Source organism: Athene noctua, chromosome 6 (genome assembly GCF_965140245.1).
Source record: "Athene noctua chromosome 6, bAthNoc1.hap1.1, whole genome shotgun sequence".
NCBI lineage: Eukaryota > Metazoa > Chordata > Aves > Strigiformes > Strigidae > Athene > Athene noctua.
This window is the reverse complement of record NC_134042.1, coordinates 32,932,855-32,993,802: the sequence shown is the minus strand read 5'-3', so window position 1 is coordinate 32,993,802 and position 60,948 is coordinate 32,932,855. Positions and strand designations below refer to the sequence as shown.

General features: G+C 37.9%; 2 protein-coding genes across 5 annotated transcripts; one reads left to right on the top strand and one right to left on the bottom strand.

Moving 5' to 3' along the window:
* Nucleotides 1–4,350: 4,350 nt before the first annotated feature.
* Nucleotides 4,351–5,496, bottom strand: GPR65 (G protein-coupled receptor 65). The gene has a single exon (XM_074909172.1). It carries the CDS (start codon nucleotides 5,419–5,421, stop codon nucleotides 4,351–4,353), a length of 1,071 nt encoding a protein of 356 aa, XP_074765273.1. The 5' UTR covers nucleotides 5,422–5,496.
* Nucleotides 5,497–13,954: 8,458 nt separating this feature from the next.
* GALC (galactosylceramidase) lies at nucleotides 13,955–54,978 on the top strand. 4 transcript variants are annotated; one of them, XM_074910069.1, is made up of 17 exons: nucleotides 13,955–13,978; nucleotides 15,278–15,346; nucleotides 17,264–17,327; nucleotides 19,205–19,318; nucleotides 20,705–20,844; nucleotides 22,989–23,027; nucleotides 32,850–32,980; nucleotides 38,336–38,491; nucleotides 40,560–40,684; nucleotides 41,905–42,032; nucleotides 42,490–42,579; nucleotides 43,848–43,937; nucleotides 44,272–44,416; nucleotides 44,932–45,112; nucleotides 48,835–48,998; nucleotides 50,735–50,811; nucleotides 52,341–54,978. In XM_074910069.1, the coding sequence occupies exons 4-17, from the start codon at nucleotides 19,225–19,227 to the stop codon at nucleotides 52,482–52,484; spliced, it is 1,704 nt and encodes a 567-aa protein (XP_074766170.1). In that variant the 5' UTR covers nucleotides 13,955–13,978; nucleotides 15,278–15,346; nucleotides 17,264–17,327; nucleotides 19,205–19,224; the 3' UTR covers nucleotides 52,485–54,978. The 4 variants fall into 4 exon arrangements, with proteins under 4 accessions (XP_074766170.1, XP_074766169.1, XP_074766166.1 ...); XM_074910068.1 differs by lacking the exon at nucleotides 13,955–13,978 and adding an exon at nucleotides 14,034–14,269 and having other exon boundaries at nucleotides 43,848–43,931; XM_074910065.1 differs by lacking the exon at nucleotides 13,955–13,978 and adding an exon at nucleotides 14,034–14,269.
* Nucleotides 54,979–60,948: the final 5,970 nt, after the last annotated feature.

The following is a 60,948-nucleotide window of genomic DNA, read 5'->3' as shown; positions in this document are numbered from 1 at the left end:
AGGCACCCTAATACTCCCACCCATGTTCTCTCTGTACGCTGTGTGGAGGCGGGGAGCAAATGATCAGTTTGCTCCTTTACCACCTTAGAAAATAAAGAACTAGACCAATGAAACTTATAAGTAATATGGAAAGTGGCACATGGCTAAACTATGTCCCAATGCTCTCTTCTTTACTGGCAGTAAATTAAGAGTGATGTCGCTGAAGATTGTCACTAGACTAATCAGAATTATTTCAGTAGTGTAATTCTCTGTGAATGGAAACAGGAAGTGGAATATATTAATCTTATAACTCAAATTCACACTTCCTTTAATCTTTCTCAGTGGCTCTGAAGTTAAATGTCTTAGAGACTCAAAAAAAAAAAAAAAAAAAGGCTAGGCAAGAGTTTCTGTCAGCCTACAACCACATGAGTCAGGACTGACCCCACTGACATTAACAAAGCGAAGCTGATGCGGCGTAGCTACATCAGAAAAGAATAATGATCTGAAACATGAATGCGGTGATGCAGGTTGTGGCTGAGATTCTAGGAAAAACAGATTAAATGAAGTCTGAAATTCCAGCTAGGTCACCGCAATTCACTGAAAAGCTCCCAACTTGCAAATCTGAGCTCTGTCTTTGCTAGACTTTTGGCAGATGGATTCTGCTTTAAGTGAATTATTGACATATAAATTCACCTCTGCTGTTACTGTGCTGGCAACAATATAATTTGGCACTGACATAACTTACCCTTTGGATATTAACTAAATTACCATCAGAGCCCTTTTAATATCCATATTCTTATTGTATAGATTGGGAAGTGAGATAGGAACTACAGTGTCTCACCGAAGCCATACATTAATGCTTTTAGGCATTATCTGTGAGGAAAATGGAATTTGAATGCATGCGTTTCTACTTGCCATTAAACAGCCATTTGGATTTTATAAACTCTTTTCTGTAATGAATGTCCTTGCTTGGGGAAGAGTTCCTGTGAATTTGCACTTGGTTTTTGCCTGCAGAGCCATCAGGAATTCTAATAACAATAATACACAGCACGGATTGGAGCCTGGATGAAGACATTTAATTTTCACTCCACCATTTTTGAATAGTGAAAAGTATCTCTCCTGTACACTGCAATTTTAAAAAGAACATAGATATTCACTTTCATACAGTACATTTGGTCCAGCTGGGACAAACAAACTTGGAGAGAGAATGAAAAAAAGTGTAAATTTTTAGCTATGTAAGAATAATGAGGTAAATAATACACAAATGATCTCTAGATCTAAAACGTTCCTAATTTCTCCAGGGGGGTTTGATTTGAATACATAGCCTGAGCATTTCAGAACAATCTAAGAGAGTATCTACATTTTATCATAACAGATAGGATCTTGAATTTATCTGAGCTTTTTCAGGAAGCCCAGCCTCTAGGCCAGCCATTGTCATCGATTTCCTTTATCTTGAAGTGGATCTTCAGCAATGCAGGGAGGTACTACAGGAAATGATGGTATGAAAAACATCCACACATACCAATGTAAATTGGTCCAAGCTATGGCTCTCGTGAGCAGTGGTGGGATACTAAGAAGTATAAAATCTCAAAGCCAAATTTTCTGGAAATTAAGCTCTTTGCACAGGGTCAGGCCCTTAAGTTTACCACCAGTCTGAGGTCTCGCCTGCCTCCTTGGGGTTTGCCTGCCTGTGCAGAGACCAGTGCTGACACAATGTGGCTGTGCCTGGCCTTGTACCTTTGCTGATCCTGACATCGCCTTCCTGGCTTGACCTCAGACCTGCCTCATTGGCACAGATTTGTCCAGTGATCACAAAGCCGTTGGCCAGTGCTGGTTACCATCACTGGACCTGCTCTGTGCACCTCACTGGAGAGCTGTGGGGCTGTGTGGCTTCTCAGTGAGTGTGTTGCCCAGCCTGCCTGGCTGTCACCCTCAGCTCCTGGCTCTCCACCCCTTGCAGAGCAGCCAGCTCTCACGACTCCCTGACGTACAAGTTAAATTTGACTCAGTTTTGTTGCTTAGTTTTAGTTTTCATCATTCTTTTATTTTAAATAAATTAAAAGCCCCAACAGAATTACCTTTGCAGCCTTTCTGGCATGTGAAAGGTCTAGAAGTGAACCACAGAGTTCTTTTTTTCCATGAATCTCAGTTCTGCTTTTATTCCAGTGTTGTGAAATTTCACATTCTGTTGCACAGGAACAAATCTGTGGTGAAATAACTTGCACTGCTGCTTGCATACTTCTTCCTTCATAATATGTAACAAGGTATTACATAAAAAAATTCCACATGAAAACAAAACAAAATCCAGCAAATGGAAACCAAGAAGAGAACATACTTTTTTAGAAAGGAAGGCAACAGCCAAAATGGTGACATACATGGTTCATAGGATCACAGGACATTTCTGGTTGGAAGGGACCTCAGGAAGACTCTAGTCCAACTTTGCTCAAAGCAAGGTCAGCTCTGAGGCCAGGTTGTTTGGGGCTTTGTCCAGTTCGGTCTTGAAAACCTGTCAGGATGGAGCGTGCAGAACATCTTAGTGCAATGTGCACCATTGGTTCGCAGTCCTCACAGTTCAAAAGTTCTTCCCTATATTAACTCTGACCCTTCTTGCTTGAAATTATGCGCATGATTTCTTGTCCTCCTGCTGTGCACTTTTGTGAAGAACTTGGCTCCATTATCATAATACCTCCTTGCAGGTATTGCAGGGCTGCCATTAGGTTCCCAAAGTCTTCTCCAGGCTGAACAAGCCCAGCCTCCTCAACCTCTCAAGTTCCCCTCTCAGAATGTGAAATTAATTGGAAGCATAAATAGACACAAACAGGAACCCATGAAAACAATGAAAGTCGCTCCTTGTAATGGAGGAAATTGTAATTTACACACAGAGGGATACTCATAAGAATTCCCATATTTTTTTGACAACTGTACGCTCATCCTCCAAGTATAATGTCAGACCTACAAGTGTGCTGAAAAAGTGCTGGTCAAAATCTTTCCACTACACAGACTTGCTAGGGGGAGATTTTATTGATGGAAAGAAAGTTTTTTTCCCTATGAAACTGGACAACCACCATAACCAAACATTCTTCCTGGTAACTGAACAAAAGTGAAAAGATTGTGAGATAGAAAAAAAAGATTTTCCATAGCACTTTAACTCTATTCAGAGGGTCGAGTGCCCACTGCTACCAGGAACCACGCAGACATTGCAGGGGCTTGCGTAGGAACGGGTCCTTGAATTAACAGTGGTACTTTTGATTTGTGCTAACTTCAACCCTTTCAAAATATGGGTTCTTTTGCTGTCATTCTTATTGTTTGTTTTTTGCTGATTTGTCTGTATTGCTTGCTAGTTTGTTGTTTGATTTTTTTTAAGCTGGCAGACTGAGAGTCCCGGAACCTCTAGCTGAGGCCTCCAGGTGCACTTCAGTAAATGGATAAAAACCTTCTTGCCCTATTGACTCTGCAAACGTAACCACACTCCACACTTCAGTCATAAGAAGCAAGGCTAAAGGCTGGTCCTTTACGTTGTGATGTAAAACCTCACCTTTCAATCCTCTCTTTCCTCCCTGCATATATAGGAAAGATTTCGTCTGAGTTAAACCACTGGTGGCTAGAATTTGGTTCTTTATAGGCACTTGAAGTAATGAATCTTCAACTATCTGAAACCCAATATTGAAATTGTAATGACATATGGTTTTACATTAGAACATATATTTTCCAAAGAAAACAAAAGCTGAAAAGCTTAAGAGCAGGTAAGTACCCCACCACATGAGGGAAACAATTTTAAGTATTGGCTAATCTCAGGGGTATGCTGAAGGGGAACTTGAGTCATTACTGAAACACAGGAACCATCATAGCAGCATAAATTACACCATGAAATTAGAGAGATTTTCCACCCTCCATCTGCTCCTCGGTCAATCATTTGAATGATCTCCACGTGTGTGCGTACTTTATTCACTTTTATCACAGTACTGATTTAAAAAAATATCCCTTTTGGGGCTCCTTCCCAGCTCAGCTTTAAGTTTCTACTAAAACTGAAAACAAATGACTAGGTTAAGAAAGACTTCAGCCTTCTTCCTGCTAAGTACATGTATGCCCAGCACGTGGGCTAGCTAGCAAGCTGTGACAGGAGGCAGTTCTATGGGGGATCCTCAGTAATTTTGTCAGTCTGTCATGGTCATCTTTCTTGACTGCATGTTTGTTTGCTGACATTGATTTATGTACCATGCCTGATTTAAAGATACATGTTGAAGCTCCACTGATTTCATTGACCCTGTAATAAATTATTAGCTCCATCTACTAGTTTCACTTTAGATTAGGGGTGACTTTTGGGGTATTTCCTAGGTACAGACTGGGGAAGAATTTTTCTTTCTTTCCCCTTTAGGTTATCCGATTTTGCTTTGAACGTGTTTGCTTAGGCATTTTGACAGCCTCTGTTTCACAGGAACTTCTGTAGGTGATCAGCACGCTGCTCTTTGTAGCAGAACTGCACAGAGCATGGTCTTTTCCTTGGTCTCCCTCACACTTTCGTAGGCACAAGCAACACCTGAGCAAATTCAGTATGTCTGTTCGTGCAGTTTCACTCACAAAGCAGTAAAGAATGGGATCAGCAATGCAATTCAGACTTGTGAAGGCCTGTGTGATTCTGTAAACCTTATACATAAACGGCAAAAGCTCTGGGTCAGTGGTGTAAGGTTCTTTGATGCTGCGAATAAGCAAAGTAACGTGATAAGGAGTGAAGCAAACGATGAAAGTAACTGTAATATTCAGAATAAGTTTCCTCACTTTTTTCTTTTCTTCATCTACTGTGGCTTGATTACACCTCACTACTTGGTAGATTTTATGGTAGCAAAACATGATGATTATCAAAGGGACCAGGTACCCTGAGCATATCCGGAATAAATTTATCCATGCCTGCCACCATTCCAGGGGGTATTTATCATAGCATAATGTATGATTAGTGAAATTGCAAGGATCATTGAATACTTCTTTGTTCACCAGTATGACTGAATTCAAGATGCTTTCCAGAATCCAAACAATTATGCTGACAATCAGTGAAAATCTTCTTGTGCGCAAGTGCTGGAGCTTCAAGGGGTGAACTAATGCTAGGTACCTGTCAACAGAGATGCAAGCAAGGAATGCAGTGCTGCTGTAGAAATTCATATACATAAGGAAGGCAGAAATCTGGCAAAGCAAGGCAGAGAGCCTCCAGTTATCTCCATTCCAGGCATAATCAATCCACAGGGGCAGAATCAGAGAGTACAAAAGGTCAGCCAGGGATAGGCTGAAGATGTAGACTGCTAGCTCATTCTTTTTCTTCACCTGAATGCAAGATGCATAGAGGGATATGCAGTTGATGGGAATACTGATTATCATCACAATGCTGTACACAAATGGAAACAAATACTTATCCAAGGTGTGATCATCATGGCATTTAGTGGTGGTGTTCATTGTCCACTCTGAGTAGTATCTTTGGGCTAATTCCAACCTGAATGCAATAAAACCCCCTCTGTAGTCGGATGGGTAGTCATCTGTTAGTTCTTCAGGACCTGGTTGGTAAGATTCCAGCCTTCTGTTACCAAAAAGGAAAAATTTCAGCTATAACAACATTATCTTTTTTTTTTTTTTTTTTTTTTTTTTTTAATGGGCTTCTTGGTGGGGGTAGGGTCCTGATATCCCGGGTCTCTCTTGTGGGAGAGTCAAAGGAGATCAGAAAGTGCACCACAAATAACAGAAGTGCACTTTCTGTTATTCTGCTGAGCAGAATAGAATTTGGCCATAAGAATATGGCAGATTTCTTATCCTCAGTAACCTCCTCTTCTCTAAGACAATGGGGAGACAAGGATAGAAAGACAGGGATTCAGGTATTGCTTGGTGTTGGAATCTGCTCAGAAGAGAATGTGTGGCTGGTATGTCTCCCTGTTGTGAATCACTCTCTTGTCTTGTCACACTCTTGCACCTCCCTGCTTCCCCTCCCCTCCTTTATATGTGATCCCCCAAGAACTTGCCATCAGCTGTGCTATTCCAGCAAAGCTTACTGCATGTCCCAGGAATCCTCACATGAAACTTGGCAGGCTGTTGTGTTCCTGCATGCACAGGAGAATGTCAGTGTCACTTAGACTCATGTGAGGTGGAGACTCTGTGTACAATTTTTCACTTACACTTCCTTCATCTAGGAATTGAAGTTGCCGTCCATGGGTTTATAAAGCCATTAGCAATTAAGCTTATCTTGGGCACTACCAGGGTTGTGGGTGTCAACAGCTTTAACAGGAAAATACCAGTAAAACAGCAGCCCTGACTGAAGTAGTGGAACTGGAGGAGTTGTGTGTGTGACCCTTAGAAGCACTTAGAAGACCTGACCTTTAAGTAGGAAAGAGTGTACAACCATAGTGATGAGACAGCTGGAACTCACTGATTATATCACAGCTCTGACACTCAGTAGTTCTCTTCCCCAAAGATTTAATTGTTAAATTCAGGAAATACGAGAATGGGCAATATTTTTTGTGGTCCAGTTCTACTGCCGAATATACTAACTACTTCAGAGACTGCCTGTGATAACTCATCTGTGGTTTGAGCCTAGACTGCCAGCAGACGAGGTGAAGAGATTGTAGAACAAATAGGTTGCAAGATAGCACTGTCTACAACTGTTCCCACATAGCAAACAACTCAAAGTGAGGGAGGACAACTTGGGTGCAGAGATCCTCCCATGTGGTAGGAAAATTCATTCTGCCTTTTATGAGTTTGATGCATGTGTGTGTGAGGTTTGTGGATTTATCAGAGAAACTGAAGTACGTTTATTATCTCTGGTGAAAGGTTATTATATGGATCTCTTTTCCATAAAGAACCCCCACTTCCATGCATATTTAGGAAAAAACAGAGCAATGACAATACTAGTCAGAAAGCACATATTTAGTTTTACCAGCCACTGCTTTATTTGATCGAGTTGGCTAAGTTTTCACAGTTAGAGCTAAATTCATTCACAGGTTTGAAAGACAAGGAAAATTCTTGAGAAGGACTTGCCAATTTGGTCCATTGAGCAGCTTTACTTACATATGATGACTAATTAAAAAAATGCAGTGTCTGTATTTAAAACAAACATATCTGCTTTACAGTGTGGTTTAATAAAACCACGCAGTAAATAGGGCATTTTAAGCTTACCAATATAGGTAAGTATCATGAATTAAAAACCTAGCTCTAGCAATTGGATCCCAGGGTTTTGATGACCCACTGTTCACCAAAAGCAAAGCAAACATATGCAGACTGACCAGACGAGTAAAAGATAAAATACCTACCTCTTCTTCTAATCATATTTTAGCATCTCTTTTCCTATGACAGGTCTCTTCATGTCTAACAAGGGAAACATGCCCTTTCAGAGGCATGTGTGTAATGTAGCGAGTGTATGAGGCAGTGTTTACTAGTCACATGACTGAGAAACTGGAATTCCTTCTCCCTCCCCCACAAACTCTTTCTCCATTGTTAGTGGACTTGTTATATTACAGACTCATCATCCTTACAAGCTCCTGACTTGTCTCCATGTTACTCTCAACAGCTCTTCTCACAATCGACTTTATCAGCTCTTTCATATTTACTCACAGACCAACATGCCAATTTTTTCATACCACCCAGCTTTTTTACTTCAGTTTTCTCTTTTTCACTCATTGTTTCTAAAAGTTTTGCTCTGTTGATCTCACTGATCATAAAGTAAAACACTTGTCCTTATATTGTACTTGTCTGAATAAACCACATGTTCTTTGGAGAAGACCTTGCTTTGCTCTTCTGCCATCTGCCTTAAGGAGCTAATATCTTTAAGATATAATTGGCTAATGGCAGGTTGGGACACAGAATGGGGGATTCAAAGAAGAGAGTTGAGTCCACATGAAATTTGCTCCATGGGCAATTTTTTTCTGTCCATGTTCACTGTACCCCATGGTTTTCTTTTATTTTTAACCAGTATCATCAATAGTTTCTATGAACAAAGCCCTGGAGGCTGTCTAAAATTCCCCAGGTAATCCATGTCTCAGCTTTGATGACACATTGATGCTACTTATACAAGGACACGCTTTCAATAAGAGTAATAACAAGCAGTGTGTCATTCTGACATGTACTGATGACCTGTACTGAAGTGTGTCAAAGAGCCAGCAAATTAAGTATACCATAATGCATGCTGCAGTTTCTTGCACGGAAACATAAAAACAGAAAGCACTGTTCTGCCCTGATTCAAACACACTTCATTACAGATACTTGGGGCCATATCTCAGGGGAAATGGTCCCTATCATAATTCCTTGCTTAGCTTTTTTTCTGATAATTCAGACTATGTAATGCAAAATGATTTATCTTACCTGAATGCATGATCTGAAGCATCCCCAGGTTGTCTCTCAGCTACTGACCGTATCTGCTGGTTTTGCCCAGGAGGATGGTATTGACTTACAGCTATCCTAAAACACAGTGTTTAATAATTTTTCCCACTGATTATTTTTTTCTAAAAAACTATCAAGGAATTTCTGTTTAACAGTATAGTATAATGTTTTGACTTTCATGGTCCAAACCCATTGTGACTAATTCTGTAGACATGTGACTTATTTTATAGACTTGTTTTGGTATCAGATGCATCTCAAACAAAAAAAAAAAAAATCTCAAAGGTAATTTTTTCTTTTAGTCACATTATTCAATGATTATTATTGTCCCTGTCTGTCATTTTGCTACAGAAAACCTACTGTACAAGAACTCTGAAAAAAGTCAGACATAAAATTTAGAGAAATGGACTAGCAAATGCTATGCTTCAAGTAATGTATGCACACAAGCCTGTAAAGGAACCTAGTGAAAGTTTCTGGGGAAAATTAATAATATATTGTATTTATATTGACATATTCCTACAGTACCCTTTTCAGATTCCGGGAGCTTTATGTGGTCTCTCCATTTATGACATTTTGAAAGTAACAAAGACAGTATAAATTTATACTTTCACAAGCTGAAGTACAAACTGATATTCCATACTCTTATCCATAAACAACTTTCTAAGGGAAGAATGGAAGAGTCTCTTTTATTTTTCAGATAAACTAATTCTACCATAGTTTGGGAAATTAGGAAAGATGAAGAAGAGTGTAAGGATTTGGTATTATTAACAGAAAAGTTTAGTCACTAATTAAAAAAAAAATCTTCTATTACTAATAAACACCAGTATAAGCTTGGAAACATCTGCAACTGACACACTTCACTTTCAAATTAAAGTTCATGAAAGGGCAATTTGCTGTAAGCAATATTCATTATAATGTGGTAAGTTTTTGCAAGTATTTGCTTTTTAGATAACTTTCAGGGGGAGAAAACAATGTTAAGTGAGCTAGTGCAGTAGCTGCTGTACAGGTGCTATTGTATATCAGCCATATGATGGAAGGACAAATGGCTTTCTTGATTTATTTTTTCTCTCAAAGCAATTTAATGATTGCTTTGTGTTCTCAAAATAAGTGAAAGTTCCAAGCTAATTTCCTCAAGTACAAGGATCTGACATAGCTGGATCTTTTTTCCTAATGAGTAGACCTCAAAATTTAATTCTGAAAAACTTCACAGTTTAGAAGTGCTGAAATATGCCTTTCAGTAACATGAACATTTTTGCTTAAAATGAACAGCATTTTTCTTCATGCAACACTAAATTTCACTCACAGGTCTCCATGAGATTCTGTAGAGACTCAAACAGGTCTAAAAGAGCGCTCAGTCTTTTTAACTCTGAGATGCACTTTATAGACTGTTTATAGAGCATAAATAAACATGAGTGAACAGAAAAAAAAGCTATATTTTTTAGGACGTAAACCATGCAGGCAAGTATTATTTTGCTGTATCTTTATGTGCATCTTGTTTTCGTCTTTGCATACAGAAAGATGTCATACAAAATATATTCATGTACATGATACTTGGGATTCTAAGAAGCTACTAAACTAAAAAGCACACCTTTTTCTGCAAAGTTTTGAGCATTGTGTATATTCATATAAATAGTGTTGAGTATCTTGTCAGTGCCATAAAATATTAAAGAACAATAATAGAAGGGCTACTGGAACCCCCTGTGAGGCCTGAGGCATTTTTTGTGGTGAAGAGAGGACAGCTCAGAATCCTGGAAACTCACCCCAAACACCGTTCTTCATCCTTCCCCCCATCTCCTAAACAAAAGGTATTCTGATGATGGCAGTACCATTACAACAATAAATCCAGCTGGTGTGTCTTTCCTAACTCAATCTTTCAATGTCATTTGCCCTTTTGTCTCATGTTTCACTTTTGCTGAGAGTAAAATACTCCTTCTCCCAAAGCAATCTTTCCCACCCCTTTTGAGTCCCTCCTTTTTGATGTATGATGTCAGCATCCCATTAAGGGAGAACCAGGTTGTACCAGAACATAAGCTGTATATCTGACTTCTTGGATTTTGAATACTTACCTAGGCAGCCATGTGTCCCCACGTAGCAGTTTCACTGCGATGCCATCAGTAGTGTAACCCGTGTCTGCTTCTGAGAAGAAAAACTGGCTCATCAGATAAAGCAACAGGAAGCTGCTCTTGGATACACCAATGAGGCAACAGCTCACACGTCTTGATTTTTTTTTTTTGCCTTTTTTTGTTTTTTTTTTTTTTTTCTACCCTGTTAATCTAAACTTATCCATGGGAAAAAAGGCAAATAGTTATGTAGAAGTATGCACAAAGGATGGTACTAACCTTGGTAAATCTAGGAATACTTTTAGTAAAATCATAAAAGCTTTACTGAAAATATTGCCTAATTACATAAGTGGACTATATTACAAACCTCTTATCTAGGACACAATACATTCTGCAGAGAAACCACTCCACAGAAATAAAATACTGTGGAGTGTATATGTATTTATTTGTGTTTACTTGTGTATGTTCAAAACACTGGGTCTTTTTTTGACTGAAGGACTTGTCACTAGCCTTTCCCAATACATTTATCACAGAATCAAACAAGAATCCACCTAAGAAGTCTACAAAAATATATCACAAAGACTTCAGGAGTTTGTGCAAAAAAGAATTAATTGTTTTGTATTACTGTTTTTTCCCATTTGCTTGCTGACAGGAGGAAGTTTGTGAACAGTTCTAGTTAACAAAGAATAACAGAATTTTATGCACTGCAACAGGTTATGTATTTATCTATTTTTATATAAACTGAATCTGAGGTGGGATGTGGCTTTCACAGGAGTGACTCTTTTAACAGATAAGTCCATTCAATTAGACAGGTGGAAAATTGTTACATCAGCACAGTTTCTCTTTTGCCTCTGTGATCAGAATAATTTACTCTGTGCTCTGAATTTTGTCTTAAACTCTGTTTGGAACGATTCAATTCTGCTTCTAACAAACAATTTAACTTTAACTGTACATCTATTGGGTAACACATAAACTGGCATGTTTGATGATTCATATGCTAAGGAGAAATGAAACTGATGAGCGAATTTAAAAGCTCTAAAATAGGACATACTGACTGCCTTGAGAACAATACCAGGCAGCTCTAATATTTAACCACTGGATGCAAAGATTAGGTTCCTTCTTTTTTCCAGCCAGGGCATGACTTTTTCATCCACAGTTTTTCTACTGATGCACTTGTTAGATTAAGCCTAAATTATCAAACCATTCTATACTTGAATCATAGCCCCCTTCAGTTTGGTGAAAGGGAGGCTTTACAGCCACTTGGTGAGATTAATTTCTAAAATAAATTTCAGTCAAACTTTTATTTTCACTGAGAGATAAGTCGTTAGACAAAGACCTGTTTTATCACTTTTCACCTGTCTTTTCCTAACATGGTACCTAAGAACAATGTGTGGTGAGCTGGTTCTGCTCTCCTGTTGAGGATTCCTATACTTCACTGAAGAAAAAGCAGTTCTTATCATTATTAGAAATAGAGAAATATAGTTGATACATTTCTACAGTTCTTCACTTTAACAACTGATAGTGTGACTGAAAGATCAAAGGAAGAAAGAAGGGATATGCAAAAGGCAACTATTCACAGTGTCCATATGGAACAATTTAATTTCTTAAGCAAGGAGCACATTTTTTCCATGTGGTGTTTTTTTTTTTTTTTTTGAGATCTGGACATAGACTGATTTGAGATACTGTGTATCTCAGAAGACCAGGTATTCTTTGGGTTGGCTGAGATTAAAGTACTATCAAGAAAGAACAACTGAAATAGAAAAGTATTAACAGTGGAAAATTATCTACAAAAGAAGCAATGATTAAGTTCTCAATAATTTTATTGGTTATATCTGGGCTTACAAAGGGTCCAGATCACATGTCCTTGGGTCACAGACAAAGGTGTAAAAAAAAAAAAAAAAAAAGGTAAAAAGCAAAGGTGATATTTCTAATGCAGAATAAAACTACTCAGAGTGCCACCAAAATACGCTCTTCTTTCCACCAACACAATGTTTTTCTATAGTAACTGAAAAAGGGAGGCACTCAGCACAAGTTTTGAAAGCTGACACTTTTAGGCTCCTATGAATAAATCAGAGGCTGAAGCCTTCTACCTGGAATAAAGTGATGCATCAATTTAAGAAATTATCAAAATTAGCCAATTATTAATTCATTATGGTTTTGCAAACCTTCCAGGTGTGCAAAGCTGTATAGTCTGCTGGAACAAATGTGAATTACGACCATAATTCTACCTCTGTCATTGACTCACTGTAGCCTTGAGGAAGTCACTCTGTCCTTCTGCATGTTAATAATGACATTGTATAGCTCATTTGGGTGTGAGCAGGTTCATTAGTTAGTGCTTAATATTGCTGTAAAGTGTAAATTGTTTTGTGAGTGTTTGGTATTGTTATTAAAAGAGAAATAAACAGGAAACGTCAGTCAGGTAATGTCATCACTGAGACATTAGATCCCTCAATGGCATGGACAAGAGAGGCAGTGGCTCGAATAACTGCATTCTTTATGGACGGAAACGTGCAAAACCTGGTCTTTTCCACAGCTCTAACACACTGCCTGCATGACGTCAGCCACTGCATCTCCCAGTGTCTCCTTCCTCCTTTAAGCACATGGAGCATCACCTCTGTCAACAGTGAGGCCACCAGACAGTTTCCCTTTAAAGATTTTTTTATAGGATAATCAAGCTGATCACCAGTCTCCTGATTACTTTTCCTCTGAGACAAATCCTTTCATCAGCTGGAGCTTGCGGGAACACCGTGGCTACCCTCACCGAAACTTTTAGCATGTGGCACAGCACCATCTCAGCTGGTCCTATTTTTATGCAAGCTGCTCTGCAGTGTGCCCCACGAAGGCTGTAAAACAGAAAGGCTTGTTCAGCCCTGCTAGTGGTACAAGTCAAAACTCACATTCAGGATCCCTCTCTAGGGTTTTGCTGACGCAGTTGCGATCTAACTGAGGCAGACAGGGATTCCCAGGGAAGCCCGGGAAACCGCCAGCATCCTCTCCGCCCCAGAGCCACTCCCTGGCTGTTGCCGTGCAACCGATCAAAGGTCTTTCTCACAACGCGGCACAGTTTTCTCCTTCAAAGTGCCGATTTTTGCCTACTTTACGAGGGATATGGTGGCAGCCTAAGAGCAGGGCAAGACCAGGAAACTGCAGGATGCTCGCGAAGCCTTGGAAATGAGATTCACCATTCCTCTCGCAGGAAAATTGCCGTGCCTTGCCAGAGGCCCCGGAAAAAAGGTCACTTCTGTGTAGCTCTCACAACCTGACTGCTCATGCTGCGCTAAACGCAATTTCCCTCTGTGTTCCCAGAGAAAACCTGTCCAGCCGTGATGCCCGCACCCGCCTCGCCTCGGGGCCAGCCAGCTTTCCACACCCAAGATGGCTCCACAATAGCTTCACTCGCTATTCCGTGCCCAATTCCATCCTGGCGGTGCGCTTCCCACCGGCTAGAACTTGCCTCGCCCTTTCTCAAAATGGCAACGACTAACTTCAAGCCAGGGGCGGGGGGTGTCGCTCGTAAGGGCTGAGTCTCCTCCTCCCCTCGCCTTTCCCTTGAGCAAAATGGCGGCGGAGGGTGCTCACGCCCCGCCCCCCAGGTGATTGCCAGGGTTGTGCGGTCACGTGACGCGCGGGGCCGGGTACGGGCGGGTTGCTGCAGGGACGGGGCGGCGCGGCAGGGAGCAGAACCGAACGGGACGGGACGGAGCGGAACGGGTGTTATGGGGTGCGCGGCTCTGCTGTGGGGCTGGCTCCTGCTTGGCTGCACCTGGGGCCCGGGGCTCCCCGGGGTCGGTGCCGCTGCGCTCTCGACGGCCACCTACGTGCTGGACGATGCCGGCGGGCTGGGCAGGCAGTTCGACGGGATCGGGGCTGTCAGCGGCGGCGGGGTGAGCGGCGCCGGCGGGCGTGGGGGCTCCTCCGGTGCTGTGGTGCTAATAGCATCCTCGGGGCGGCGGTTGCAACGGTCACTTGGGCGGGGGATTCCCTCAGTGGGGATGTTCCGTGGCCTCGGTGCAGGCCCTCGAGTCTTCGGCGGGGCCTGGGCCGGGGGGGGCTCTGAGGGGAGCTCTGAGGGGAGCCGTGAGGGCTGGGGGAGAGGAGAACTCTGAGTGGAACTGTGAGGACGGAGGGGGTGGGGGGACGTGAATGGGGCCCTGAGGGGGTGTCCTGGAGGCCCCGGGGGAGCTGTGCGGGCTGTGGTCCTGGCTGCGAGGGGAGCCGGAGCCGGGTCCATCGTTGTGCCTGTCCCCTGATCAGCTGCGCGGTGGCTCTTTCTCACTAGGTTGCTTGGAGTGCCGGGCACCAGCCACCTACTCGGTGCTGCTGGAGGAGAGCTAAGCCAGGGTGGTTTTTGCTGTAGAGGGAGAGTCTTTTTAGCTATCTATTTGTCTCTATGATTTTTAAAATGCTGGATGAGCCAACAACGAGTTGTATGCTTTTCTGTGGTGTAGCTATCAGACTTGTGAGATCCCGTGAGTTCTTACCCATGCTTGGTTGCTTTCCTTGACCTCCTGCCTCTGTGCCCCGTGAGCTCCTGTTGCTTTTGGTATACGGTGAACCAAAGCAGGGAGATTCCAGTACAGCAGAAGTGCTGGGAGGGAGCTGCATTTCTCTTGCAATAACTCCATAAGATATCTTTGTTTTTCTGATCTCTGGACTCTCTTTGCAGTAAATTTCAGGTAACAGGAGTACAAGGTAGTTGCAATCTACAAAACCAGAAATGTGCAGTTGAAGGGTTACAAAAGAGTTTTTGTAGGGGTTTAGCTGAGTTCCCACTGCTACAATTACTTTTGTAGGTTTATTAGCTATGTGAAGGCCCTAGACTGACAATCTGGGATGCACTTACATGTTTGTAAGTTAGGTTTTCATATTTTCATCTTTTCCTTTCATTTTAGGCCACATCTAGACTCCTGGTGAACTACCAAGAACCCTATCGCTCCCAGATTTTAGATTACCTGTTCAAGGTAAAGTTGGTTTTACTGCTAAAATAATGTCTCATTTAATGCAGAATTTCCTATTGCGTTATGTTGGAGCTCCTATAGTATATTCAGTACTATTTGAAATTAGACAAAATCATATTTTGTAAAACATCTACTTTTAATGTTGATTTTTGTTAGAACCTTACATTTTAGGTGGTGTTTTTGAAAACAAGCATATTGTTCAGGACCCTTTTTCTTCAAATTATTATGAAAATTCCTTTTATGTTTTCACAATATGTTTTAAAAAATATGTTTTCAACATATTTTGGTCATCCATGTGGTCTTAACGAGGATGAAATAGTTTTTGTGGCTAAAATGAGGGGTTTAGCTGTTCATAGCAATTGCAGGAAGTGGGTCTTTAGGATAGTTTTGATTTTTTTTTTTTTTAGAGTACAGATAGATTCATATAATGAGAAAATGACTGCATACTGCATCATTTCAATAGCATATCCATTCCAAACTAGTCTCAAGTATAAGTATAGGTACTCTAGAAAGTGTGAGAACATTATTGGTTTGTAAACTGCTTTAGTTAGCAAATGTAACCTGTGGAGTTAATCAACTTAATATATGGTAAGATTATTGCACTGGACAGTAGTAACTTGTTTTGCTTTTGGCACTGTAAATTACTCTGCTGGAAGAGGATGTAATGTCACTTTCAAGTAGTGTAATCCAGATGGCTGGAGGCAAATAATTTACTGTGTCCTTTAAAGAATTGTCTTTAAAGGGCAGAGTAAGGCATAAGGTGTGGCTGGGGAATCAAAACCTGTGTTTTTTGGAGACTGAAGCTGTGTGTTACAAGCATGAGTTTTCTGAAGGAATAAATAGGCATGTGATAAAAGAAAATCTATCTGAGAGATCATGATTTTCAAAGAATTTTTGACATGTTCTATCAGCAAAACCTCTTAAGCTGTCATGAGATACCTGGGAGGAGTATACTTTGCCTCATTCTCCTTGTCTTTTAATGACAGTGAACTTCCGTGATGGGAATGGGAGAGCAAATGTGTTAGAAGCTTGAAGTCAGAAATGTCAGGAAGAGAAATAGCAATTTCAGAGTATTTGCTTCTTATTTAAAAACAAATTAAAATATCCAAAACTTGAAAGCCAAGCAAACTATCATCTATGCAGCATATTTTTTAAATCAAACTTCATACTCACATCTTAAAACTTTTTTTTGGATACCAAAATTATACTTGGGTAGTTCCATGGAGGAGGCCAGCTCATTAGTATTTATTAAAATAATGATGAGTTTTAACATCTGGCTTGAGCAACTTTTAAGCCACTAATGGCTGGAAGAACATACTAGGAGTAGGATCACCAGTATGAGCTTGAATTTTATGTTCTGCTCCACCAGTCAGATGCCAGGGGAAGAGGATAGTGGTTTAGGTAGCCATTTGTTTTCCAGCGTGGTGTTTTTTTTTTTCTCTCTTGCCTTTCCGCCTGTAGTTAGCAGATTATTTCTGACCCATATGTATGCTCTTTCACATAAGCAGTGTAACACTTTACACCAAAGAATAAATTATTTGCAGAAATATTAACTTCAATAATTTGACTTTAAAAGAAAACAAACTTGACTTCTAATAACATTAAAAATACTGTCATGTTTCTCATATAGCCCACGTTCTACTTTAAGAGCACTTCAGAATTTTCTTGAGCATAACAAATTTAAAATCTGCACAGCTGGGGAGAAGTGTTGTTAATTCTGCAAGAGTCAGTGAAACTAACTCAAGATAAGAAAATCTTGCTCAATTTTCTTTTGGAGCGGAGTTTTGTATTATTTCTCACTGCATTATAATGTGTTTGAAAAAAAGAACTGAATTTTTAGCATCCTCAAAATTGTACACTTCTTTATAACATTCTTCTTGTTAACAGCAGGGTTCTGTTTTTCTGTTTTTTTTTTTCTAGCCAAATTTTGGTGCTTCTTTACATATCCTCAAAGTAGAGATCGGAGGTGATGGGCAATCAACAGGTATGGATTTTGCATAAGCAGGGTTTAACTTCTTGTTGCAGTGATGCTGTAAGTGATGTGTCCTGCATGTGTCACTTTAGTGGAAGCATGGAGATGCATTCTGTAGTTGTACTGAAGTTGCAGAAAAACATAAACAATGTCTGCTAACTCGCAGAAGAGAAATTTACACTACTGTTCTGGAGACAGTTCTTACTGTCTCACTGTTGTATGGTTTATAGGTTGCATTCTAGAGCAAATGAGTTCATTTTTTCCCTGAGACGAAGGACACTCTAGTAGCTTTCTGAATTGCAGAGCATTTCTCAAACACCAGTTTTGCAATACAAACTGTAAAACTTGTGTAGGACTAGGTAGTTTGTCTTAAAAGCATGAAAATGCAAAAACAGTTGGTCAGAAGCAATTGTATTTCTTTAGTTTAATGAGCTGCTGCATTTCACTGGAATGGCATTGTCTGACAGTAGGCACTGTTGTTTTGTTGTTTTGTTTTTTTTTTTTCCTGGCCACAGTTGCAAATGAAAATGTCTTGGTGTAATTTGCCTAACCTGCTATATTTACATATAGGGGAAACTTGTTTAGTAACTGTTTGTGACTGGAAGTTGAGAAGCAGTAACTAGACTACAGTTTATATCTTTTTTTTTTTTTTTTTTTTTCCCCCCCCAGAAGTAAATCTTTACCAAGAATAGATTTAAAGCAGACTCAGTTAATAAAGAGAAAGCATGTCTGTCTTTGTGGGATTCGGTATCTATCGTGTTTGTTTAATTACATATTATTATTGTATTTCATTCTTTAGTTTACTTTCCTTAAGAAAAATTAATATGATTAAGAGTATTATACTGGGTTTAAGAGCTCAGTATTTGGTCAATAAATTGCTGCTTAGAAAAGAATGGAATCATCTTCATGCATGCACAGACTTTCTTTTTAAACACTCATTACTGGCTGAGGAGAATGTTACATATTTCTGTGATGGCTTTCCAGATTTTAGGAGGAGAACTGTAAGATGCATATGTCTTAACACAGTAAACTGCAGCTCTTATTCTGACCTCAGAGGTGTGATCAGGAGTCTAAGTTTGGAATTTAGTTGTTCTAGGTCCCTGGCAAATAGAACTTCCAAACACTCCAAATCCTGTTTTCTGTAATGAAATGTGCAGTTTCAGCAAGCATCATATTAAAAAAAGTAATCAGAAAAGGTCTCTAGAACAATTAGGCATAAGTAATTGTTGCAGTTGCATGCACAAGTTAACTGACTTTTGTAATGACTTCTTATGCAACATTGATTCATTTTCACCTTTCTAGTTTGTGTGCCTGACAGAATTCAGTGCATAGCCTTCAATTTCAAAAGCTCTTCCTACAGTCACAAACCACCATGTAAATTATAATCTGCCACTGAAAAACTTAGTGGCAGTTCCTTTCTTTTTCTCTCCCTTGACTTGCTTTGCACAGAAGAAACAAACTTCTTTTGTTTGCTTTTTGGTTCAGCTATAACCTGCTTCTACAAATGTAGATCCTCCGGATCTTAATGTTGTAATTTTCCTAGTGGTTGTTGCAACCAAGATAATCATAAAGTTAGTATTATCATAGCTAAAGATATGAAATGTTCAATAGTTAATAACATTCTGATGTGGAAAATAAACATGGTCCCATAGAAATAAAAAAATAGTAAATTTTTGCTAAGTTAATATACTAAGAATGAAGACAGGCAAGTATTATGTATTCCCTCCCACTACTCATTTTGCTTTGAAATACATACCAAAGAACATGTGAACCATGCTGGAGATACGTGCTTGCATACTATGGCACTGAGCAATACGGAAAACTTTATAATGTGTAACAGCTTATGACACAGAAGATAATTGTGAGCTACCTGTCTCTTTCCTTCCTAGATGGTACTGAACCCTCCCACATGCACTATGCAAATGATGAGAACTACTTCCGGGGCTATGAATGGTGGCTGATGAAAGAAGCTAAAAAGAGGAACCCCAAAATTAAACTGATTGGTAAATTGCTTCAAGCTTTAGGATTTAAATGCTTTTCCTTCCCCTAACTAAATTACATATCTGACCCTTAATTAGCGTGTTCATTTTAATGGGCATATGTTTTCATGTCGCAGTAGGCAAAGTACAATATCTAATATTTGGTAAGCTTGCCTTGATGCTTCACTTAAACTTACTTATTTTAGGTTGTTACAGTAGCACAACACTCTTACATTGTGCTATTTAACAAGTAGCGTAATAAGAATGTATCTAGCAAGTAGCATGGGACAAGAAATTAATAATTTGCTTGTATCAAGGAACATTAATGCTCAGACTGTATCACAGCAATTAATATAAATGATCATGAGAGGCTGAGTTTGTGAAGTAGAGTAAAAAATTTGGGAGGGATAAAGTAAACTTACAGAAAGTATAAATCTGTAAATCTTATATGCACTAAATTCAATTATATGTTCTTATTACAAACCCATCACCCCCTCCCCCCTATAGTGGTTCTTTTCTTATCTCTGATGTATGTAGTTGAGTTGTGGGAGGACTCTCCCATCTCCCTGTTTTGATTGTGGGCTGTGGGTGTGCTGTGACAGTACAAATGTGGAACCCTAGATTTTAATTTAAACACTTTACAAAATATATTTTACATGAAACAAGGTAAGAATCTATCAAAGTTTCTAATGCCCCCTCTTCCAGGGATCAGGCTTTGTCATATCCAGCCACAAGGCATGACTTGGTGCAGAATTTGCTAGTCAGGTTCTGTTAGACAGGCACTGTGACAAGCAGTATGTTTGCCATGTATGACTAATGGTGGTTTTTAATAACCTCCCTGTTCCTTCAGATCAAGCTCTCAACAAAGGAAGGAGGGTTTGCCATTGAATTAGCCTATGGTGTCTTATTCAGAGTCAGCTGGAATTTTAGCAGGATCTGGTTAGCTTAATCTGTTGGTTTTATTTACTCAAGATCCTGTAAAGAGCTGAGACTCGAAAAAGCTTTCACATAATCCTAATCTTTCTTTATTATGATTGGATCATCACTACTTCTGAAATTCATATTCAGGAGATTAACAATTTCTGGTATTCAGTATTGATCCTTTGTCTATAACTTTGTAATTTTTTATCCTAAAATCTTTGGAATTTTAAACCTGTTAGAGATAATGTCATACAATTTAAGGATTGTATGTAGTCAGTTGCTGTCTAGTACTGAAGGTTTTCCATAAAAAAAAAAAAAAAGCAGCTATAATAAGTTATGTTTCATTGTTTTCCTGGAACTTTGTGAATCCAAAGTGCATATCTGCTCCTTCATTTCAGGAAGAACAAATTACATCATGCTATTGAGGCTTACTGAATAATATAGACCAATCACTTACCTTACTAATTTGTTTTTCTTCTCTCTTTCTAGGATTACCTTGGACGTTTCCAGCATGGATAGGAAAGGGTGAAAACTGGCCCTATGACTATCCAGATGTCACTGCTTACTATATTGTTTCTTGGATATTGGGAGCTAAACAATATCATGATTTGGACATTGATTACGTTGGGGTCAGTAAAACGAAATCTCCTGTGTATTTTATTTATCTTCGTTCCTAAGATCTTGGTCTTGTCTCTCATTGTCAGTTACTGGAGGGGCGGTATGAGAAAATAAATTGTTTTGTAATTGCAGTTCTGGCTTTTTCTATTGCAAGGGGAAAGGCAGAAGTTATGTTAGTTTATAGTCTTTCTGCATTAATGGCCATTAAAGCAGAACCAGTGTAAAATGGCTAGTCTCCTGCCTTTCCATTTCTAGAACAAAGTTAGCAGAGAATTTGAGAATTCTGAAATCTGTTCAAGTCTTGGATTTGTCATTTTCTCCTTGCTTGTTTTGCTCGGGTTTCAGCAGTTACCAGCTAATAAAAAGCATTAGTTAAGACAGAGTTTGTGAAAGTCAGCTAACATGATGACATAAAATATGCAGAAGGCCAATCCTCTACAACTTCTTCCATTTTCTGCCTGCATTATTTATAGTAGGTAAAGGTGCTTGTGTTACAGTACATTATAACTAATGTATTGTGTTACTGTGCAATATATGGAAGTAGTGAATGTATGTCTGAGAAAAATGGCGTAACTTGGAGATGAGAGTGAGAGAAGCAGACAATCTGGAAAAACACTTTTAGAATTCATTTGGCTGAGGTTCAACGTTTTTTTTTTTCTGATTAAAAGTGATTTGATTTACACTAACTAAGTGTTTTGATAGGAGATAGTTTAACTGCAGAAAAGCTGAAAATCACTTCAGCAGTTCAGAGCAAAGCTTGAAGTCTGACCTTTCTGCTATAATGTGGGAAGGTATATCTGATAGATATCTACTCTGGAATGCATCCCCCTTTATGCTGCTGACTTATTTCAGCTGGGTCAGTTTTATACTTTGGGTAACACAGTGATGCTTCAGCAGTTCAGTTGGGGCGGGGGGACAGCTTGCTCTGCTCTTAGAGTAGGAAGTAAGTTCTGCACATTATGTATTTGAGTAATATCTGGCTTCTGAGTTGTTACTTCACAGACATTGGCCTTGTAAATTCTATACTTCTAAGAAAAGAAAATTTCTGCTTCTACAGGCAATATGGTAACATTGCATATTGTCTGTCTTTGTGGATATAATCTGACATATAGGAAAACTGAGGTCTGTGAAGGCTCAGAAACTGTCAAAACAATTTTAATGCTGTTCTGATTCTACATTGTTAGCTTTTACTGCTCTTTAGGTTTATAACATGTGTTACATATTATTATTTGCTTTATGATGAAACGAGCCTTTTGTTAAGTAACTTTTTTTGATTGGCTCATTTCTGAAGTTGCCTGTTAGTACTTACAGAAAGATTTAGGAATATCAAAGTCAAATGGACATATCTTAACTGCAGGAAACTGCTTGTACATGGTTGGGTAATCTACACCTGCAGTGGGATACTTTCACCTTTACTGATGAATGTGATTCACAGTGTTCATGCGGTTTGAAGAAAAGAAAGTAAAAAGGGTTCTGACTCTGAATTTTATTGGCCAGGGTATTTGGTAGAACGGAAGACCAACATTCCCGCTTTTGAATTTTGAGCAGTGTTAAGCTTAAACACTCTTTCTATAAAAGATGAAAATCCAGAGCAACAGAAATGAGATCATTCTGTGTGTGTTTACCTAAACTATGCTGGACATCTCCTCTGTTTAGGTATGGATATAGTCCTGTGTAAATTATAAAGGACTGTAAGTGTCATTGAATAACTCCCTGAAACTGTAGGCAGTTGTTTGATATGTAACTTTAGCTCTCCTGTGTCAGTGCATGGCAACAGGGTCCATTCATTAGGACTACACTTTGAGGCCACAGTGTGTTTGTCAGTGATTGCTAACAAACTGCAGAGCCATTGGTAAGAATGTCATGTGTAACATGGCTACCATTATAGAGCTCAAGCAGCAATAGACTTCCTTTCAGCAAGAAGGCAATTACTTGACCCTAGAGATAGATAAACAAACAGCTATTTTGAAGTTTCATACAGAATTTTCCCCTGAAGAGCTGATAACAAAACCAACCAGAGCTCTTTGCTCTAGCAAACTGAAACCATGGAGTTCATTAATGGGTTGTATAATCTTGCATGTACATAAATAAAATCTTTCATTATGCATCAACATACCCCGATTTTTCTAAATGGCTTTTTTCTTTTCCTTCATAGATATGGAATGAAAGGGCATTTAGTAGCAAATATATTAAGGTATGCATTTTTTTCTTATTTTGCTAAAGTTTGTCTGTTATTATATGTAAACAATTTGCTTTTCTGAATTTGCCTAGGAAAGGGACCCTAATCCTGCAACTACTTTACTTACTAAACTGTGTTTCTTGTAGTTGCATGCATGGCATGGTAACAGGATCAGATCTCTAGATCTTTTTTTTGTGTGTTTAAAACTTATTTTGAACTGTAAGTGTGTCAGTGTATGCTGAATGTTTAGGACCTCTATGTTGTAATGGAAGCTCCAGTTGATGCTATTGAAATCATACAAATTCATCATCTTGATACTGGCTTGGAAAGATTTATAAATCAAAGATCTAGAATTACTTAAAACTCTGTAGCAAAGTTCCAGTGGGTATAATATCCTTGAATTATTGCTATAAGACTCAAGGTTCTTATTTTATGGTAAATGTAATAAAGGTTCTGTGTTTCTAGCTGTGCAAAATTCAGTACCTCCTGTCCTAAAAGAGTTGGAGGAACACAGTATTTCACAGAGCCAACCTTGCCATATATAATATCTCTCACTTTTCCCTGCCCCTGCTGTCCTCTGAAAGCTCGCTGCTGTTTGTTATGTTGAAGTGAAATCTTCAGTACAAGCTTCCGCTTTGTTCGTTTCCATGTTGCTGCTTTGAGGCAAAGAAACAATAGCATTACCTCTTCAAAGCAAATGAGAGTTAAATTGAGTGTGTAGAAAAACTTTTTTTTTTTTCATAACTCAGCAGGGATTGGATCCCATCTGTTTAAAATGAATCAGTTAGTGGCTATTAGAAAAGTTTCAGTTCTTACACTTTGTGTACACTGGATGAGGTTAGTCACATAATTTGTGCTTAACATCTTCTCTAGTTATTTTGTTTAATGATTAGTTTTAGTAGAATGATACAGGAAATGGCATACAACAGTTAAAATTGACATTGCAATAAGAACAAAAAAGTATCTTTCAGTATCTTTCACGAGGTTAGCATATATAAAATTCTGCCTGCTCTTGAAAACTGAGAATTCTCTCCAGTAAAAACATTTTTTTTAAAAGTTAGATTTCCTAGAATGTAGAATTAGGTGAATACTCCTATACCTGTTTCCTGTGATTTATGCAGTGCTTTGACTGAGGGAGGGCAAGAAGCTCTGTGCTGGTGATATACCTTGTAAGAAGAAAGAGAAATACCTTATATCCAGCTGTACGGGTTTCTTGTTAACAAATATGTTAACCACTTATTTTAAACTGATTTACTGGGTTCACTGTCACTCACATGTTAGACCAAATTCTGTTATGTATACTTTACTCCACAATTAATTTCATTAAAGGTATATTCTAGATTCTGACTTACGTGGGCTACTAGGCCATTAGCTCCTTTTGGACACAGAGATTTGGCACTAGAGTTTTTGAGTGACTTACAAAATCCCTTCCCGAGAAAACAAAAATACCCTGAAGTGTGACACAGCAGGATATCTTGGCATCTATGTCAGGGTGTCTTGTTTCTTTGGGCATGTTAAGTAACAGAACTCGGGTGGATGTGTAGATGCTTCATATTTTGCTAGTGAAGCTACTTACATCTCCGTTTAAACTTTTTTAGTGGGTATGCTTAGAGTCCTCTTAAAATAGCCTGTCCCAGTCTGTGTTCACAAACCGTAGTGTAACTTTTTTTTTTTTTTTTTTTTTAAGCTAGGAGACTAGTTCGTAGGGTGATTTATTTATTACAAAAAACCCTCAGGGACTAGAAGTTTTCTGTTATATTTACCCTCGGGCAATGTAGGTTCCAGGCTTTTGTTTTTCAAAAAGAAAAGTGATTCACTAATTTGGTATAGGCTAATGGAGAAATCACTAAGGATACTAGTAGTATCCTAAAGGATAATCCTAATCACAGGTAAATTATGGTGCTAGAGGAGCAGGGGGAAATGTGTGTGTGGACTTCAACTAGAAATCTCTAGTTGTTCAGTGTATGTGTTGTAGAAGCAAAACCAAACAGAACTGAAAACACTTGTTTGCAGGCTGGAATAAAACAATGCAAGTAAGATGTAAGATAAATAGTGAGACTTCTTTTAAGTTCAGCTGCAAGGTTTGTTTCTTCACTGACTAGATGTTGCTTGGAATGCCTGTGAGACTGGACAATTTGTAAAAAAGCATCATCAGAGAAGGCATATCTTACTATAAATAAAATACTCATTTTATTTCCCTATATCACTAATTTGCTCTTTTTTAGAACAGTTTTTCTGTCTTTCTGTAGGTTTTGTAAGAAATAGAAATGTTCTATTTTGCTCAGTTCTGTGTCATGTCACCTGAAGGCTTTCTTGTCTGTTTGTCTTGGCTTCCTAATATGGGGAGAACAAATGTGTAGAACAAACTGTCGAGTGTATTTACAGTCTGCCATTTTTTAAAAGGTTTATTTACTGAAGTGTGCTGTTGCACGCCAAATATTTTCTGTAATGTCTGACAAATACATGACATTGATAAGCTCTTAGTTATCTTGCCAAATTCTTACTTGTAAGAAGTTACTTTAGTTACTTCATCCACTAAGGCACTAGTTATGTTTCTTAATAAGTAGAACAAAATGCTAAAAGAAATGATGATTCTGTTGCTTATAAATTCTTATTCAAGAAGATCATATTCTTCCAATTATATTTTAAAATACCATCATCTTAAACTAATGCTAAAATTTAAGGAGTATCTGTATATAAACACAAATACTGGATGCTGGGGAACTATTCTGCATATGTTGTTATGGAGCAAATTTTGAGGGTCTACAGTTCAGTGTCCTCGATACTTATTTTCGCAACCTTTCTAGTAATTTTCTTCTCCTGAACTCTCTCTATGGTTAGGCAGTTTTTCTGAATGTCTAGGTAGCTAGAAAGCTTTAAAGTAAGTATTTCTATCATTATGAATTTTTCTTCTGGTAAACTTTATGCTTCAAAGACTTCAAGCAGCTGAACAGAACGTCATTGCTACTTTTCTTGGGTTTAGTAAGTTTTCTGTCCTTTAGATCTACACCGACACTTGGACATTGCTTTGTGTCCTTATTTGACTACACGTCAAAATAGAAATGCTTCTTAATCTTCACTTTGCTCGAGGACTATTACAAGAAGTTATTTAAGGATTCATGCCTACCGATCTTCAAATGGTTGAAAAAATCTCTTATGCGTGCATGCCTAAATACAGCACATGGTACATAATTTCTTTATATCCAAGATTGGAAAAAGGGATTTTAAACTGTGGACTGATGTCCTTTTTCAGATGCAACTTGTATGTGGAAGCTGCTGAAAATACTTTTTAAAATTTGTTTTTCTTATTGAGCATTCAGATAAAACATGCTTGTATAAACTGGCCCTGTATAAGCCTGGTTCATGCTTCACTGTTAGAACTGGGTATATTTGTCTAGGAAATTCTAGAGGCAGATGTGGGAGGTTTATCATCTTTGACAGTGAAATATTATGGAGAAGCTGGAAAAACAGAATAGGAATTCTCTTCTGCTGGCTTGTTTGAATTCAAAGTTGACTGCCCTCAGTTTTGTTTTTTAATATGCAATTCCAGTTCTATGCATTACATTCCTGAAAATTAGTGAGAAGAGAGCCAAGTACTGGGTAAACTTAAATATCAGACACAACATCAATTTTTTTTTTTTTTTCAGTAAAATAGCCTATGAAAAGAATGCTTAGGTGCTCTTCACTTAAAAAGGACAGATGTTAAGCAAAGATTTCTGTTCTTGTGGAGAACTTCACAGTTACAAGGTCTTTTGTATTTGAAAACTTCAATCCCTGTTTTCTCAATATACTTGTTTTGGGTTCAGGTTTACTTTCACCTCTGATCACTTGTGGAGGTACATCCACTTCCACATTCCAGCTAGTCATTTTTTTTTGGATCAACTTAGTGTGGCTGACTTAATGATAAAAGTGTTACTCATATATAATGAATTACATGCATGCAGTGGATGGAATCAGTATGTTCAGAGTGTCTGAGTGAAGTATATGTATGCACATGGGGTGTCAAAAGTAATCCAAGTGATGAGAAGCTCATTTTTCTGTAATGGCTATCAATGTAAAAACAGTTATCATTACCTTTGTCTTCATTGTCATTATGGCTCTTCTTTGAGAACTTTTCTTATCCATCTTGGTCTGAAGACAAATGCTTTCACTGATGACTTCTACAGTTCCTAAATTGTTTTCAGTCTTAAATTTTCATGTTGCCCAGTTGATGAAGGCTGTGCTTTAAGTGGTGTTATCTGTTGCTAAGGTACTTCGACAATCTTTGGACAGACTGGGTCTAAGGAACGTTGGCATCATCGCTGCAGATGGAGATTGGAACATTTCAAAGGAGATGGTAGTTGATCCCTATCTTAACGATGCTGTTGAGGTAGTTGGGTAAGTGTGGGAGAAGGGAGGAGTTTTATACATTGCTTATTGCTTCTGTAAGTCAGTCTTCATCTTCATTTTGAGAAGTCATATATTCTTATTTCATGCTTTCTAGTTATTCCCAGTTCTTTCATCATCATGTACAGTGGTGACTGATATCATCTTTCCTGTCTTCCTCTCTTCTTTCAGTTTAATGTGTAATGTAACCTTACCAGTCTTCCATCATTTATTTCAAGTGTTCAGTTAGGAGCTATCTTTTCAGCTTCTTATCTTAGCACTAGCAAATGACAGGAGACTTCTAGCTAATCTGCATATGTATCTTAAAGGCAAAAAAACTTAGGACTGAATTCTTGGTCTGCAGTCAGTTTTAATTTCATGGGAATTTGAACTTTCATACTGGAATTTACCGGTTTGGGACTCCCTATGCTTGTGTTATTCCCTGTTATATGTCCTTTGCTTGAGATTTTTCTGGTCATGTCCTAAAGCTAGGAGTTTGTTGCTTATATCTGATTACAGATAGTATTAAAAGTGCACAGACATACAGTAAAGTGTCCAAAATTTATTTTTAAACTAATACAACCTATCTCAATTTTAGCAGCTAGGAATGCCCACTGTTGTAGTTCTAGCGAATGGAAACTTGATTGTTTGTCTGCACTCTTGCTCCATAATACACTTTCTTACTACCTTGCTTCTGTCAACTGGCTTGATACTTATTCTGCTGCTCTTGCTTTCTTCCTAATCTCCTATTTCTCAAAACTGTAGAGGGGTTTTTAAAAATTATGGTATGTTCCCAGTGGAAATGTTCTATACGTGTATAAATTGTTTAGTTGTGTTATGTGTGTGAACTTGATTAACTCTGTTGTAAACCTTAATGTGATAAGAACATACTTGTGGTCACTGGTGTACTGTTTATCCTCATCTATATGTAAGGGCATGTGATATGCTTATAATTGTTTAAGCTAATTCATGGTTCAAATGTAATAGCAGGCCAGTTAAGTGGGGATTTTATAAAGAAAATGCTTTCATGTATGTTGAGTTTGTAAAGACTGATACCTGGAAGTGTCTGCCTGAGAAACACCAATTATAATGCCAACATTGAGTAACTCATTTGGTTTAAAAACTTAACTTCCTTAAGTTAGGCAAGACTTGCACTTCAGCAAGTTACAGTGCATTAGGGAATGTTTTAGTTATGATTTCTGTGCCAATAAAATTGTCAGAATGAATGTACCGAGTGTGTGTAGCTCTTTCTTTAAGAGCTTGACAGAATCAAGGCTAGGAGTCCCTTGTTCTGTTTGTGGCCTTTAGGACCACAGACATGTTTTAGTTGTTCTTTAAGATGGTTGTCTGAGGTTTTTCTTGAATGTCATAGGGATTTTTTTCCCCAACTCCCCCACCCCTGCTGATCACACAAAATGAAGAGTTAGGAGAATATTTCTTGTGCAGTAGTGTTGTTATTTATCAAGAAATTATGGTTAGTGCAAAATGAGAACACCATGTTTCTTAGTCAATGTTGATTTTAAGGCGCCAACTACCAGAGTTTTTGCTGACCTAGAAAAAGATAATAGTATATGTCCTTCAAATGCCCAGGTTCAGAAAGTTGCTAAAAGTACACTGTGTCTGTATGTCTCTTAAACAACTGTGTCTAGTTCTTTGCAAAATCTGCTAGTCAATCTGTTTTCCTAAATAGTCTTAAATTCTCTTCTGAGAAATCCTTTCCTGTATGTTGTTCTGTAATGTCTTTTCAAGTATAACCCTCTATGTGACTTTTTCGTAGTTCTTCTATTTTGGAATGGAAACCTGCAATTATATTTATATTGTATTATTTAGAAAATACTGAGAAAATTGGAATGATTGCTTTGACATCCATCCACAAAAAGTAACTGACCTTTCCCTTTTTGTTTCCTTTTGTTTTCCATTTTCCTTTCCTTTCTTTTTCGCAGTAGGTAATTTTTACCTTGATACTGTTGCTTCCCGTGGAGCTTTATCCATGCCTAAAATACCATTTGCAATCTGAAGCATATCTAAGGTAGATTTAGGATAAAGTTCCTATGTCTGTTTTTTTTCCCCTCCATATTTGCTGTCTGCCAGCTTGTCATTTGAAAGATGGAGGATTTTATCTTTGAATGAAGGTGACCAAGCTGTTATCATTTAGTGTGTTTCTGTTTCATAGGTTGAAGGAGTAGTCTTCCTGAACATATTGCTTGCCATCATTTCATAGCAATGAGTTGCAGCACTTGCTATTGAAAACAGGAATTTTGTTAGAAGAAAAAAAAAAGCCTTTATTTTCTACTAAATCAAATTACCCAGAATGCATAGTGCTTGAAAATGGGGAAAAAAAATAATAATTGTAATATAGTTAGCTCAAGTCTTAAATTGTGTTATGCTTACTTACTTTGTTTGCAAGACTATCTTCAGTACTGTCTTCCTATGTTATTTTGATGGGTGCTGTTTCTGTGTTTGTGTAGTATATACATACTTTCTTCCAAGATGTGGTATGGCTCAGTACTACGTCTTCTGTGTTAGACATGGATTTTGTGTACTGTGTTTAACAAAGCCTATAGAGCCCATAGCTTAAATAATTGAGAACTATGCAAAAAACATTTTCAATTTGTCTACTTCAAAATAAAGAGGAAAAAAATATTGTGGAATATTTTCAAGTCTGATTGTGTATTGGAATATAGGCCTTTAAGAAGGGACATGCCGAATAGAGCTATCTTTGACTTGTAAGTCATTATTAATGGACAGTAATTTTATGCTGGGTTGTGGAAAAAAATCTGCCCTCTTCAGTTTTTATTTACCAGACAACAAATCATATCTTATTTCTAGTTGATGTATCATGAATCTTTTCTAATACAATGATCAAATAGCAGAAAAGATTGCTGCCATTTCAATGTTTCTTTTTTACATATCTCCTAGTGTCATTTAAAAAAAAAAGATTTAAAATCATGGTAAGTCTTAATGAACAAAGAAGATGAGAGACATATTTAAGAACTATTTGTCAATGACGATGGATTTTATGTAAAGAGTTCTTGTTCTGTTGATTTTCATAGTTAATGTAGTTGCAACGTTAGAAGAATCATTAGTCTTATGGTCCAGGAATACTTTCTCAGTTCAATAGGAAGAACTAATTCAGTTCACTGTTAATTGCTCTTTCTGAGGTAGAAGGCATTTGCTGTAAGAGTGAAAGATGACTTGACTTGGCTAAGACAATGCTAAACTGGTAGAAGAATAAAGATTAATTATAGAAAATACTGTCTTCTGGATTTGTTTTATGATTTTGGGCCATACTACTTTTGCCGTAATTTTAAACAGGATTTTTGTATTACATAGTTCAAAGCACAAGCTAGAAAACTAGATTTATGTAACTGGTCTTAAGATACAATGTTTGTGGTAAAACAATAGATTTTACTGGTAAAACAGCTTTGTCTTTAACTGGGTTTGCAGAGGACCTCTGGAAGCCATCTGGTTAAACCCCCGTGCATCAAGCAGGTGCAATTAGATCATGGTGCTGAGGCTTGTTCAGCTTTAATATCTTCACAGCTACTTTGGGCAACTTACTCCGCGTGTTTGACCATACTCATGGTCTTTTTTATTTATTTATTTTTTAAGTTCTTAACTGAATTTTTCATCAGTCCACAGCCTGCACTGTTGCAAGGGATTATTCTGCCCCAGGTGTAGGACTTCATGTTTGTATCTGTTGAGCCTGAGGTTCTTGTCAGCCTGTTTTTTCCAGTCTGTTAGTTCCCTCTAAATAATAGCCCTCCTTTTCAGCATACAACTGTTGTTGTGGGTTAACCCTAGTAGGCAGCTCAGCCCCACACAGAGTTGTTCACTTCCCCCCCCACCCCAGGTGGGATGGAGGGGAGAATTCAGAAGACTGAAAGTGAGAAAACAGGTGGGTTGAGATAAAGACAGCTTAATAAGGAAGACAAAAGCTGTGTGTGCAAGCAAAGCAAACTGTGAACTTCCTGAGTTTTGTTAAAGACATCAAACAGTGTTGGCCCTCATATCAGCCTATGGGGACACTGCTAGCAATCTGCACCCTGGTTGGACACCTTGATGGGAGTGTTTGCTAAAGTCAAGGTATGTGACATCCACTGATTTAACCTTGCCTGCACAGGTAGTCATCTTGTAGAAAGCAATTGTGTTTGTCAGGCATGATTTGCCCTTGGTAAATCCATGCTGCCATTCCCAGTCATCCCCCTATGCTTCTTGTGCTTGAAATAGCTTTCAGGAAGACTTACTTTGTAACCTTCCCCTGGGGCCTAAGGCTAGACTGATGGGCCTGTAGTTTCTCAGATCCTCGTTCTTGAAGACAGGCATTAAAACTGTTTTTCTCCAGTCATCAGGAACCTCCCCCAATTGCTAAATACTTTAGCCTTTGTATGTATGTTAAGTGTGAAAACCAAATTCTGCCTTAATCTAATGCAAGGTATAACATAAAAATACTAACATTGTGTTCAGACAAAGTTCTTAAGACTTTGGGCAGGAAGTCCGGATGTTTTAGGCTACTGCACATAAGCTAGTTCAGATTCTGATCTGTGGGAAAAAAAAAATAAATCTTGCAGCACTGTTTCCTGCAGGTAGTGTTCCTTGTTAGAGAAGACTATATATTGTAGAAATGCACAGAATGATTTGAAAATAGTTAGGCCCTTGATGTTATCTGAATTTAGAGCAAACACTGTTTAGGGGACCTCTGGACCTGAGGAAACTATGTCAGTAGACTTGGTCTTACATGACATTATAGATTTGTTTCATTAATTTTTAAGGCTTAAAATGTCTCTAGGGAAGCGTACAGTGGTTGCAATTTTAGAACTTGAAATAAAATGCAGTTGAGTAAAAAGGTGTGTATGTGTCTGGGGTTTTTATCATTTTTTGTGTTGGTTGTGTTTAGAAAGAGCTGATTCATTTGTATTGCTTCACTTTTAAACTGAAACAGTTGATTAGCAGGGAGAATAGGGGACATAGACTCCTTTTCTTAGTTAAATGTTTATTTTGCTTTCACAAGGTTTGTAAGTCATAATTCAGTTGTCCTTGAGCTGCATGTGGTCCTTGTAGCCTAACCCTCAGCATTGTAACATCTAAGTGGCTCATCTGAAAATAGATTATCTTCCATGAGATGTGATATACTTAGTCTTTATCTGCAGTTTTTTGTGTGTAAGAAAATAAGAACCAAATGGTTTTGTTTCTTCTTTTTTGTCACATACTTTGGGGTTTGGCATAATAGAGAAAGAAGGTGTCCTTCTTTGAAGGCATTTTATGCTTGAAAATCTATTAAATTTTGTTTGGTGCTAACAGTTTTTGTCCAAGTTGTAAAACCAGAATTGGAATGTGATTTGGTTTTGAAATATATTCAAATAGTATTGAAAAAGATGCTGCCTTTCCCAATGTAAATTTCTGACAATTTGAAAACCAATTATTTTATTTGTGCCTTCTCTTTGTTCTTTGCTCTCCTTTTTTTTTTCAAAGCTGTTGAGATACACATTGGATAAGCACGATCTGCAGCAGGTGAGGATCATAGCCAGCGATAGACTGTGGGAGCCCATTTCCTTTGTCTTGCTGCTTGACTCTGAACTCCATGGAGTGGTCGATGTGATTGGGTAGGGGGTTCTCTTTTTTTCTTGCTTGGTGTTTTGCTCACAGTTTGTTTTCTTGCTTGTTTATAACTAGCACAGACAAAGCTTTACGTACTTTTACTTGCAATAAAGGGGTTGATACTATAATCTTTCTTATTAACCCACATCAAATCACACGGGCTGTTGTCCTGGTGACAGCCTCAACCTTAATTGAATTATGAGTCTCCTGTTATGTGGAGGATTCCTATTGGTTGTGGTTGCACTTTTGATGAATTGAAGGTTTTTTGAACAACTGTTTTGGTTCCTGTATTTGGTAGCAAGAAGTGCTTTAGCTTTACAGCTTTGTATGCAGCCTTGTATTACTGACTTCCACTGGTCTGTTACAGAAGTAGGTGCTATCCAGAAATGAATTGGGGCTATCATTCCTATTTTAATTCCAATAGTGTCTTCGTTCTTAGTTCTCATTTTGTTTTGAAGGGAAGGTTGTGTTTGAAAAGCGTGCAACCAGCAGACTTGTTTTTCTGGTTCTGTGTTTCATCATATGATACTAATATTTTGCAGAAGTTGTAGACTGAATTTGAGATTGATTTCTGACTTGTCTGCTGAATGGAAATGTGTATAAGACTTGCTCATTAACTTGTATTTCTACAATAGCTCTAAATTTTTATTACTAGGTTCTATAGGCTTGCCGGACCCAATCACAGGCTTCAAATGTGGTGGTTCTTCAGTTCAGCTTGAGTCTTTTTCATTGATCTTTATGTATCTGACTCAGAGGAGGTGTAGAAATTAAAGCTTTCCCTCCAAATATAGATAAGCAGTCAGTGATGCTCCCCCCACGACCAGATCAATCCCTCCCCCCATTCTGAACAACAAAAAGTATCCTGACAGTTTTTTTGTGAATGGAGTCTTGGATCATGTGTGGATCAAGTGTAAGCAATTGTGAACTCACTCTGGCCAGATGCAAATAAATGTAGTTACTGTGATCCCAACGTAGTGAGGATGCTTCCTTTCTTTTTTTTGTCAGCTACAGGCATGCACCCAGAGTCACTTCCTGAACCTGATTTTTTTTTACACTATCTCAGTAAGCTGTAGTTGCTTAACCTTGCAAGTGTAAGTTTTACATCCCTACTCTGAGTTAGTCTTAAGATGGAGATGAAATACTGTTTTGTGTAATGGATAATTGGTTGGCTACTAAACATTTAGAGGTGCACATCTCATCATGGTATCTTAAAAAAAAAAAAAAAAAAAAAAAATTGGCTTTCTTTTTTATTTGAAACTATAAAAAGTGTTTCAGGATTTTACATGAACATACATAAAATCAATTTTGGACTTGGCAATGCGATTTGTGATCTGTGAGGTCTCTCATTAGACAAGCTGGATGGGAGATTAGTTGAAGCTGCTGCTTTTATGTTGCACTATGTGCATGCAGGCTTCATCTGCAAGAAATTTTAAGAGCCAGAAATTAGAGGGAGCCCTGATGACACAATGTAAAACTAATAATAGATGTTCACCCACATACGAATGACCCAAGTCACCAAAGCTCTTTATAATGTGATATTTCCAAACAGCTTCTCAGAGCTATTACAGTTGCATCAAATTTACCAGTGAAATGAAGTATAATGAGTTATAAACTCTTGTTTTGAACATGTTTAAATTACATTGTACCTCTTGCAAACAATGTTTTTTGAGGATAGGCTTGCAAATTCCATGGTTACTAATAGGAGTACTTTATCTGTGCTACTTTGTAACACAGTTAACCCAGTTAGATTTTTGCATGCTATACAGTTAGAAAATCAAGCCATTCTGACTCTACATGTTGAAAATCCCTGCCCCCCCCCATTCTTGCTGTTAATTGAAAGAAAAGAGGAAGTGTTTAAAAAGTGTCAGTTAGTTTAGGGGTAACAACTGTAACAGCTTTCATTTTCACCTCATATAATTAGTATTCTGTTAGGTGACAACTCAGTCTTTTTGGTGAGAAGCATCAGTGTTCTTAAACAGATCTGTTCTAAACACATATTTGGCTGAATGTAAGTGGTGCAAAAAACCAATCCTTTTGAAGAAATTTGTTAGATCTAATTATACCCAGTTAACAGCCTAAGAAAAACATGATATTGATGTTACTGCATGATGGAATCATGATGTGGTGCCTGTAGTAGTGGGAATTCAAACTGTCCCAAGTCCCCCTCAGGTCTGTGTGCTGATACAGAATGAGAAGTAGGTTGACAATTTCTGTTTTCTAGAGAAGTTTCTGAGAACTAGTTCTTGAGGTTTTCATAGGTAGTGCTTTTATGCAAAGCTTCATTGTAGTCATGGTATTATATAGGCTGACCTTTTTAAAGATTTATTTAATTTCTACAGCCTTGTACTGATTCATGAGAGAAAAAGGTGGAGAAGACTGCTATTCTATCCTGATTTTCCCTTTCTTCCCCTTTGGGCCATTGGTATATGCAACACAAAAAATGAAGTTTTTTGTTAATTTGTTCTTTAACTAAGTTATCCAGATGAAGTCACTGTGGACAACTGTGCAAAGCAGCATTTGCAATCCATAAATAGAAGAGGTTTACTTAATGCTACTTTCTTAATATATCCGATTTAGTTTAGCTGCCCTACATAGGGAACTCTGAATTTTTTTTCCCAATGGAATTACATTGCTCCTTCATCTGCTGTGTAAAACACACTTAATTTCATACTAGTTAATATTTTAAAAATACTTTGTTACCACTCTAACAGCTAGAGGCCCTGATGATGAACCAACCATCTGCTGGTTCCAGAGAGATTGAAAGAAGAAGGGAACATATTTTTTAGTAAATGACAGTGGATTGAAGAATGCAAACACTGATAGTAATAGCTCTTGGTAAAGTCTTCTTTTGCAGATGTTTAAACTTATGTGTCACTCTTGTAATTTTGTTTCTACTATTCCTTTCATTACTTTTTCTCTACCAAGATCTATTCTTTGTCCCCCTTTCATGATATATATAGCTTTTTCCTCTCTCTTTGAAATGGTCTTCTGTTATAGTGTGTCAGGCTCTCTGTTCTTTTGATCAGAGAATCTAAAGTCCCGCTGCTTCTTCTGAAGCATCACATCTGTAAAAATGATGCATAAACTAGTCCAGTTAATTTTTTCAGGCAGCAAGATAGGTGTTTAGGAGTCTGTTTTTTCCTGGAATGTTAATGAAGATGCTCAAGTCTTTCCAAATGGTAGTGGTCCTTGAGTGGCCCAGTTATTTCTTGAGAGTAATTGGAGTGTAGTTGCTCCTTTGTAGTTTTCATTTCCAGTGAAGTAAGAAGATTGGTTTTGCTGCTGAAGGAGCAGAGAACCACTGTTGTGGACTGCTAATCTTCTGTCCTCTGATGCACACCTTGTGTTAGTAGAGTGGCACAAGACCTCTAAAAGAGGCCTGTAGCATGATGCAGTGTTTAAATATAAATCAGAGGTCAACAAATCCAGCACATGCTGGGTGTGAAAATCTTTACTGCAATCTGATAGCAAATGTTTATTTTGTGCATTTGAGTGGATCTTTTTGAAATATACACTCTGCAGTGCTATTAGGAGGTTTTTTCTTTTTTTTAAAAAAAAGATTGGTGTACTTATTTTTTAAAAAAAGTTAGTTTTCATGTCGAATAGGATTTATGCACTCCTTAGTCAAGTCTCACTTTTTAAGGACTAATTTAATATTAATGAAAGTAAAACAAAACCCCTTGGTTAACAGCAGTGTAAGTGAAAAGCAAATATAGTGTAAGTTGTGTTCATTAATAGTAATAGAAATTGCATCTAAGAGTAGAGAAAAATTATTAATTTCTCACAGTGGTGAAACTGTTTTACCCGATTGCATACCAATGGGACAAAATGAGAATGTTTTTAAGTGTGGGGGCTTTAAGTGAAGCAAAATTGCCAATAAAGAAAGATACACTGAAGGAGTCTGTCTCTAGAACCTGTTTGTTCTCCTTGTAAATTTTAATCCTGTTTATCATCCCTGTTTTTTCCAATTTATTGCCATTGCTTTAGTGTCTTTGCATTGAATTATTTATCTTCCCTTTAATGCAAATAAAGGTGACCCTCTGTCTTAGTGCAGGAAATCAGAGCTCTAGATTTTGTTCCTGTTTAATCTTATGTAAAGCTCTCTAACACTGCTCTGTTTGTGTGGGATTTTTTATTTTTATTTTATTTTGTTAGGCACAGCTTTTATTTGGCAGGGATGTTGGCTCTTGATATTTAAGACGCAGGTCTTCAGGATATGGAGTGTAGAAAGACATATTATTCCTTCTTTGCTTTTTCTTTACAAGCTACAGATTTTATGCTGTTACAAAAATTTTTCTTGATATTAAGATAATACTTGTGTTTCCAAGCCAAAGGAGAAATATGCAGTAATCTGTGCAGCAGAGAAAGATGTAGCTAAAATCTCTACTATCTGTTACATTGTCATTAGTGAAGCTATGTATAAAGGACTACAACACTGGGAAATGGCCTATTGACCAGCAGGGGGAAAATAATGAAACCCAAAAAACCAACAAACACAAAACCCCTGGTAGTTCTTCTGTGCCTGTCACAAATTATCAGTTTGTCAAGTTGTCTGCCTTCCTTTCCAGTGATGATAGTTTCATTTTAGCATGTGTATTTAGTGTGTGCAATGAGTGTGCTAAGTGAGGGGAAAATCATGACCTGTTTTCTGCGTTTGAAAGGTTTTATTTCAGATTAATTTGGCACAGTGCATAAGTGTTGTGATTGAGTGCAATCAGTGGTCTTCATTTGGGACAAAGCATCTCTCCTCATACTAAGAAAGATCTTGGAAAGAAAATTAACTTTCATTATACGTTTCAACTATTTTCACTTCACACCTCTAACTTTTATAGTCCAACTAGTGCATGCCTTTTTGAAACCTGAGTTTATTAAAAAAGTGTGCAAAATTAGTGAAATTCATGTTTAGGTCCTATGACATTCATGCAGTTAAGTTATTTGAATACTGCCTAGTACTGTATCTTATTGTTTGTTTTATAATTATTTAAAGTTTTGTCTAAAATAGTACAAGGTAGCTTGCATTTTCTCTAGCATGCTGTGGTTATAAAAAATCTTCAAGCTCAATTTCAGGATAAAGCTTTGCTTTATCAAGCTGCAGGAATTGCATGATACTTTTAAAGCTAGGTTTACTTATATGCTGTCATGTATCAGAAGAAACAATCTTCTACTGATGCAAATACAATAACCTACAGAATATTATAGCATGCTCTTATTCCATTTTCTTCTATTCCATTAGTATTATTCCAAAGAAAGTTTGTTTTCATTTTTCATTTGGAGGAGGGGAATCATTGCTGCTGTGTGTACTTCCAGAATTTATTTTTCTTTTTGTGATAAGTGCTCTTTCTTTTTAAAATACTGTGTAGGGCTCACTATCCTGGAACAAAAACAGTGCCAAATGCCTTATTAACTAAGAAGAAACTGTGGTCTTCGGAAGATTACAGTACTTTCAATGATGAAGTAGGTGCAGGCTGCTGGGCTCGGATCCTGAACCAAAACTACGTGAATGGAAACATGACCTCGTAAGTGTTGCACACTGTTGCTCACTTTCACAACTTCATATGTAAGAATTGTTGTAAAAGTACTATATAACACATCCATCTGCTATGGTAAGATAGTAGTTAAACTCTCCACTGTCAGTTTCAATTCAAGCATAGTAAAGTATGAAATCTACTGTCCTTACCTATTTCTGGGGTAGAACTCGCACAAGTCTTAATGTATTCTTGACTTACTATTCCAGTTTCCAGTGGCTTGTGCAGCTGAGTTCAGATGCCTTTGACTTTGATGATATCTGTTAAAAAGAGAATGTTCGTAAGAAGAACTAACAACATGAAAAACATTGGAGGAAAATATTGGAGGAAACTATTTTATCTGCATTTTTATTAGGGTCTTTATCGGGTGGTTTGTCTTCAGTTAATAGTAGGTATGGATGTTGTTATCTAGTTTTTCCATGCAACTTCTTTCTTGGAGTCCATTCTAAAACTTGCTGTAGTCTTTTGATATGTTTCCTGTTTCCTGCACGTATTCTTTCCAAACTGAAATCTGGAAGAAAGCTGTTCTATTTATTGGGAAGTTACAGAGCTTGCAGTTTTAGAGCAGAATAGAAAACATACTTAGATGTAGCAACAGCTACTAATGTAAAAAAAACAAAGTCTGATTAAAGGAAATGTAGTCATCAGGATGTAAGCAAAATTGTTCAAAGCTTTTAGTTTGTATGTAACTTAGTTTGGAACAATGAAGAGAAATGTTTTTTGTCTGAAATGCTACAAATGGAGCACAGCACAAAGCACTTGGATGCTTGTAAAGGGAAGTTTCTTGAGTCACCTGGTTTCTTTGAATCTTCTGTCTCCTTCTCTGCAAGCTGAAATTTTCTAACAGGTGAATATTTCCTGTGTGAATTCCTGGCCATTCCAGTTGCCTCTTCCTTCTCATATGCTTCAATATCTTACTTTGGAGTCTTTGTTTTCCTTTTATTTTTTTTCTTTTTTTACAACCCCTTTGTATTTATATATGTTCCTTTTGATTAGCAACCTGACAGCCAGATCTATGTATTGTGTTCAGGAATTATTGTGGAATAGTTCCAAGTCCATGTATCCAATATTGAAGTTATCTTGGCTTTTATATTGGAAACAGTCTTCCTGACGAAAGGCAGGGTTTTTTTTCTGATGAGCTAATTTCCCCTGAACTTGAATTCCCTGCATTCCTTTTCTAGGCTTGAAACTCTGAAGAAGAAATTTAAAGTGAGCAAGTTAAGTTTACAGCTCAGGAGTTTATTTTATGAGCAACTTTTGTAGGATTTCAGGATCTCTTCTGAAATACATATATTGTGTGATAACTTGAGGGCAGTGACGTTAAAATATGAAGCCTTTTGCACTCACCTATACAAAATAGAACAGCATGCAAGCTTTTGCTTTCTACATAACTGCCTTATTAAGCTGTATTTGCATACTTATGGCACACAGGTCTTAAGTTTAAAGTCCTAGCAGAAGATTTACTGTGAAGACCAAATCAAAAGATCTGAAATAATTAACCTTGTTAGTATCCTGACAGCTTCTTAAAATGACAACAACTCTTTCAGGATGGCTGATTATAATTGCTTTCTGTTTGCTATTTCTATAGATAAAGGAAGGATTATTTTTTATTAGTGGTACTTAACTGCTCCCCAAACCCCCTCTCCCCAAAAAAACCTACCACCAACAACCAACCAATGAACAGAAAAATGCTAGCATCCCAACACAAAGCTGTAAGCACTGATAGCTTAATTTTTTTTTCCCCTTTAAAACAGGAAGAAACTCCCAACAAATGGAGTCTTTAACCCTCAGTACGCTTTTCCTTTAATGTGCAGCTTTTTATGGTGATATAGTCAGAGAAGGTATCATCAATTTTCTAAGAAGTTCTCAACGTTGAAAGTTGATTTGGTTTATTTTCCTCTGGTGTATTGTTTTTCTCCTTTAGCTGGAATAATTTTAAATTCTTTTTCCCTTAAACTTCTTTTCATTGTATGCTGGAGAAAAGAAGAATAAATTCTTGTACTAAATTAATCTAATACTATCCATATGAATGGAGCAAACAAACCTGGTTTTCTTGCAGAACCATTGCATGGAACTTGGTGGCTAGTTATTATGAAGAGTTGCCCTTTGGTCGATGTGGATTAATGACAGCTCAAGAGCCATGGAGTGGTCACTACAAAGTAGAAGCTCCTATCTGGATTACAGGTAAAAAGTTTGCAGTTAAAAGTTTGTGATCTAACACAGAGCATAACTGTATTTTCTGAGGCCTTATTTAGTGTTTTTTATGTGTATTATTTTTTGTACCAAATCAAAGTAGTTTTATGGAAGGTGTTGCCAATACTTTAAAGAAGAAGGGGAAAAAACCAAAGCTTCTTTCAATAGAAAGCAGAAAGATCTAATAGCAAGGGAAATCTTAATACCTGACCGTTAGATACAATAGAAATGAATAAACTACTGCCTTTTATAGGTGTTATTAAAATATTTTGATCTGAAGTGCCCATAAAGATTAGTGTGCTTTCCTAGTTCCTTTCCCTCTTTTTTTAAATTCTTAAATAGACATTTGATATCTCTCAGTTTGAGAAAATGGAACAAACTTTGTGTTCTTGTCCTGCTTGAGTTTCTTGGCTTGTGTAAGTCAGCATTTCCTTGTCCTTGGGGAAAGGGGAGTATGTTCACATGGTGTCTATGGACACATGGATTCACTGGCTACTTGAAAGCCCTTCTGTAATATTTCACTGTCTTTTCCACAGATCAGTAGAGCAAGTAGCATATGCAATGCCATAAAGAAGGAACAAGGCAAATGCCTTTATTTCTGTTCTTCTGCTAGTTACTTACATATGTAAAAGCATTAAAAAAAAAAAAAAAGGCCATGCTGTCATATGAACAGTTCAGAACAACTGAGCAGTTGTTCCTGTTTCCATGTTGCTCAGGATTTTCATGGTCTAGGTTGTATTCTTTTTTGGTATTCTCTCTTATATATTTGAATACCTTACATATTTAGTTACTCCTCATGGAGATGCCCATCTATGCTTTCTGTGGCTCAAGTGTTTATTTTTTTTTAAAAAAAAAAGGAGGAAAAAAAAAAGAGATTTGGGAAAACCTAAACTGTGATGAATATTCATATTGCACGTACCATGATTGATTTATATAGTGGTGTAACAGGTTTTTCTTCCTGTGTAAATAATCACTATCATTTTAACTGTTTCATCTGCCACAGTGCTGATGTTTTTAATTGTGCTTTAGTATAATTCTTTAATCTTTCCTATATAACTAGAATTTGTTATGGAAGTTCCATTTTCTTCCCAAAATTAAGTTTTTGTTGTGTGAGCATGTATGAGAGAGAAATTTAATTCAGACTACAAATGGTATTATTTTTTTCTAAGACTTAATTATTTTCTTCTGACTTTTGTGCTCTCTTGTTTCAGCACACACAACGCAATTTACTCAGCCAGGCTGGTCATACTTGCAAGTGGATGGACACTTAGAAGGAGGTGGCAGTTTTGTAGCTCTGACAGATGGCCTAGGAAACCTTACCATTATCATTGAAACTATGGTATGTCCATCAGTGATTCTGATGAACTAGAAAAGATAAAGGAAATGTTTTGTTATGAAGGACCTGTTTTGATTTATGTAGTTCAAAATCTGTGAATATGTTCTTTGATGCTTGTAGTTATTAATGAGAGCACTAGAGGTCTTTTTTTCTATCTAAACTTTGAATAGCAAGTTGAATCTTCCTGGAGGCCAATGTGTATGTCATCTTAATATCACATTGGTTTTGATGACATGCTCTGGGGGGAAATGAAATCATGTGCTTTTCTTAAGCAGTGTTCAAAATAAAATTATTAAGCTAGTGTAATTGCAGTTTTCATTAAGATAAAATAAATAATTGCAAACTGATCCTATGTTACTTTTAAAATTATGATTTATGCTATATGTTTTTCATGAACATTGCCAAATGATACATTCCAGTAATATACGTTCCTTCCATTACATTTATTTTTTTTCTTCAGACACATAATCGTTCTCAGTGTATCAGGCCTCCACTACCTCATTTCAGTGTGACACCTCAGAGAGCAACTTTCAACCTCAAAGGGTCATTTGTAAGTAGATCTTGAATATATTTGGTCAACCTTGTAAAGTGAATTGCTATGTATAATCAATACATGTAAAACAATATCACAGGTTAGCAAGAAATTGGAGTTCTTTACCTCCAATATTAGAGGCTGTTACGCACCTGACAAAGTTTTAAGTATTCTAGCACTGCTTTTACCATAAGTTGTAATGTCATAACTAAAGTAATAAATTACTACTTCCTAGTCTAATCACTGTATATTGAAGAAGAGATTTCCCAGAGCAGAAATACAGATGGATTTTAGAATTTATTCCAAGGCTCTGAAGTGCTGACATTGTTTGACCAGCCAGAGTGGCCACGACCTTTCTAGTTGTTATCAGCTCTTTTCCGGGGGAGTAACTGCTGTTGATTGTATACTGTAGGTTATGTTATTCCATCCTCTGAAGAGATATTCTGAGAATCTCCCAGTTTTAATTTTTTTTTTTTTTTTAATCTCACTAAACTGAATTCTGTTCTGAAATGTGAACAATACTTTGACAGTGTTAACTGGAGTGAATCTTTGATAGTTGATTTTGGTGATTGCTTCTCAGAAGCTGGAAGCATTTACTTATCTGGCGTTTGATTTTTGGTGGCATTAGTTTCCTTTCATTTAGGAGGAGATAGTTTGGACAATACTTTTGGCAGTAAATTGTTTGCTTGGGAAAAGTAGCTGAATGTCACCTTTGATGTACAGCTCCCTTTGGAGGAAGTATCAGATAATTTATCCAAACCAAACTCTAGGTTTGTCTGAGTAACTTTGTTGTTTGTCTGAGTAACTAAAAAAAAATATAGAGGTTGATTAAAATCTGTAACTAATGTAGTTGATACGCCATAGCATCACAGAAATTTGGAGATCTATAAGCGAAGTACTTTGCTCAAAAATGAGTATCAGAGAACCAGCAACTAAACTAAAGGTGTTATTAAAGCAAAATTATCAGGTCTCATTGCTCCTAGGCAGAGAGCTTGTATTGAAGGGATACCACTGTTGCTAATAGAGAAGCTAAAGATTGCATGTGTGATTGCAATGCTTCTGTCTTTATAAGCAACATTACTACATGTTAAGACAATGACTATGAAAAGATAAGCCATATGTAATGGCTAACTAGAGTGGTGGCCTTTAATGTGATCAACAGCTCTAAAAAATATAAAATTAGACACCCTTAAAGGACTGATATTTCTCAAGATGAATACTAAATGTTTTTTTGGGTGGGGTTTTGTTTGTTTTTAAATTTTATTTTATATTGTGTTTCATTGCAGTATATGGTGAAAACCCTTCAAGTGTGGCATTCTAGACTTGGTTTTGAATCCGGAAACTCTAGTCTTTTCCAGCAACTCCATCCTGTAAAGGTAAGTTGAACAGTTTTAATTAGTCTCTCTGCAATTGCAAGTGTTTCTTCTCCCTTTGCTGGAACTCCTGGACTTTCATGCCTGAACTGTATAATTAGGGCATGTTTTATTAGTTCCATTTGGCTACTAGCTGTATACAAGCTTACCTGGAGGTAATAACGAGTTTGAGGGAAAGACGTTTTCCATTTGCTTGGAGATGGTAAATGCTGAGGCAAGACGACGTTTTTTTTTTGCCTTAAATCAGGACTTCAGAGGATTTCCTTTAATTCAGGAACTTGGGTATTTTGTTATTTAGTTGTTCTATTTTTGCAGCTTGAGCTTTCTTTAATTCCAGGTGTGGAAGGGAAGTTTTTCTTTAGATCTAAATATGAATGAAGTCTACACTTTAACCACACTCAAGACAGGGCAGAAATGTGGTTACCCAGAGCCTCCACCACCTCAGCCCTTTCCTTCAAATTACAAAGATGATTTCAATATTCGTAAGTCAGAATTCTTTTATCCAAAAGCTTGATTCACACAGAGATAGAGTTTTAATGTGGAAAGGCAATAACAAATATGTTATGAGTCCTCTAAGTGACATGAAATAGTTTGTGTGTTTTATTTTTGTTTATTTATACCTGCTTCTCCAACAACTTACACCTCTATATCTCACTTGAAATGAGGTGTATTTAATTCTGTGTCTTAATTGGGTGGTCTCTAACAGTTTTAATTTTTGATGCAAATGATGGCTCATAACTGTAGCAAACTAGGTTTTAGAAAGAAGATAAGGAAGAAGGTTATTTTACTTTTTCATGTGTTTGTAAAAATCGGGGTCTGCTTAAAACCCAAACCAACTAAACTGACCTTCCAACTCTCAAAACTTCAGTTTTGGAGACTGCTTTGATAGAGCAAGTAGAAATTCTGGAGAATATTTTCAGAGGAAATTTCTGAAAACAAGAGTACACAGAAAAAAAATAATGTTTTGGTATTGATATGTATTTTGTTTTCCAAATAGGTAATCCACCTTTCAGTGAAGCCCCGAATTTTGCAGATCAGACAGGTGTATTTGAATACTTCATAAATGCTTCTGACCCAGGAGATCATGTGTTCACGCTCCGTCAGGTGGTGGTTCAGCGACCCATCACTTGGGCATCTGATGCAGACCAGACCATCAGTCTCATAGGAAATTTTCAGTGGTTTGTAAATACTATTTTCTAGTAATATCTGGGGAAATGTCTTCCTTACTTGTGTAAGTTACAATCAGTTAATCTGTTTTAAGCTTCATTTCTCTTGAACTGAGTTTTTGCATTCAGACGCTCTGCAGACATGTAGAAATGATGACTTAAAGGGACTTCCAAAAGTCACTGGGACCTGTTCAGGGCTAATGCCAGTTGTAGGAGATCAACTATGTCTTTGTCTAAATGAGTCTTAAAAACACCCAAGGATGGAGAGTCTACCACAGCTTCTTGGTACCTTAGCCTACTGCTGTACTATCTTGGAAATTTTTTTCCTGATGTCATGCTGGGCATATTTGGTGTTTTTTTCAGAATAATGGATTTGACTTGGTGTACTAGAAAGACCAAGTCAAAATCCTAATTCAAAATGTGCACTGAGTTTCAATACATTTTTTAATGGGTCAAAAAAATTCCTTCAGTTTAAATTACTTAGTTGTGAGTTGTCTTGCTTGATTGTTAGTAATTTGATCAATCTCATATCAATGAGATAGACTGGGAGTTAATTCAGTTATATTTGTTGCAGACTGCCATCTTCTGAGCAGTTCCTAGAACTGTGTGGAACTGATTCAACTGCTACTTAAAAGAGTTTTATTTCTGGGTAAACATAGCTGAGATTTACTGATTTGACAAGAGTATGGTTATGGTTGCAATTCTTTCTAGGAGCTATAATGATGATAATTTGGAATCAAGGAGCATATTGTAGCATAATATTTATTTAAAATTAAAAAGCATTTGGGAAAGAGCCTGTAAACTAATTGGTTTAGTAGTAGTAAGTAATAATAAACTTTATACTTAAAACTTTCTTCTATTTGGAAGTCTACCTTAAATTCTTTTGATATATTCTTTAAACTAGCCATACTGCCAGGTTTTTTTTTTCACATTGATTAGATCATTGATCCCTCAAGTACTACTTCAGAACATTCTTCATACTTCTAATTTCTGGCCTGGACAAGTGATTGAATCACTTTGCTCTGAAACTTGGAATAATACCACCATCTTGTGGTTGGAGATTGTTCTTCAGTTACCCGACATTTTCTTTCGCAGCCTTCTGTTAAGCAAAGTCTCGTATTCCCCCTATAATCAACTTTTGCTCATTGAGTAGAACATATTCAGTGATCTCTATGACAGCTACACAGGATATATTCTTAAATTACAGTACTGAGATTCCTAAAAACTTCCTATTATTTCATTTTGGTTCTATTTTTTTTCCTCAATTTTCATCTTGTTTTCAGAACCAAGCTTGCTTCCTGAATATTCAGCTGATTATTCAAGTTACTGATCTGTAACTTTTCATAGTAGTCTTCAATTTTAGGCCCTCTGATTTATTTTCTTTATCCCCAGTTTAAGGCTCATTTTGTCCTAGGAAGATGTTTTAAACATCAATAGTATATGCTATTGAAATACTGAACCAATCTTATGTTGAATTTCTCTGTGGAATGATATTTGACTTCATCAATGGCAATTTAGTATGATTAAACTTCGGGATTTTTTAGTTTGGGTTTTAGTCTCGTGCTTGTGAAAGCTTTTTGTTTCTTCTAATGAATTTGTTCATGTTTTGCTCTCATAGTTTTATTGAACCTAGCTCTATCCTGAGAATATTACTATTTAACTCATTCTACATTGCTTCCAATTGCTTTATTATGGCTTAAGATCTGGAGTCTCTTGTTTAATACATATGGAAGGAAGAAAAACATCTTGTTTGTGTAATGAATATCCCACAATCTGTTACTTCTAATAGCATTATATTAGAATGAAATATCAGGTCTTTCCTACTATTATGTAAGAGGTGGGGAGAAGAGTTGCTGAGCTGATGTCATAGAGAGATTTTCACATTCTGTAAGTAATTATGGATAATTAGAAACTTCCTAAATATACAACCTTGTGGCTGTATCAATATTGCAAGTCATTTCAGACTTGGCATGTAGATTTTTTGATTTGAATGTACTTTAAGAGAGGTAAAGAATGCTTTTAATTTCTATTGTTAAGAGGCTTGTAATGCGACTTCAAAACAGGGGAAGTTGTGTAAACTATTTGGATGCCATTTAACTGTTCTGGTATTCCTTTTGCTTTATTCTCCTTTACAGCTCTCATTATATGTATAACATAGTGCTCTACTGTTGAGCTGAAGTATCACCTCAGGAAAATGAAATAATTTCAATGTATTTGAATGTTTTGTTTAAAAAAGTTTGTTTTGACTTTTGGGCAAGAGATCTGGATTGCTTAAGACTTTGCCTGCATTAAAAATCCTAGAGAAATCATCGAATCATAGAATGGTTTGGGTCGGAAGGCACCTTAAAGATCTTGTACTTCCAACCCTCCAGCCATGGGCAGGGACACCTTCCACTAGACCAGGTAGCTTAAAGCCCCGTCCAACCTGGCCTGGAACACTTCCAGGGAGGGGGCATCCACAAGTTCTCAGGACAAGCTCTTCCAGTGTCTCATCACCCTCACAGTAAAGAATTTCTTCCTTATATCTAATCTAAATCTTCCCTCTTTCAGTTTCAAACTGTTACCCCTCATCCCATCACTACACTCACTGATAAAGAGTCCTTTCCCACCTTTTCTGGAGGCCCTGCTTAAGTACTGGAAGGCTGCTGTAAGGTCACCCTGGAGACCTCCTCCAGGCTGAATGACCCCAACTCTTTCAGCCTGTCCTCACAAGGAAGGTGTTCCAGCACCCTGATCATCTTCATGGCCTCCTCTGGACTCACCCCAACAGGTCCTTGTCCTGCTTATGTTGTGGGCCCCGGAGCTGGACCTGGTACTCCAGGTGGGGTCTCATGAGAGCAGAGTAGAGGGGCAGAATCCCCTCCCTCAATTTGCTGGTTGTGTGTTTTTTGGTTCAGCTCAGGACATGGTTGGCTTTCTGGCCTGTGAGCACACATTGCTGGCTCACAGTCAGTTTTCCATCCACTAGTGCCCCAAGTCCTTCTTCTCAGTGCTGCTCCCAATCCACTCATTCCCCAGCCTGTATTTGTGCTTGGGATTGCCTCGACCCATGTGCAGGACCTTGCACTTGGCCTTGTTGAACTTCATGAGGTTTGCACAGGCCCACCTCTCCAGCCTGTCCAGGTCCCTCCGGATGGCACATCCCTTCCCTCTGGCGTGTTGACTGTACCACACAGCTGGGTGTTGTCATCAAACTTGCTGAGGGTGCACTCAGTCCCACTGTCCATGTCACTGACAAAGATGTTAAACAGCACCAGTCCCAGTACTGACTCCTGAGGAATGCCACTCCTCCTTGCTCTACTCTTGGACATCAAGCTGCTGACCGCAACAAAGATGAACTTTAGGAGATGTGGTGCTATGACCTTGAATTTTGAACTTGGTATAGTTATCTAAAAGCAATTTTTCACTTTGCAGACCTTCTGTAAAGATGCAAACCTTTGGTGTGAGTCTTTTGGGGGGTTTGGGTTTTTTAAGTAATTAATTGAAAGTTGCTCACAATACAATTTATTTTGTGGTTGGTTTCTGAGAAGAATTGCTCTTTACAAGAAAATCTTCAGACTCGCAGGTAGGAAGCAACCAGTCTGACAAGTCCTGTGTATCTCATATCTCACAATTAGGATTGCTAAATCTTTCTTCAAAAATGTTCTGTACTATATAGGGAATATTCTTCTACCTACTGCCGCCTCAAAAAAAATCAATGCCTTGCTTGTTAAAACACTATACTTCTTTTACAGGGTAAACATGACGGTCACTTGTGACATCTACATAGAAAAACAACATGATGGAGGTGTGTTTATTGCAGGAAGAGTCGACAATGGTGGGATATATGTTCGACGTACCAAGGGAGTTTTCTTCTGGGTTTTTGCAGATGGCACCTACAGAGTCACTGGTGACCTAGGTAAGCAGCTCTTTGCTAAAGTGGATGCTGACACATGGACATGTAATTGTGATAGCTTTGGTAAAAATAACTAACATTCAGATTTTGTAATTCGGTTGTTATCACAATGAATGTAATCCATTGTGGTTTAATGATGGCCACATTTTATATGTGAAATTCATATATATGAATTTATATGTGAAGAGAGCATCTGAAGGCTGCTGGCTGGACTACTTTTTTTTTTTTTCCCTGCTGATAAAACATTTTACACTAGCAAATGTAAATTATTTTGCTTTTCATAAATACTCTGTTACAGTATTAATTACAGAAAGTCTCGATCTGTATTCTTTCACTACACCTAAAAAGAAAATCTTGCTTGAAATGCAGTGGCCTGTCTTGTTGAGCAGTGCAAGTCAGTGTGCGTACATCTGGCTTAGGTGATGGTGATGAGTGGCTTACTGTTTCCACAAATTATGCATTCTGTTACGCAGTTTAGCTCAGTGGAGTGAGAGTATGTTCTGCTTGTGAGGCTAACTTTCGTATGTGTTCATCTACAGAGTGTTTGACAGGCACATAGAAGTGTATGTCATAATACTTCATCAATAGCTAAAAATTCTTTTTAAGTTGCTTTGAAATAGTGGCAGATTTTGTTGTTTAAATGCATTTCCTCTCACTTCATGAGTATAAATTAAAACTTTCATGTTTTCTGACAAGTCAAGTGAAACTTCTAGATCTACAGTATATCTGATATGAAGACAGCTTGTAACGACTCATTTTACACTGTACTGGACCTTAAAAATAGTCTCTTCTATTTGGTAGCTGTAGTTTCTCATTTGTTACTTTTTTCTGCTGTGGGGTTTTTTGTTTGGTTTTGTTTGTTTGTTTTTTTCTTTTTTACCATGTATGGATAGCATAAAGAAGGCTTTACATTATCTTCTCTTAACATTCTGGTGCTCCCTGGGGAAACTTCACAATGGCTAACTGCACAGCAACTTAATTTGAGCTGTATGGAAAAACATATTCATGTTTAGGATTGACTCCAGTACTTATTTTTAATAAGACATAACAGTATTACCCAATTAGTTTCTCAGGCTGTCAAAAATAATTTTTCCTAGATGAAATGAGAGTATTTTGATTAACCACCTCATTATTTCAGACTATTGCACAAGATGATAATTTTTTTCTGTACAGCTATTTTCAGTGGTCTCTATATTTTTCCAGAAGGGAGCCTGAATGTTAAATTAACTTGCAGCTAAAACTGTCTACTGAATAATTGAAGATTCTACTTGTAGCACTTAATTTTTTTTCCAGGTCTTCCATCCAGGTGTCAGTCACACCCAATTCTTGCTTATCTTCAATTTTGACTAGAACTAAGCAACATGATGATGTGGCAACTCAAATCCTCTGATTTAAAGTTCTAATACAAACAAGGAGATTATGAAGCAAGCAGAGCAATAGCTACTGTCACACTTTATAAACCCATACTCTCAATAGAGGGAATCCTTATCTCAGTCCAAATTCTTAAGAACATTGGAGATTGCACTGGAAAAACAGTTCTGGCAAGGCAGGAGAGTGCACTGATAATGTAGAGTCCAGGTTTGCGTGTTAAGCCTTCTATGCTGCAGTTGAAATTGGTAAGATGACAGTCCTGAATGCTTCTGAAAAATAAGTAGTATTTTCCTTTTGCTGGCTTGGTATCTATCAGTCTCAGCAAAGGGGTGAAGTAACACTTTTCTAACCTTAAGCATGTTTTGCAGCTGGAGAAGAAATACTAATGAAAGGACTTTCTGGTGTTCGGGATAATGCGTGGCACACACTTACTCTCAACATTCAGGTAAGGACACGGGCAAAAAGCTAGAAAACCAGTTATGAAACTTCCAGTTCTAAATGTTTTAGACAAAACTATGCTATACTATTGGCTACTTACATTAGTTTGCCCTACCTAAAAAATAATATCTGTTTATTTTAAATATTAAAATACCGTACCAAGTTCTGCTGCCTGTATTTTTAGAGATCTTGAGAAACTGGAGAGTGTATAGAAAATAACTGGAAAGATGAGTTGAAAACTGTAGATAGGAGGGCTAGAGAGGCACATCTTTTGTTTAATCTAGTGAAAAGATCATGGCCTGACTTCCTGTTCTGAAGACTGTCAGTAAACTACTAAACTCTACTTCATATATACCTGTGCACTTAGCTGGGTGTGACATTGGTGCAAGTAACTAAAAGGTTTTAAGTCCCTCTGCTGAAAGTCCTTTTGCCTAATGTAGCTTTTACAACTGCAATGTAGCCTGAAATGTGAGGAAGCTTGAATCCTATCTGGCATGATCATCTACTGAAGGAAACTCCCTTTTGAAGTTATGTACTGAGTCTTTCCTTCATCCTAAAATGTCAGTGAGTATTAGAAGCTGGCAGGTTTTTTGTGCTTTCACATTGGGAGACAAAGGGACACTGGTACCTGAGGCATTCACTGGAATGTTTGTAGTTTAGTTTTGCTTTTGTTCACCCACACTTATGACAGGGATTACCATCTGTAAATTGGGCAAGACATTTGCTAATCTCAGTGGGGTGCTGAAGATTAACATAAATAGTTTAAAATACAGAACGGTGGTGGTAATTTTAAAGTGATGATGCTACAGACTTCCATCTGTGCTGTTAAAGTATTTTGTACCAAACATGCATTTGATGTCATGACAGAAGTGCAGAGCTCTCTTTAAAGAATTATCCTGCTGACTCCTCCTTGAAAGGCATTCTTTGCTTTTACCTGTGTCTGTAATTCTCTTTCAGATTAAGAAATATAAGTAAATGGAAGTTTGTTTTTTTTTTTTTTTCTAAATACTGTTTAGTGGAACACTGGCAAGACAAATTGTAACTTTTCCTGAAACTGTTTTTAATTTTAATGGCAACATGATATTTTAAAGTTCTGTTGTTCCCACTTTCTCTCAGCTTAATGACTAAAATGCATCTGTCTTTCCTTTTGACTTTTGCCTAATTTTTCAGAATCAGTCCCAGGTGTATTGTATCCCCTTTAGACAGTTGGGCTGTTTGATGGAGCCTGATACAAGTAGAAGAGGAAAACCAGTTTACCTTTCAGATTCTACACTGAGTTTGCAAAGCTGTGAGTTAGAGGAAGATGAGCCTTTTATATATTTGCTATAAAGGCATTAGATCTGTTTCACAGAGCTGATAGGCACTGGCGGATTCTGTGCAATATTTAGAAGCATCTCTGCATGGAAATGTGTGAATTATAGTTGAAAGTTGACTTGACATCTTTCTGCCTTGTCTCTTTCCCATGTGAGCAGGCTCAGTGTCAGCACAATCACTGGATTTTACAAAGCTAACTTTTCTGGGTTTTTTTTTTGACAGGGCACTTCTACCTCAGGACTGTTAAATGGTTATCCACTCTGGGAGAATGTCACCATTTCTGAACCAAGTAACGGCTGGGCTGCTATTGGAACTCGCTCATTTGAGTTTGCACAGTTTGACAATTTTCATGTTGAAGCTAGCTGAGGTGGCTTTTGTGTTGGGAGTACCCAATTCTCATATTACTTCGAATAAGAGCCAGTTCAAACTTTGAGGACAATTTGATGCTATGCTGAGATTGATCTGCTGGCAAGGAATCTGAATTCTGTCATTATTATTTGTTAAAGGTTTATTTTAGTAAGTATTGACATGGCTGTGAATTTATCCCCTGGTTGCTATGGGATTTTTGCTCTTCAATTTTTGGGGGTAAATTTTAGTTCAAGGTAATGATGAAAATAAAATAATGGATTTATATCTCTTTTCATAGCAACATTTTAACTTCCCAGCTCACCTCTAAGATAACTTCAGAAGTTAACAGAAGACAGAGGCATCTCAAGCTGCATTTTTAACACTTATGTGATTGTGTCCATTCCTTTCACTCTGATAGAAATAATTAAATGCCAGTAAGCCTTACTGAGCCAGTGCCCCATACTTTTGTAGGTCTGTCATTCTCAGATTTCATTTGGATGAAGTACCTAGTTTTCCTGTAGTTAAAAAAAAAAGTTTTGTCTATTTTTCTGCTACAGTCTGAGGCTAGACATTACAGTACTCAATCAAATGCACTTGTTCCTGATTACTTTTTCCAACTTTCAATGCCAGCCCTAAAATAGATCATATTTTCAGGGGTACGGAAATGTGCCTTATGGCTGATCAGGCAGTGCAGGATGTGCCTTACTTCTAAACTACCTCCTCTTTCTAAGAGAAGGATTGAAATGGATGAAAAGATACCATAACTTGAAGTTTGCTAGTGATAGCCTTGTGGGGTATTTTGCATGGTGCAATGAATAAAAACGCTGCATCATGGATGCTGGCAAGTGTTTTTGTGTCAGGTCATGTGGAAAAACTGGCCTTTTGTTCCTAGAACCTTGGGTGACCATCTTGCACTTTTGATGGATCTAAAGTTTAGAGCAAAAAATAATTAAAAGAATAAAAATGTTATTTAGCTTATTACATTACTGTAGCACAGAGGAGATATGGATACTATCACATCCTTATTTGAATTTTGGTTTATATAACTGTCTTTGCCCTTATGAATTCATAAGATAAGTGACAGCAGGTGGATGAAGACAGAATTGTTTAGTGTGCCAGGCAGTGATACTGACCCAGTAGTGTCTGTTTTTAAACTTTTCCTAGACATCACAGAGTAAAGTTAGAGGGAATTTCAGATCCTTGGGAAAGGAGGAATTCTGTTTTGTTGTTGCTTCATTGGTTTTGCTGTGTTTTGTTTTTTTTTTTCCCCAAGTTACTGTGCTACAAAAAAAAAAAAAAAAAAAAAAAAAAAATTGAGAATATAATGAGGTACCAAATAGGATTTCCATCACACACATTCCAAATTCAGTTGGCTTCTGAATTTTTCTTGTTTGTTCTTGGTAAGTTTGAATGAAGATGATGTCTATTGCCATAACAAAATATGCCTCTTGTGTCAGTCAACGTTTTACATTCACATCCTGTTTAATTGACAGGCAACTAGTTCCACAGACTTAACTGGGCACTAATAGCTGTAGCAGGCAATATATTGAGAAACAAATTTGCAGTATACTTGAATTTATACAGATTATTATTCTGGTCCACTTTATTTTGAGGTGTGATTCCAGTATTAACTTCAGTCTTTGAAGTTGTCATCTAATATAGAGTTAATGTAATATGAATCATTACTGAAAATTTTTATAAAGGTTATTTTCCAAATTAGCTTTTGGAGAAAAGATCTCAAAATTCTGTCTCTAGAAAGTAAAATTTTTTTATCTTTTAGCTGTTATACTGACACTGCTATTGACTGCTTATGAATCAATTATATGTGCAAGTTTCATACATTGCTAGTAACCTTGAAAAATGGTCCAAACCACTAAACTTTAAAACCGTTGTAGAATGCTTCCAAATATTAAGTAATTATTTACTTAACTGCATGAAAAATGAAAGCAATTTTTCCACTTCAGTTTCATTTGATGGTTGAAGTATGGATGCAAATCTGTTCATTACTTGCTTGATTTCAGAAGGGTTGTCACTAGTAACTGCCGATGTGAAGGAATCTAAGTTTAGGTCCTCATATTCAGGTAATATGAGTATAGGAGAAGTAGTTCTCAGAATAAACTTATTTTAGCTGTCGTGTAAGAGAGCAGCAATGATGCAGTTATTCCACAGGAGCTGTCCAAGTTTTTTACCTTTTAATGCACTAGTGTAATAAACTGTACTGTTATATTGTGTACTAAACACAATGTATTTTATCACTGGAAACGTTGATTTTTTTTTTTTTCTAATCTTAATTTATAATGTTAGAGGATTAAACTGTTATGAACAGAGTAAGTGATTTAATGCTGATATAGTGTTATTCATCTTTATATGGTTGTAATTCTTCATCCTTCAGCAGGCTGTAATATGTTTGGCAATAACAAGCTGTCAGGTCGTCACTGAGGGATGGATTTATATTGTTGATTATAAATACTAATCATTCTAAATGGACAAATAAAGCAATTGAAACCCCTTTATTTGTGCAGAATGCTTCTGTAAATGGGTCTTGGTTTTCTCCAGTAAGAAAGCTGATAGTTTTTCCATTGTGAATCCTGATAAATATGCTTGGCATTAGCTTAATTAGGTTGGAAGAGTTTTTCTGATGCTCTGAATAGCCAAACATTCCTCATTAACAAATATCTCAAAATCTATATGCATTAGGATTTGTACTGTTGATAATTTTTCTTTTACAGCACTCAATATGTGTTTTGCTTCTTTATATATACATGTATTATTTTTTTTATTTTTTCAATTTAGTTAAGGAAATTAAAATGTGTTTGAGGGCCAGTCATGCAAAACTGCTGAGTACTAAGGTCATCTGAGATTCACCTGAAGGTCTGTTTCTAGGTATGGAAACACAGTGCTGTACTTTTAAAGTTTAAATGAGGCTTCTTTAATATTCTTTGGAATTTAGTTTCAAATGTATTGATTTGTTGGGGGTTTTTGGTTTTTTTTTTTTTTTTTTTCCCTAAAATTAAGGGTTCATCTTTAAAAAGAGGTGAGAAATTCTATAGAGCTAGTTATATTTTCCAGGTCATCACGGCAGCAGATATGAAATAATAGAGTTTTCTATTCTTAGAGAGGCCAGGAGAGGGGGGCAGCAGAACTGACATCCTGGACTTCCAAAGGGCTGACTTTGACTTGTTTAGGCATCTGCTTGACAGGATCTCTTGGGAGACATTCCTGAAGAGTATAGGGGTCCAGGAAGTCTGGGCATTCTTTCCTCTTAAAGTCTTAATGGCACAGGAGCAGGCAGTCCCCAGGTGCTGTAAGAGAAGTCAGCGCCAGAGAAGGCCACCCTGGCTGAACAGGGAGCTTTGGCTGGAACTCAGGGAGAAAAGGAGAGTTTATGGCTTTTGGAAGAAGGGGCTAGCCACACACAGTGATTACAAAGATGCTGTGAGGCTATGCAGGGCGGAAACCAGGAGGTCTAAAGCCCAGCTGGAAATTAATCTGGCTTCAGCAATCAAGGACAACAAGATATGTTTCTATAAGTATGTCAAAAGCAAAAGAAAGACCAGGGAGGCCTCCATCCCCTGCTAGACGCAGGAGGAAACATGGCAACAAGTGATGAGGAAAAGGCTGAGGTGCTTAATGTCTTCTTTGCCTCAGTCTTTAATAAGAATACTAGTTGTACTGAGGGAATCCAGCCTCCTCAGCCAGAAGACAGAGACTGGGAGAACGACCCCCTCGCAATCCAGGAGGAGACAGTCAGTGACCTACTGCATCACACAGACACACACAGGTCTATGGGGCTGGATGGGATACACCCGAGGGTGCTGAAGGAGCTGGCTGGGGTGCTCGCCAAGCCGCTTTCCATCATTTAACAGCTCCTGGCTGACCGGGGAGGTCCCGACAGATTGGAGATTGGCCAATGTGACACCCATATATAAGAAGGGTCAGAAGGATGATCCAGGAAATTACAGGCCTGTCAGCTTGACTTTGATGCTCGGAGAGCTGATGGAGCAGCTCATCCTGAGTGCCATCACACAACACGTGTGGGACAACCAGATGCTCAGGCCCAGTCAGCATGGGTTTATGAAAGGCAGGTCCTGCTTGACAAACCTGATCTATGACAGGGAGACCTGCTGATTGGATGAGAGAAAGGCTGTGGATGTTGTCTACCTTGACTTTAGCAAGGCCTTTGACACCGTTTCCCACAGCATTCGACTGGCGAAACTGGCTGCTTGTGGCTTGGATGCGCACACACTTTGCTGGGTAAAAAACTGGCTGGGTGGCCAAGCCCAAAGAGTTGTGGTGAACGGAGTTAAATCCAGTTGGTGGCTGGTCATGAGTGGTGTCCCCCAGGGCTCGGTTTTGGGGCCACTCCTGTTTAACATCTTTGTTGATGATCTAGACGAGGGGATCGAGTGCACCCTCAGTCAGTTTGCAGATGACCCCAAGTTGGGTGGGAGTGTTGATCTGCTCGAGGGTAGGGAGGCTCTGCAGAGAGACCTGGACAGGCTGGAGCCATGGGCTGAGGCCAACTGGGGGAGTTTCAATAAGGCAAATGCCGGGGGCTGCCCTTGGGCCACAACAACCCCCAGCAGCGCTACAGGCTTGGGGAGGAGTGGCTGGAGAGCTGCCAGTCAGAGAGGGACCTGGGGTGCTGATTGACAGCCGGCTGAATATGAGCCAGCAGTGTGCCCAAGAAGGCCGATGGCATCCTGGCTTGTGTCAGCAATAGCGTGGCCAGCAGGGACAGGGAAGGGATCTGACCCCTGTCCTCGGCACTGGTGAGGCCGCCCCTCGATTCCTGTGTTCAGTTTTGGGCCCCTCACTACAAAAAGGACATTGAATGACTCGAGCGTGTCCAGAGAAGGGCAACGAAGCTGGTGCAGGGTCTGGAGCACAGGTCGTACGAGGAGCGGCTGAGGGAACTGGGGGTGTTTAGTCTGGAGAAGAGGAGGCTGAGGGGAGACCTCATCGCCCTCTACAGCTACCTGAAAGAGAGCTGGGGATGAGCCACTTTAACCAATAACAAGCAATAGCACAAGAGGTAATGGCTTCAAGCTGCACCAGGGAAGATTTAGACTGGATATTAGGCAGCATTTCTTTACAGAAGGGGTGGTTGGGTGTTGGAATGGGCTGCCCAGGGAGGTGGTGGAGTCCCCATCCCTGGAGGGGTTTAAGAGTCGGTTGACATAGCGCTGAGTAGTTGAGAATGGTCAGTGTTAGGTTTATGGTTGGACTGGATGATCTTCAAGGTCTTTTCCAACCTAGATCATTATGTGAATTACCCTGGAAATAGTCTTCCAGTAGTCAGGTACGTGCTACCACCTACACAAACTGCATCAAAATCAATTCTGTCCGTTCTCTGCCACCACATCTTTGAGGTTGGATATGGTGAGCAGTTCTTGGGATTTTCAAGTTCTTGCAAAACACCAGGGCTCCTTTGCTTTAAAATTACAGGAGACTCTATTACAGCAGGCTACTGATGATGGTTCCTTTTGCAGCAGCCTTCTGGTTTCACTGTATCAAGAGTAAATTTCTAGTTCAAAATTTGATTTGGAGTGGTAGTGGTTTACTCTTATTGAATCCGTTTTATTTATGGTAGCAGCAAGTTGGTTGTTGTCACATAATATTTTTTTCATTGGCTTACCTGAAGTTTCTATCCAGAGCCCAGTTTCTGGAGGGGTGTGTGTATTCTGAAAATAGCCACCATAATAATTGCTGTCTCTGACTATTTCAGCAGCATGGCCAAAGAGGGACAGTGCTTAGAGACCTTATTATCCTCACTTTGAGGTTTATTTTGGGGTTTTTTGGTGGTTTTATTGCACCCTCTTGTAAGTACTACATTCATAAGTCTAGCACATGCTGGGAGGGAGGGGTGAGAGCAGAGGTTGTAAAAACCCCCTGATTTTAAAAGACTTGGTAGGCTTTGTGCAGAATCATCTGGTAACTTCATACTTTGATAATTGGTTAGAAGAAATATCATGTGCCAATTAATGTCAGGACTTGCTGAAACAGAAATATAAAGCAAATTATTATCTATTTTCTTAACACACATATCTTAGGTAACAGATAAATGCTTTTTGTGTGTGGCTGGAACCTTAGCAATCATCCTACCCATACTGGTAATGAAAAGTTAGCATGAACAGGTTTCTTTTGCCACTAGGTATGTTCCTTCCATTTGTGCTCACGTGTCACTGAAATAATAAAGGTGCTGTTTCTAGAACTTGTGTTTGAAAAAAAACCCCAAACACCTACTAGCTATTGAGCAGAGGAAAACATGTGTTGCAGCAGTGTTGCCAAGCTTTCACTGTGTGCCAAGGTACTTCTGTGTGGTTTTCATAGTGGCTAAGGCAAACAACTGTGAAACAGTATTTTTTTCCCTTCAGGAATTTATATTTGGATAAGGTTAGAAACAGAATAGAATCCAAACATTAATTTTGTCAGGGGGCTCCAAATAACTTTGCAACTAGTGCGTTAAATCTGTCCTTTACTTTTATACACCGCAGGCTAAACCTAGACATATATCTGGAGAGTGGAGACAAAAGTAACCTAAAAGTATGTTAGTGTGTTGACTTTTTTTTTTTAAAAAAAAATCATTTTCTGTTGGTATCACGTGTACCTAAACAAGAGTTAAAACTTCACTTAAAGCAGGAAAACAGTAATTTTGGCTTTACTGTGCTCATGGATGCATTTCAAAACACAGAACTGTAATAGAGGATGGCTCAGTACAGGGTTTGCAAGGGAAAACAGAACCTAGCACACTAGGCTAATTACAGCCATGATCTGGGAACCTTGGTGGTCAAAGAGAAGATAATGCTAACATGACTATTAAAAAAAACCCCCAAACCTAAAACCAAGCACAACAATAAAACTCAAAAACAAATGCTGCAAATGTGTACCCAGATGATACGGGGAAAAGCAAAGAACAGTCCAGGTTTAGCTTGATTTCCTTTGTTCAGTTCCTGCTGTGAAATGCAGTCATCTTCCTTGCTGTTTTCCATGAACAATAATTTAATTCAAATGCCTATAGAGAATATAAGACTCCATTGTTGCTAAAAAGCAAGTGGTGTTTAGCTAATTATAGACACTGCCATTTTCCAAGAACACTGGGATTAGAAAAGGTTAGAAACCATGACAGTGCATATGAAAGGCTTGCCTATGATATGTGAATCAGTCCTCCTGGTTGTAGGTTTCTTTTCTGCTAGCATAGCACCAGAGCTGTAAGAAAAGGGAAAATGTTTCTCTGTAACTGCCACCCTCCTTCCAAGGTTTTGGGAAGCTTCATGTACATCAGCCAATCTGAGATCTCACAGGAGAGGCTTTGTAGCCTCTTAGGTTGATTATACAGAGTTAACCAAGTCATTTGAAAGAGCACACGGCAATGGCAAACAGTAAATCCCATTAAGGATGTCTGTATTCCCTTCTGATGTGATTGCTCTTGTAGTGGGAGTAATAAATGGTAGTGTTCACTGGCAAGAGATCAGATGGGTTTTGTGCTGAGCTCAGGTGCACGCTAATGTCTCTGTGCAGAGATCTGTAAAGCTGCATTGGGATGCACAATGTCACTGGCCTAAGCTGCCTATTTCATATTCAGTCTAAGATTGCTATTTAAAGGTTCAACTTCAGGTTTCTTCTTGCTGCTCAGCTGTTACTTTATCCCCAAAAATTGTTTTGCCAGCATTATAAGAAACTCACTCAACGTAGCATGGCAAGTCTGTACCAGAAGGAGAAGGCTGAGAATATCCTGTTGTTCCTTATTTTTTCCCGTTGTATGTTTTTGGGGCCTGCCTTAGTTGAGTGCTGAGACAAAAGGGTGGAAGAGCTTCCACTTCTCTTTGTAGGTGGCTATTCTGCTATTGATTTTAAAACAAACACCATCATTATTTTTGTTTATGAGCAGTGTAAGGGATGGAGGGAGATCAGCTTTTCTTCCAGAGTCAGGATAAAAGCAAGGTTGATGCTGCAGAATGTCTAATACTTATTAAACTCTAGTATTTACTGGCTTGTTTTGAGTCCTTCATGAAACACCCGTGATTCTACCTTGAGACAAAATGCTTTGATTAGATCTATACTTTTATATAGATACATTGACTATGAATATCCACTCTGCAGGCCAATGAGAGCTTCTGTTACGGTGTTATTGAACCTGTATGGGAGACTCCTTTCAAATGCTGTAATGAGAGTTCTAGATCTCTGCAATAAATATTACACCTTCCCCAAATGTAAATATATTCTTTACATTCCTTGGTTTCATTCTCCTTTGCTGTTTGCACTTTTTAAATAGTGACAACTCAGACATCTGTTGCCCTTCAAAAACTTAGCCAGGTGAAAATGCAATAATCTTCATATTTTATACCATTCAATCTTTTTAGCTCTGTATTACAGCTAATTTTTTTCTTGTGCTGAATCTGAATATTGTCACTTCACTGGATTTTGCCACATAGTGAAACTGTGAATAGGTTTTCACTGGAACCTGATTTTTGTAGTAAAT

Coding starts and splice junctions, on each gene's coding strand:
- GALC (XM_074910065.1), top strand. CDS start 14,102: ATGGGGTGCGCGGCTCTGCTGTGGGGCTGGCTCCTGCTTGGCTGCACC. Junction 15,347..17,263: donor TTTTAGATTACCTGTTCAAG/GTAAAGTTGGTT, acceptor TTTTTTTTCTAG/CCAAATTTTGGTGCTTCTTT. Junction 45,113..48,834: donor CTCATAGGAAATTTTCAGTG/GTTTGTAAATAC, acceptor CTTCTTTTACAG/GGTAAACATGACGGTCACTT.
- GPR65 (XM_074909172.1), bottom strand. CDS start 5,421: ATGAACACCACCACTAAATGCCATGATGATCACACCTTGGATAAGTAT.